The sequence below is a fragment of the Nicotiana tomentosiformis genome, chromosome 3 (genome assembly GCF_000390325.3).
Source record: "Nicotiana tomentosiformis chromosome 3, ASM39032v3, whole genome shotgun sequence".
NCBI lineage: Eukaryota > Viridiplantae > Streptophyta > Magnoliopsida > Solanales > Solanaceae > Nicotiana > Nicotiana tomentosiformis.
The window spans coordinates 19,917,229-19,989,317 of record NC_090814.1 but is presented as its reverse complement, the minus strand read 5'-3'; the positions used below and the strand labels follow the sequence as shown (position 1 = coordinate 19,989,317).

At 39.4% G+C, this 72,089-nt stretch overlaps 2 protein-coding genes and 1 long non-coding RNA gene across 4 annotated transcripts; 1 reads left to right on the top strand and 2 right to left on the bottom strand.

Moving 5' to 3' along the window:
- Window positions 1–37,248: 37,248 nt before the first annotated feature.
- LOC138907456 (uncharacterized) lies at window positions 37,249–37,626 on the bottom strand. The gene has a single exon (XM_070198054.1). The coding sequence runs from the start codon at window positions 37,624–37,626 to the stop codon at window positions 37,249–37,251; it is 378 nt and encodes a 125-aa protein (XP_070054155.1).
- A 9,344-nt stretch (window positions 37,627–46,970) lies between these two features.
- On the top strand, window positions 46,971–47,893 carry LOC104110910 (uncharacterized). Its single transcript, XR_689557.4, has 2 exons — window positions 46,971–47,206; window positions 47,530–47,893. It is a non-coding gene; the product is annotated as an uncharacterized lncRNA (long non-coding RNA).
- A 5,329-nt stretch (window positions 47,894–53,222) lies between these two features.
- On the bottom strand, window positions 53,223–63,775 carry LOC104110909 (metal tolerance protein C2). 2 transcript variants are annotated; one of them, XM_009620472.4, is made up of 10 exons: window positions 63,083–63,774; window positions 62,174–62,282; window positions 60,728–60,767; window positions 58,793–58,869; window positions 55,899–55,987; window positions 55,166–55,235; window positions 54,982–55,020; window positions 54,714–54,864; window positions 53,692–53,781; window positions 53,223–53,517 (listed from the first exon to the last, which is right to left on the bottom strand). In XM_009620472.4, the coding sequence occupies exons 1-10, from the start codon at window positions 63,507–63,509 to the stop codon at window positions 53,416–53,418; spliced, it is 1,194 nt and encodes a 397-aa protein (XP_009618767.1). In that variant the 5' UTR covers window positions 63,510–63,774; the 3' UTR covers window positions 53,223–53,415. The 2 variants fall into 2 exon arrangements, with proteins under 2 accessions (XP_009618767.1, XP_009618769.1); XM_009620474.4 differs by lacking the exon at window positions 60,728–60,767 and having other exon boundaries at window positions 58,793–58,873; window positions 63,083–63,775.
- Window positions 63,776–72,089: the final 8,314 nt, after the last annotated feature.

Sequence of the window (72,089 nt, the reverse complement as noted above, 5' to 3'; positions counted from 1 at the left end):
ATTTATAGTTGAATATACCGACCAAAGTAGATCGGTTATTATAGGAGAAGATTTTACCGACCTACTTTGGTCAGTAGATGTAATTTCTGGAATATAACCGACCAACTTCGGTCGGTTCATAAGTCAAAAATGGTCAAACTTTTGAATCACATTAAAATTTACTATCTAAATAATATAAATATAATCTATTAACACTTTATTTTGTAATACAAATAATGAATGCACTAACATATACTATAACAAGCTATATAGAATTAAAGTAGTACAACGAAGTGTGTGTCTATATATATATATATATATATATATATATATATATATATATATATATATATATATATATATAGTGAGAGAGAGAGAGAGAGGTATAGCCACATCTAAGAACACGTAGCGCGAGGGCCACATGGTCGGGTTCTTTTGGGGATAGACTTGTGAAGAAGCAATAATCTAATTAGCATTTATAATTGATCATCATCAAATATATCTATTTGTAAATTGATTCATCGACTTATAACTTACTTAGATGCATCAATGAATATTAAAAACAAAAATACTCGACCTATATCGATGAGTATTAAAAACAAAACATCTCGACCTATATCGATGAATCTATGTCATGCATTATTAGTGATGAATGAATAAAATATAGAAGAATACTAAACTTCTTTGACATGTATATATGTATCACAAATTAAATAAACGAAAGAAGCTTTTAGCATTAAGTAAACAAGTTAATATAACAATCAATTAAACATATTTAAAATAGAATAATATTGGTTTACCAATTCACCGATTGATCAAGTTTCCGTACATAGTAATGTATGTGATTGATCATCAATTAATGTATGTGTGTGTGAAATGACTTATATACTTAATTATAACTTAAAAAATTAACTTATATAGATGAATACAAAAGGTAAAACGTCTCAACCGATATTTATTAATCTATGTGATTTGTAATTAGTTATAAAACGAATGAATATATAAGACGAAATGTGGAATTTAAATAAAATAAATGTCTCATATATATACCTTTATTTTTTTTTATTATGAGTGACTAATTATATATATGTGTGAATAAAATATATGCTTATAATTTATTAAAAGTAATTAATTAATATAATAATTATTTATAAAGATTATGCATTTTTTTAAAGTTTATAATGTTTTAAGAAATAATAACACAAAATAATAATTTAGGTTCTTTTTTAAATTACCGACCGAAGTCGGTCGGTTAACTGTGGTCAAACACAGTCAACGATCACTTAAGTGTACCGACCGGCATTACCGACCGACGTCGATCTGTACCTTTAATTCAAGATCTGAAATACGTCCTTCCCCCCTCATTTCTCTTATTCTCTAATTCTCAAAATTTTCTAACTCCACTCTCTTCTCCCTCACACATACACAATACCCTTTCCCACTCCTTCTCTATTTCTCTCACATAAATCTCATTCCCCACCCCACGTCGCCACTGCCCCCGCGTCGCCGCTGCTACTGCTTCCACTGCCGCCCCTCCTCCTCCACCTCCTAAAACTTCTAGGTTTGAATTAGAACTTACATCTTTTTTGTATAAATTTAATGTTTTGTTAACTAGTTATGAATTAGTTAATTAGTGTATAAATTGATTGTTTAACTTTGCATTTTATTGAAATCTAGGGTTTAGGTCTTGTTTTAATTGAATTGAATTGATTACATATGGTGTAAATTGAATATTTAAGTTTGTATTGACTTGAATAGTTTAGTTAGGAATTGAATTTTTAACTTTGAATTGAATTGAGTTATTAGGATTTGTTCTTATGAATTAAACTTTTAGGGCATGAATTGAATTTTTAGGGGTAAGTGTTAGAACGTTTTGGATAGATCTTATATTTTGTGAGGTTAATTAAATTGTTTAGTGTATTGATTGAATTATTTAGGGTATGGGTTGAACTATTAGGATATGAATTGAACTTTTAGGGGTAACGGTTGAACTTTTAGGATATGAATTGAACTTTTAGGGATAAGTGTTGAACCTTTTGGGTATGAATTAAACTTATAGTTAATGTTTAAATTGAATGAATTATAATTAATTATATTTAATATAATTTAATTTTTGTGTAATTAGTAAAAATAAATTATCTTAATTAACTAAAAATGATTTAATTAATTTATAATTGTAGAATAAATTAAGTAGTTCTAATAGGTTTGGAAATATCTCAATTTATTTTTGTTTTATTTGTATAGATGGAACATCGTACTTGGATGTACAATAGGAATTATCCTAATCAAAGGGGATTGAGGGAGGATTTTGTAGAAGGGGTTGATGACTTTGTTAGACATGCAATGCCACTTTCATCATACCAAATTGAAGGAGTAATTAGGTGCCCTTGTGTCAAGTGCGATTGTGTAAAGTTTAAAAAATCGGAGGAAGTTAAGCTTCATCTATATATAGGAAGGGGTTTATAGAGAATTACTTTATGTGGACTAATCATGGAGAGATCGATGGTAGCCGTGAAATATTTCATAACATGGTTGTTGGTGAAAGTAGCACGTCGGTGGAGAATAGAAATCAAGATTCTAGAATTCATGATATGGTTGCGGATGCTTTTGGGATGCACTCCGGGGGTGAGTCCAATGAAAATGTTGAACAAACTCCTAACGATGATGCAAAACATTTTTATGAACAGTTAGATGAAGCTAATCGTCCACTACGTGAAGGAAGTCCGCACTCTGAGTTATCTGTTGCGGTTAGATTACTAAGTATCAAATCTGATTGGAATATTTCTCAAGCGGCCATGGACTCTTTCATTGGCTTTATGAGTGAACTAGTTGACCAAAATATCAACTTATCTGGTGATTTCTATAAGGCAAAGAGATTGGTTTCTAAGTTAGGACTTTCGTCGATGATAATTGATTGTTGTGAAGATGGTTGCATGTTATATTATAAAGATGATGCAAATTTAGAAAGTTATAAATTCTGTGAAAAGCCTCATTTCAAGAGGCTTTCCAACGGGAATATGGTTGTTGTGAAGGCGATGCATAATTTACCTCTTATACCTAGGTTAAAGAGGTTATATGGGTCGATGAGTTATGCTCCTCATATGAGATGACACTTTAAAAATAGAAGATCACCTGGTGTTATGTGTCATACTTCAGATGGAGAAGCTTGGAAGAACTTTGATAGGACATATCCAAAGTATGCTAGTGAACCAAGGAACATTCGGTTAGGTTTGTGTGTGGATGGCTTCGCGCCTTTTTCTATATCTGTGACACCATATTCATGTTGGTCTGTCTTTATTACACCTTATAATCTACCACCTGAGTTGTGTATGACTAGTCCATATATATTTTTAAATTATATTATCCCCGATCCACGTAACCCAAAAAGTTTGATTGATGTATATTTGTAACATTTGATTGATGAGCTATAACAGTTGTGGTATGATGGTGTTGAAACATATGACATATCAACCAAGCAGAATTTCAACTTGCGTGATAATTTAATGTGGACTATTAAAGATTTTACTATTGGGAAGCTAGCTTGTCCTTACTGCATGGAAAATGATAAAGCGTTCACTTTGAAACATGGCTGAAAGCAATCATGGTTTGATTGCCACCGTCAGTTTTTGCCTGATGATCATGAGTTTAGAAGGATAAAAAATGCATTCAAAAAGAATAAAGTGGAATATGATTCGCCACCTCCTATACTTTCAAGTGAAAAAATTTGAGAGAGGGTCCAGAACTTCAGTAAAGTTACTGAGGCTCCACCTTCTAGATTCCTCGAATATGGTGCTACTCATAATTATAATTTATCTATGAACCAAACAATGACAAATAATAATTTATTATGAAAATCATAGAGAAATTAGGTAGTTTAATATTTAATATGCTAAATGTCAAATAACAATTAAAACACATAATTCAACTAGCATGTAACAATTAATGCAGAAATTTAAGAATTAATATTTGACAAAGAATAGGAGAAAAATAATTATTATAATAATTAATTTATGATTTAAAATAATTTATGATTTTTCAAGTAATCAGGCAAACAATTAATTTGACGACGTATAGACACTCGTCACCTCGCCTATATGTCGTTCACATGCAATTCACATAACAAATAATTTAAGGGTTCTATTCCCTCAGGTCAAGGTTAACCACGACACTTACCTCGCTTTGAAAATTTCAATCAATTACTCAACAACAGCTTTTCCTTTTAAATTTGTATCTGAAATCTTCAAATCTATTCATAAACAATTCGATATATTCAATACTAATCATAGGAATTAATTCCATATGAATTTACAAATTTTCTGGATAAAAGTCCGAAATTTATTTAAATATTCGACAATGGGACCCACGTCTCAAATCCCGGAAAAACTCACGAAATCCGAACACCCGTTCCGATACGAGTTCAATCATACAAAAATTGTCCAATTCCGATATCAAATGGACCTTCAAATCTTAACTTTTCATTTTTGGAAGATTTTATAAAAATCTAATTTTTCTTCCATAAATTCACGGATTCATGATATAAATGAGTATAAAACCATGAAATATAATCAATATATGATAAGGAACACTTACCCCAATATTTTCCCATAAAAAATGCCCAAAAATCGCCTTACCCGAGCTCAGAAATGGAAAAGAGTTGAAAATGGGTCGAAACCCCATTTCCAGAACTTAAGTTCTGTCTTTGGAATTTTTACCCTTCGCGAACGTGGTCAGTGCTTCGCGTTCGCGAAGCACAAATTTTGATGTCCAATTTTACTCTTCGTGAACGCGAGGGCTACCTCGCGAATGCGATGCTTGCCTGGCTTGGCCTTCGCGAACGCGAAGGCCAATTTTCCTGGCCAACCTCTTTCCCTTCGCGAACGCGAGGCTTCGATCGCGAATGCGAAGCTTTGAACCTCAAGCCTTCGCGAACGCGGTCACTATGTCGCGAACGCGAAGCACAAAATGTGCCAGCCCCAATTTGCTCTTCGCGTTCGCGAGAGTAACTTCGCGAATGCGAAGAAGAACACACCAGAAGCCTGAAGTCTGAAGAAAACCAGATTTCCTATGTCCGAAATCATCCTGTAGCCCATCCGAAACTCACCAGAGCCCTCGGGGCTCCAAACCAAACTTGCACACAAGTCCTAAAATATCATACGAACTTGCTCGTATGATCAAATTGCCAAACTAACACCTAGAACTATGATTCGGACACCAAATCAAAGGAAATTTTCAAGAAAACTTTTAAACCCTTTATTTTTACAACCGGACGTCCGAATCACGTCAAATCAACTCCGATTCTCACCAAATTCGGCAAACAAGTCATAAATATTATAGTGGACCTACACCGGGCTCCAGAACTAAAATACGGACCCGAGGTCAATAAATCCAACATCAGTAATTTCTTAAAAATCATTAAGCTTTTTAATTTTTCATCAAAATTCCATATCTCGAGCTAGGGACCTCGGAATTCGATTCTGGGCATACGCCCAAGTCCCAAATCACGATACGGACCTACCGAAATTGTCAAAACACTAATCTGGGTCTGTTTGCTCAAAATTATGACTAAAGTCAACTAAGTTGAGTTTTTAAAGCTCTATTTTCATATTTTAATCCATTTTTACATAAAAACTTTTTGGAAAATTGTACGGACTGTACACGCAAGTCGAGAAATGATAAAATGGTGCTTTTCGAAGTCTTAGAACACAGAATTACTTATTAAATTTAAAGATGACATTTTGGGTCATCACATTCTCCACCTCTAAAACAAACGTTCGTCCTCGAACGGAGTTAGAAAAAGTACCTGAGCTGGTAAATTAGTGTGGATATTTAATCCGCGTGTCAGACTCGGACTCCAAGGTAGATGCCTCTACCGGCTGACCTCTCCATTGCACCAGAACTGAAGGATAACTCTTTGACCTCACCTGTCATACCTGTCGGGCTAGAATAGCCATCGGCTCCTCCTCGTAAGTCAAATCTTTGTCCATTTGGACTGAGCTGAAATTTAACACATGGGACAGATCACCATGATATTTTCGGAGCATAGACACATGGAACACCGGATGAACCGCTGATAAACTAGGTGGTAATGCAAGTATGTAGGCTACTTCATCCACCCTTTCAAGAATTTCAAAGGGTCCGATATACCTAGGGCTCAACTTGCCCTTCTTTACGAACCTCATTACACCTTTCATAGTTGATACCCGGAGCAATATTCTTTCTCCAACCATGAATGCAATATCACGAACTTTACGATCGGCATAACTCTTTTGCCTAGACTGAGCTGTGGGAAGTCGATCCTAAATAATCTTGACCTTATCCAAGGCATCCTGTACCAAATCGGTACCCAACAACCGAGCCTCTCCCGGTTCAAATCAAACAACTAGCGATCGACATCGCCTTCCGTATAATGCCTTATATGGAGCCATATGAATGCTCGACTGGTAGCTATTATTATAAGCAAACTCCGCAAGTGGCAAGAAATGATTCCAAGAACCTCTAAAGTCTATAACACAAGCGCGGAGCGTATCTTCCAATATCTGAATAGTGCGCTCTGACTGTCCGTCTATCTGTGGATGAAATGGTGTACTCAACTCCACTCGCGTGCCTAACTCACGCTGTACAGCCCTCCAGAAATGTGACGTAAACTGCATACCTCGATCTGAAATAATAGACACGGGCACACCGTAAAGGCGGACAATCTCACAAATGTAAATTTCAGCTAACCTCTCTGAAGAATAGGTAACTGCCACTGGAATGAAATGTGCTAATTGGTCAACCTGTTCACAATGACCCAAACTGCGTCAAATTTTCTCTGAGTCCGTGGGAGCCCAACAACAAAATCCAAAGTGATACGCTCCCACTTCCACTCAGGAATTTCTAACTTCTGAAGCAAACCACCAGGTCTCTGATGCTCGTACTTAACTTGCTGATAATTCAGACACCGAGCTACATGTGCAACTATATCCTTTTTCATTCTCCTCTACCAATAATGTTGCCGTAAATCTTGATACATTTTAGCGGCACCTAGATAAATAGAACACCTGGAACTGTGTGCCTCTTCAAGAATTAATTCACGAATCTCATCCACATTAGGCACACAAATACGACCCTGCATTCGCATAACTCCATCTTTCCCCACAGCAACCCATTTGGCATCACCGTGCCGCACATTGTCCTTAAGGACAAGTAAATGAGGATCATCATACTGCCTCTCTCTGATGCGCTCATATAAAGAAGACCGAGCGACTGTGCAAGCTAGAACCTGACTGGGTTCTGAAACATCTAACCTCGCGAACTGATTAGCCAAAGTTTGAACAACTGCAGCTAATGGCCTCTCACCAACCGAAATACACGCAAAACTACCCATACTCACAGCCTTTCTACTCAAAGCATCGGCCACCACATTGGTCTTTCCAGGGTGATACAAAATGGTTATATCATAGTCTTTCAACAACTCCAACCATCTTCTCTGCCTCAAATTAAGATCCTTTTGTTTGAACAGATACTGAAGGCTACGATGATTAGTAAATAACTCACACGAGACACCGTAGAGGTAATGCCTCCAAATCTTCAGCGCATGAACAATGGATGCCAATTCTAAGTCATGAACAGGATAATTCTTCTCGTGAACTTTCAACTGTCACGACGTATATGCAATTACCTTGCCATCTTGCATTAATACTGCACCAAGCCCAATGTGAGATGCGTCACAATATACCGTATATGATTCTGAACCTATGGGTAATACCAACACTAGCACCGTAGTCAAAGTGGTCTTGAGCTTCTGAAAGCTCAACTCACACTTGCCTGACCACCTTTCTGGGTCAATCTGATCAATGGGCTTGCTCTAGACGAAAACCCTTCCACGAACCGACGATAATAACCTGCTAAACCCAGGAAACTCCGGATCTCTGTAACTGAAGTAGGTCTAATCCAATTCTGAACAGCCTCTATCTTCTTAGGATCCACCTTTATGCCTTCTGCCGATACAACATACCCCAAAAAGGCAACTGAGTCTAACCAAAACTCATATTTTGAAAACTTGGCATATAACTGATTATTCTTCAAGGTGTGAAGCACACTTCGAAGATGCTGCTCATGTTTCCCTCGACTGCTGGAGTAAATCAAGATATCATCAATGAATACAACCACAAAAGAATCCAAATAAGGCTTGAACACCCGATTCATTAAATCCATAAATGTTGTTGGGGTATTTGTCAACCCAAATGACATCACTAGTAATTCGTAATGCCCATACCGAGTTCGAAAAGCTATTTTAGGGACATCAGATGCCCTAATCTTCAACTGATGGTAACCAGACCTCAAATCGATCTTCGAAAATACCTTGGTACCCTGAAGCTGATCGAATAAGTCATCATTTCTTGGCAACAGATATTTGTTTTTGATAGCGGCCTTGTTGAACTATCGATAATCTATACACATTCGCATAGACCCATCTTTCTTCTTTACAAATAATACAGGTGCACCCCAAGGCGAGACACTAGGTCTAATGAATCCCTGATCAAGCAAGTCTTGTAACTACTCTTTCAATTCTTTCAACTCCGGCGGGGCCATACGGTATGGTGGAATAGAAATGGGCTCAGTGCCCGGAGCCAAATCAATACAGAAGTCAATATCTCTGTCGGGTGGCATCCCCGACAAATTTGCAGGAAATACTTCTGCAAATTCACGGACAACTGGTACTGAGTCCATAGAAGGGACATTTGCACTGGGATCCCGAATATAAGCCAAATAGGCTAGACACCCTTTCACTACCATACGCCGAGCTTTCATATAAGAAATAACCCTACTGGCAGAATTACTAGGAGTTCCTTTCCACTCTAACCGAGGTAACCCCAGCATGGCTAGGGTCATTGTCTTGGCATGACAATCCAATATAGCATGATAAGGTGACAGCCAATCCATACCCAAGATGACATCAAAATCTACCATATCAAGAAGTAGAAGATCCACACTAGTCTCAAGATTACCAATAGTAACCACACACGAACGATAGACATGATCTACTACAACAGAGTCTCCCACTGGTGTAGATACACACACAGAAGCACTCAAAGAATCACAAGGCACAACCAAATATGAAGCAAAATAGGAGGACACATAGGAATAAGTAGATCCTAGATCAAATAGAACTGAAGTATCTCTAAGGCAAACTGGAATAATACCTGTGATCACAGCATCAGATGACTCGACCTCAGGCCTAGCTGGAAAAGCATAAAATTGGGGCTGGGCCCCACCACTCTGAACTGCCTCATTGGGACGGCCTCTAACTGGCTGGCCTCCACCTCTAACGGCCTGACCTCCACCTCTAATGGCCTGAACTCCACCTCTAGCTGCCTGACCCCTACTTCAAGCTGGCTAAGCAGGCGGTGAAGCAACCGGTGCCGGTATGATGGCACGAGAATCTTGCCGAGATCTGTTACTCGCCAATCTAGGGTAATACCTCCTGATGTGATCAATGTTCCCATACTCATAACACCCATCCCGATGCCATGGCTGCTGAAGCTGAAGCTGACCTAGATGGACCGGATAACCGTTGTAGTAACTCTGGAGTGGTGGTGCACTGATAGGAGCTGAATGTGCACTAAATGCTGGCTGTCCATAGTAAGGCATAATAGGACAGTGACTCCCTGAAGCACCGGGAGATACATGAAGTGCTGAATGAAATGGTCTGGGAGGATAACCCCTACCAAAATTACCTCTGCCTCCAGACGAGGCACCACTGAAACCACCGAACTGATGAGGCCTCTTATCGGACCTCTACCCTCTCTCTTGTGCAAGAACCATCTCGATCCTCCTTGTGACATTAACAACCGCCTAAAAAGAAATATCACTTCCGTAATAAACCTCCTCACTCTCTCTCTCTCTCTCCATAGGTAGTAAAAGGAGAGCATGACGGGCCAAATCCACAAAATGGGACTCATACTGAGTAATAGTCATACTGCCCTGCTGTAGACACTCAAATTGCTTGCGGAATTCCTCTCTCAGTGTGATAGGAAGGAACTTCTCCAGAAATAGCTGAGAGAACTGGTCCTAGGTAAGTGCAGGCGATCCGACTGGTCGGGTCAATGTATAATCTCTGCACCACCTCTTGGTGGAATCCGTCATCGGAAATACAGCAAAATCAACCCCATTGGTCTCAACTATACCCATGTTCCGTAACACCTCGTGGCAGCGTTCAAGATAATCATGTGGGTCCTCAGAAGATGTACCACTTAAGTGAACTGGAAAGAGCTTAGTGAACTTATCCAGTCTCAATAAGGCCTCAAAAGGCATGGCAGGCCTATCACCGGTATGTGCAGCAACAATTGACTAAACTACCCCAACTGGCAGGGCTGCTGGAGCCTGATTCTGGGGAGCCATCTGCTCCGAAGCAAGAGTAGTGGGAGTTTGTGCTCCTCTCCCAGCCTGTGACACGGCTGGTGCCACTGAAAATGTACCATTCTGGGCAACACCCTCCATAAGACTTACCAAACGGACTAGAGCGTCCTAAAGTACTGGAGTGGCTATGAATCCTTCCGGGACCTGAGTTGGTGTCACGGCCCAAACTAACCTCTGTCGTTATGGCGCCTATCGTGGAGCTAGGCAAGCCGACTCATTTCCAAAACAAACCGATATTTTCATTTCAAAGATAATTTCAAGGTTATTTAACATAAAACCTCCATTTAAAGAGTTCCAATTAAAGAAAAACAGAAGTGCGGAAAAGAAAAGCCCGACATCGGGGTGTCACTAGTCATGAGCATATACTACAATCTGTCTAACAATATCAAGGCTAACTCAGCCCGGAAAATAGCTAAATACAACTAGAGGAAGATAAGAGGGAGAAGAGCAGGGGCTGCGATCGCCAAACAGCTACCTTGCTATCTCCAAGAAAATCTGCAACCAGAACACTCAATAACCACTACCGTGTCCAGCTACACCTGAATCTGCACACAAGGTGCAGGGAGTAACATGAGTACGCCAACTCAGTAAGTAACAACAATAAATAAATACTGAGCAGTAGTGACGAGCAATAAAGCATATAACGTTCATATCAGGAAATCTCAGTAAAATACCACATGCTTTTAAAAATCAGGATTTGAATCAAATTATCTAGTTTAAACCCAGTTCCAGTAAAAAAATCATTTAAAGAAATTTTTCCAACAGTTTTTCAAACAAAGGCTCAATGCAAAGGTGAGCAAAAATGATGAAATTATAAACAGCCCCTCGGGTAAAACATCACTCATATACAGCCCCTCGGGCAAACCTCACAGTCACTCGTGCCATTCGGGCATACCTCACAATCACTCTTGCCACTCGGGCATACCTCACAATCGCTCATGCCTCCCAGTCACTCAGTACTCGGCTCGGCACTTGCACTCAGTAGGTACCTGCGCTCACTCGGGGTGTGTACAGACTCCGGAGGGGCTCCTTCAGCCCAAGCGCTATAATCTGCATTAACAACTCACGTGCCAAAATAATAAAGTATGTTGCAGGCGGGCATCCTCGATCCACACTCATCCTCACAAATCAGGCCCTCGGCCTCACTCAATCATAAATATGTTGCAGGCGGGCAGCCCCGATCCACACTCATCCTCACAAGCCAGTCCCTCGGCCTCACTTAGTCATAAACCTCTCAAGCTTCTCAGGCATTTTAATAAAACAGGGCATTCGGCCCAAAATATTTATATGCATCAAAATAGAGTCATAAAACTGAGTTAAGCGGTAAACAAGTATAAACATGACTGAGTATATATTTTCAATCGAAAACAATGAGAGGATGGTAAGAAACAGCCCCTAAGGGTCCAAACAGCTTTGGCGCAAGGCCCAAACATGGCATTCAGCCCAATTTACAGAAATGCTTTCTAAAACATATAAGTATCATATGGTTTCAACAAAGTATGCAACTTTACAGTTGCTACGGGATGGACCAAGTCACAAATCCCCAACAGTGCACGCCCACATGCCCGTCACCTAGCATGTGCGTCACTTCAAAATAGGAGAATGATACGAAATCCGGGGTTTCATATCGTCAGGACTAGATTTACAATCGTTACTTACCTCAAAACGTGAAACTTTTTACTCTTCTATGCCTTTTCCTCGCAAATCGGCCTCTGAATGCCTCGAATCTAGTCACAAATAATTCTTTTTAGTCAATAAAATTTATTGGAATTAGTTCCATAAGAAAATACTAATTTATCATAAAAATCCGATATTTAGCTCAAATATTGCATGTGGGGCCCACGTTTCGGAACCCGACAAAAGTTACAAAATCCGAAAGCCCATTCAACCACGAGTCTACTCATACCAATTTTACCAAAATCTGACCTCAACTCGACCCTCAAATCTATAAATTTTATTTCCAAATTTCTAAGTTCTAATCTCCGATTTACACCTCAAAATCATGTAATCTAGTCGGATTATTCGATGATAATTCAATATTATGGCAGTAGAAATGATCACAAGGAACTTACCTCAAGTTTTCCTTGAAAATATATCAAATATCGCCTCTCCTCAAGCTCCAATTTGTCAAAAATGGCAAATGGGACGAAGTCTCTATTTTTATAATTCTGCCCAGACAAATCCTCGGTTCAGCCTCAATCTAGGCCTTCGATCATGGCCTTCGATCGAGGTCCTCGATCCTGGCCCTCGATCCTGGTTCTCGATCCTAGGCCTTCGATCATGCTTTCGATCATGGCTTCGATCGTGACCCTCGACTCTAGGCTCGATCATGGCTTCGATCGTGGGCCTCGACTCTGGGCTCGATCATGACTTCGATCATGGCCCTCGACTATGGGCTCGATCATGACTTCGATCATGGCCCTCGACTATGGGCTCTATCATGGCTTCGATAGTGGCCCTCGACCCTGGGTTCGAATCTAGCAGAAGAAATTTCCAACAGAAGGAAATTGCAGTAGCTGTTGTAGTTCAATTTTTGATCCGTTAACCATCCGAAACTCACCCGAGGCCCTCGGGACCTCAACCAAATATACTAACAAGTCCTAAAACATCATACGAACTTAGTCGAATCCTCAAATCACCTCAAACAATGCTAAAACCGTGAATTACGCCCCAATTCAAGCCTAATGAACTTTGAAATTTCTAATTTCTACAAATAACTCTGGAACCTCTCAAATCACGTCCGATTGATCTCAAATTTTGCACACAAGTCCTAAATGACATAACAGAGGTATTCCAATTTTCGGAATCGGATTCTGACCCCGATATCAAAAAGTCAACCCCCCGATCAAACTTCTCAAAAATAAAACTTTTGGCATTTTAAGCCTAATTCCTCTACGGACTTCCATATAATATTCCGGACACGCTCCTAAGACCAAATCACCATACGGAGCTATTAGAATCATCAAAATTCAAATCCGAGGTCGTTTACACATAGGTCCATATCCGGTCCACTTTTCTAATTTAAAATTTTCAATTATGAGACTAAGTATCTCATTTCACTCCGAGTTCCTTCCGGACTCGAACCAACTAACCCGATATAACATAATATAGCTGAATAACACAAAAGTAAGTAGGAATGGGGAAAACAGGGTTATAACTCTCGAAACGACCGGCCGGGTCGTTACATCCTCCCCCTCTTAAACATCCGTTCGTCCTTGAACGGGTCTAGAAACATACCTGGAGTCTCGAATAGGCGTGGATATCTGCTCCACATCTCCCACTCAGTCTCCCAGGTGGCCTCCTCCACAGGCTGACCTCTCCATTGCACCTTCACTGACACTATATCCTTTGACCTCAACCTTCGAACCTGCTGATCTAAAATAGCCATTGGCTCCACATCATAAGTCATATCACCCTCCAACTGAACCGTGCTGAAATCCAAAACATGGGACGGATCTCCAATATACTTCCGGAGCATGGAAACATGAAACACTGGATGCACACTCGACAAGCTGGGTGGCAAGGCAAGCTTATAAGCCACCTCTCCTATCCTCTGAAGCACCTCAAAAGGCCCAATGAACCGAGGGCTCAACTTGCCCCTCTTCCCAAACCTCATAACACCTTCACGGGTGATACCTTCAGCAAAACCTTCTCCCCAACCATAAAAGACATATCACGGACCTTCCTATCCGCGTAGCTCTTCTGCCTGGACTGCGCCGTGCGAAGCTGCTCCTGAATCAATTTCACCTTATCTAATGCGTCATGGACCAAGTCTGTACCTAAGAGCCTAGCCTCACCCGGCTCAAACCATCCAACCGGAGATCTACACCTCCTCCCATACAAAGCCTCATATGGAGCCATCTGAATACTCGACTAATAACTGTTGTTATATGCAAACTCCGCGAGTGGTAGAAACTGGTCCCATGAACCCCAAAGTCAATGACACAAGCACGCAACATGTACTCCAATATCTGAATAGTGCGCTCGGACTGCCCGTCCGTCTGAGGGTGAAAAGTTATGCTCAACTCAACCTGAGTACCCAACTCTCACTGTACGGCCCTCCAAAACTGTGATGTGAACTGAGTACCCCTATCTGAAATGATGGAAACCGGGACACCATGCAGGCGAACGATCTCTCGGATGTACATTTCAGCCAACCGCTCTAAAGAGTAAGTAGTACCAACTGGAATGAAGTGCGCGGACTTAGTCAGCCGATCCACAATAACCCAAATAGCATCAAACTTCCTCGAAGTCCGTGGGAGCCCAACTACAAAGTCCATAGTGATCCGCTCCCACTTCCACTCTGGGATCTCTAATCTCTGAAGCAAGCCACTCGGTCTCTGATGCTCATACTTAACCTGCTGACAGTTTATAATCGAGCCACAAACCCAACTATATCCTTCTTTATTTGCCTCCACCAATAGTACTGCCTCAAATCTTGGTACATCTTTGCGGCATCCGGATGGATGGAATACCGCGAGCTGTGGGCCTTCTCAAGAATCAGCTCTCAAAGCCCATCTATATTAGGCATACATATCCGTCCCTACATTCTCAGCACCCCGTCATCACCAATAGTCACATCCTTAGCATCACCTCTCCGAACCCTATCCTGAAGAACGAGCAAGTGAGGGTCATCATACTGACACTCCCTGATACGGTCATAAAGAGAAGACCTGGAGACCACACAAGCCAATACCCGACTAGGCTCCAAAATATCCAATCTTACAAGTTGGCCTGCTAAGGTCAGAACATCTAATGCCAAAGGTCTCTCTGCTATTGGAAGATATACTAAACTCCCCAAACTCTCTGCCCGGCGACTCAAAGCATCGGCCACCACATTGGCCTTCCTCGGATGGTACAAATTAGTGATATCATAGTCCTTAAGAAGCTCCAACCATCTCCGCTGACACAAATTAAGATCCTTCTGCTGTAACAGATACTGTAGACTCCGGTGATCAGTATAGATCTCACAATGAACCCCATACAAATAATGTCGCCAAATCTTCAAGGCGTGAACAATGGCTGCTAACTCAAGATCATGGACAGGATAGTTCTTCTCATGGGTCTTCAACTAGCGCGAGGCATGGGCAATCACCCTACCCTCCTGCATCAAAACACAACCAATGCCTATTCTCGAGGCATCACAATACACGGTGTAAGAACCTAAAGCTGATGGCAGAACTAATACTGGAGTTGTGGTCAAAGCAGTCTTGAGCTTCTGAAAGCTCTCCTCACATTCATCCGACCACCTGAATGGAGCCCCCTTTTGGGTCAATTTGGTCAAGGGCGATGCAATAGATGAAAATCCCTCCACAAAGCGACAGTAGTAACCCGCCAAACCAAGAAAGCTCCTAATCTTCGTGGCTGAGGACGGTCTGGGCCAACTCTACACCACCTCTATCTTCTTCGGATCCACCTGAATACCCTCACTGGACACCACGTGCCCCAAGAATGCTACTAACTAAGCCAAAACTCACATTTGGAGAACTTTGCATAAAGCTTCTCCTCCCTCAATCTCTGTAATACAATCTTTAAATGCTGAGCGTGCTCCTCCTAGCTACGGGAGTACACCAGGATGTCATCAATAAATACAACAATGAATGAGTCCAAATAGGGCTGAAATACACTGTTCATCAAATGCATGAACGCTGCTGGGGCATTGGCCAGCCCAAAAGACATCACCAAGAACTCATAATGGCCATATCGGGTTCTGAAAGCTGTTTTAAGAATATCTTAATCCCGAATCTTTAGCTGGTGATAACCGGACCTCAAATCAATCTTGGAGAACACCCTTACTCCCTGAAGCTGGTCGAATAAATCATCAATGCGAGGCAAAGGATACTTATTCTTGACTGTGACCTTGTTCAACTGCCTGTAATCAATACACATTCTCATGGAACCATCCTTCTTCTTCACAAATAGAACCAGTGCACCCCAAGGTGACACACTAGGCCGAATAAACCCCTTATCAAGGAGTTCCTGAAGCTTTTCTTTCAATTCCCTCACAAAAGCCAAATAAGATAGGCAACCCTTCTCAACCATGCGCTGAGCCTTCAAATATGAAATCACCCTACTTGGTACATAATCTACATAACCGCTCCACTCAACCCTCAGAATTCCCAACATAGCCAACGTCACCGTCTTAGCATGACAATCTAGAACAGCATGACATGGAGATAACCAATCCATACCCAATATCACATCAAAGTCAATCATACTGAGCAACAATAGATCTACTTTGGTCTCCAGACCCCCAATAGTCACCACACATGACCGATATACGCGGTCCACAATAATAGTATCGCCCACAGGAGCAGATATATGTACAGATGAGAGTAAGGACTCACGGGGCATATCCAGAAAATGAGCAAAATACGAGAAAACATATGAATACGTGGAACCAGGGTCAAATAATACTGAGGCATCTCTGTGGCAAACTGAGACAATACTTGTAATCACAGTATCTGAAGCAATAACATCTGGTCTGGCAGGGAGAGCATAGAAACGGGCCTGACCACCCCCTGATCTGCCTCCCCCTCTAGGGCGACCCCTAGCTGACTGACCTCTACCTCGAGCTGAATGGGCGGGTGGTGAGGTAGCTAGTGCTGTAGTCGGAGGCTGAATCCTCTGCTGAGATAGACCTCCATGACGACAAGGACACTGCCTCCACATATGCCCAAGCTCCCCACACTGAAAATAACTTCCTGGTGTTGGCGGCGGTAACTGAAGGGAACCCCTAGCACCGGGAAGACTGGTAGAAGAACCTGGCATAGAAAAGCCCTGAACAGGTAGAGCACGGGACGAACTCTGAACTGGAAGGGCACTAAGTGATGAGTGACCCTGATGACAACTGTGAGAACCATGGCCAGATGATGCACCCCGATGAAATGGCCGAGTTGACTGAGCCTGTCTGAAATGACAACCTCTACTGTGCTGGAACTGACCCCCAAAAGGAGCATCACTGAATCCACCCTGACCACGAGGCCTCTTGGCCTCCCGCTCAACCCTCTCCTGACTGTGAACCATCTCAATCTGCCGAGCAATGTCGACAACATCATCAAAGATAGCACCCAAAACCCGCTCCCTGGTCAAGAGCAACTGTAGCTAATAAGTGAGGCCATCAATAAACCTCATGATCCTCTCTCTGTCCGTGGGAACCAACCAGATAGCATGACGGACCAATTCGGAGAATCGCATCTCATACTGCGCCACAGACATATCACCCTGGCGGAGCCGCTCAAACTGTCTACGCAGCTCCTCTCTGCGAGATCGAGGTACGAACTTGTCTAAAAAGACCACGGAGAACTGCTTCCAAGTAAGGGGTGCTGCGCCAATAGGACTACGCCTCTCGTAAGTCTCCCACCATCTGAGTGCAGCCCCAGAAAACTAAAAGATAGTGAATGAGACCCCACAAGTCTCCAAAATACCAGCAGTACAGAGTATCCTCTGACACCTGTCCAAAAAGTCCTGAGCATCCTCTCTCTCTGTACCATTGAAAGGTGGTGGCTGAAGTCTCCCAAACCTCTCCAACCTACACCGATCATCCTCAGGCATAGCAGGAACCACATAATCTTGAGCAACAGCAATCGGCTGGGCTAGTGTGCCTCCAGTGTCTGAAGTCCCTGAATAACCTGCTCGGGTGTGCGAGCGACGGGAGTCTGAGTGCCTCCCCTGGCCTGAGAAGTGGCTGCGGCTGTCGAAATAGAGACCGCCTGAGCAAGACCAGTACACGTTGTTAGAATCTGAGTTAGGGCCTCCTGAAGGCCTGGAATCACGATAGGCACAGGTGGTTCCTGAGCTGGTGCATCAACAACTGGAACTTGGTCCTGATCTGGGACAATCGGTGGATCTGTAGGTACTGCCCCAACTATTGTACGGGCTGCACCTCTGCCCCTACCACGGCCTCTTCCGTGGCCTCTACCTCTCGCGGTCCTGGCTGGTGGTACTAGTAGCTGGCCCTCCTGACCGGTAGCACGAGTCCTCACCATCTGTGAGAGAATGAAACAACATATGTTTAGTTACTAGAATCAACAGATTCGCACGACAAGAATTCAAGAATGTGGAGTTTCCTAAAGGTTCTGTAGCCTCCTGAAGATAAGTACAGACGTCTCCGTACCGATCCGCAAGACTCTACTAAACCCGCTCAGGACTCGTGAGACCTATGTAACCTAGGCTCTGATACCAATCTGTCACGACCCAAACTAACCTCTGTCATGATGGCGCCTATCATGGAGCTAGGCAAGCCGACTCATTTCCAAAACAAATCGATATTTTCATTTCAAAGATAATTTCAAGGTTATTTAACATAAAACCTCCATTTAAAGAGTTTCAATTAAAGAAAAACAGAAGTGCGGAAAAGAAAAGCCCGACATCGGGGTGTCACTAGTCATGAGCATATACTACAATCTGTCTAACAATATCAAGGCTAACTCAGCCCGGAAAATAGCTAAATACAACTAGAGGAAGATAAAGGGAGAAGAGCAGGGGCTGCAATCGCCAAACAGCTACCTTGCTATCTCCAAGAAAATCTGTAACCAGAACACTCAATAACAACTACCGTGTCCAGCTACACCTGAATCTGTACACAAGGTGCAGGGAGTAACGTGAGTACGCCAACTCAATAAGTAACAACAATAAATAAAGACTGAGCAGTAGTGACAAGCAATAAAGCATATAACGTTCATATCAGAAAATCTCAGTAAAATACCACATGCTTTTAAAAATCAAAATTTGAATCAAATTATCTAGTTTAAACCCAGTTCCAGTAAAAAAAATCATTTAAAGACATTTTTCCAATAGTTTTTCAAACAAAGGCTCAATGCAAAGGTGAGCAAAAATGATGAAATCATAAACAGCCCCTCAGGCAAAACATCACTCATATACAGCCTCTCGGGCAAACCTCACAGTCACTCGTGCCACTCGGGCATACCTCACAATCACTCTTGCCACTCGGGCATACCTCACAATCGCTCATGCCTCCCAGTCACTCAACACTCGGCACTCGCACTCAGTAGATAACTGCGCTCACTGGGGGTGTGTACAGACTCCGGAAGGGCTCCTTCATCCCAAGCGCTATAATCTGCACTGACAACTCACGTGCCAAAATAATAAAGTATGTTGCAGGCGGGCAGCCCTTATCCACACTCATCCTCACAAATCAGGCACTCGGCCTCACTCAATCAAAAATACGCTGCAGGCGGGCAGCCCCGATCCACACTCATCCTCACAAATCAAGCCCTCGGCCTCACTCAGTCATAAACCTCTCAAGCCTCTCGGGCATTTCAATAAAACAGGGCATTCGGCCCAAAACATTTATATGCATTAAAATAGAGTCATAAAACTGAGTTATGTGGTAAACAAGTATAAACATGACTGAGTATAGATTTTCAACCGAAAACAATGAGAGGATTGTAAGAAACAGCCCCTAAGGGTCCAAACAGCTTTGGCGCAAGGCCCAAACATGGCATTCAGCCCAATTTATAGAAATTCTTTCTAAAACATATAAGTATCATATGGTTTCAACAAAGTATGCAACTTTACAGTTTCTACGGGACAGACCAAGTCACAAATCTCCAACAGTGCACGCCCACACACCCATCACCTAGCATGTGCGTCAGTTCAAAATAGTAGAATGATACGAAATCCGGGGTTTCAACCCTCAGGACTAGATTTACAATCGTTACGTACCTCAAAATGTGAAACTTTTTACTCTTCTATGCCTTTGCCTCGCAAATCGGCCTCTGAATGCCTCGAATCTAGTCACAAATAATTTGTTTTAGTCAATAAAATTTATTGGAATCAATTCCATAAGAAAATACTAATTTTTCATAAAAATCAGATATTTAGCTCAAAATTTGCCTGTGGGGCCCATGTTTCGGAACCCGACAAAAGTTACAAAATTCGAAAGCCCATTCAACCACGAGTCTACCCATACCAATTTTACCAAAATCTGACCTCAACTCGACCCTCAAATCTATAAATTTTATTTCCAAATTTCTAAGTTCCAATCTTCGATTTACACCTCAAAATCATGTAATCTAGTCGGATTATTCGATGATAATTCAATATTATGGCAGTAGAAATGATCACAAGGGACTTACCTCAAGTTTTCCTTGAAAATATATTAAATATCGCCTCTCCTCAAGCTCCAATTTGTCAAAAATGGCAAATGGGACGAAGTCTCTATTTTTATAATTCTGCCCAGACAAATCCTCGGTTCTGCCTCGATCTAGGCCTTCGATCATGGCCTTCAATCGAGGTCCTCGATCCTGGCACTCGATCCTGGTTCTTGATCCTAGGCCTTCGATCATGCTTTCGATCATGGCTTCGATCGTGACCCTCGACTCTAGGCTCGATCATGGCTTCGATCGTGGCCCTCGACTCTGGGCTCGATCATGACTTCAATCGTGGCCCTCGACTCTAGGCTCGATCATGGCTTCGATCGTGTCCCTCGACCCTGGGCTCGATCTGGGCTCGAATCTGGCAGAAGAAATTTCCAACAGAAGGAAATTTGCAGCAGCTGTTGTAGTTTAATTTTTGATCGGTTAACCATCCGAAACTCACCCGAGGCCCTCAGGACCTCAACCAAATATTCCAACAAGTCCTAAAATATCATACGAACTTAGTCGAATCCTCAAATCACCTCAAACAACGCTAAAACCATGAATTACGCCCCAATTCATGCCTAATGAACTTTGAAATTTTTAATTTCTACAAACAACTCCGGAACCTATCAAATCACGTCCGATTGACCTCAAATTTTGCACACAAGTCCTAAATGACATAACAGAGGTATTCCAATTTTCGGAACCGGATTTTGACCCCGATATCAAAAAGTCAACACCCCGGTCAAACTTCCCAAAAATACAACTTTCGGCATTTCAAGCCTAATTCCTCTACGGACTTCCAAATGATATTCCGGACACGCTCCTAAGCTCAAAATCACCATACGGAGCTATTGGAATCATCAAAATTCAAATCCGAGGTTGTTTACACATAGGTCCATATCCGGTTCACTTTTCTAACTTAAAATTTTTAATTATGAGACTAAGTGTCTCATTTCACTCCGAGTTCCTTCCGGACTCGAACCAACTAACCAAATATAACATAATATAGCTGAATAACACAAAAAGAAGTAGGAATGGGGAAAACGAGGTTATAACTCTCGAAACGACCGACCGGATCGTTACAGCTGGTCCAATTGGTACATTCTGAACTGGAACCTCTTCCTAAAATCTACCTAAGGTTCTACAACAGGTGTGGCTGCTCGAGCTCTGGATTGAGCTCTACCTCTGCTTCTACCTCAGCCCTTGGTGCAACTTCGGCCTCGGCCCTTGCCTCTAGTCGTAGCTGTCACTGGGGGCTATGGCTCATGTCCGGTTGTAGACGCAATGCGTATTCTCGCCATTTGCGAGAGGACAAAAATAGAAGAGTTCAATCGTCAATGATAGAATAAAATCGCACGACAGAGTAGAATAGAAGTGAAATTGTTCCTAAACTCCATAGCCTATGAGAGATAAGCACAGACGTCTCCATACCGATCCTTCAGACTCTACTAAGCTTGCACATGACTCGTGAGACCTATGTAACCTAGTACTCTGATACCAACTGTCACGACCCAAAATTCCCACCTTCGTACCGTGATGGCGCCTAACATTTCACTTGCTAGGCAAGCCAACGTTAGAATAATATTATCCATTTTTAAAACTATTTTTAAATTTATTAATAACAGAGAACAATTGCGAAAGTAACGTTTGAAATATAGTGAATAATCCATAAAAATAACGATGTCTAAATACCATCCCAGAATTGGTATCACAAGTGCACGACCTTCTAGAATAAATATAAATAAAGGTCTGAATAAAATAAAGTTGTCTGGAAATAAACACACAGCTAAAGTAAAGTAGACGGGGACTTCAAAACTGCGAACGCCGTGCAGTTATACCTCAAGTCTCCTCTGAGTAGCTGAAATCCGAGCCAGTATATGGTACGCCGCTGGGACCAACTCCAAAATCTGCACAAGAAGTGCAGAGTGTAGTATCAGTACAACCGACCCCATGTACTGGTAAGTGCTGAGCCTAAGCTCGACAAAGTAGTGACGAGGCTAAGGCGGTTCACTTACATTAACCTGTACGCAATATTAATAACAACAACAAATAATAGAAATAAATCAGGTAACTCATTTATAATAATTGAAGCCAACTCAACAGTCATAATCCAATACTATTTCACCCAATTCTGTTGTAGCGTGCAACCCGCTCTCACAATATATTCACATTTAATTTTGTTGCAGCGTACAACCCGCTCTTCCAATATATTCCTTTTTAATCAAGTCTGTCATATATTTATTTCAATCAAGTATATTTGTAGACTTTTAAATAAGTCTGTTGCGGCGTGCAATCCGATCCCCCAATATTAACTTTTAAATAAGTCTATTGCGGCGTGCAATCCGATCCCCCAATATTGATATATTTACCTTCATTTTCGTTGTGTATATATATATATATACTTTCATTTCCGTTGCGGCGTGCAACCCGTTCCCACAATATAATTTTAAACAACTCATAAATGTAATAAAACTTACTCCAATACATACCACGTCCAATGAGAAATTATTAAGCATCAAGGCACACAATAATTATAATTTATTTATGAACTAAACAATGACAAATAACAATTTATTAGGAAAATCATAGAGAAATTAGGTAGTTTAATATTTAATATGCTAAATGTCAAATAACAATTAAAACACATAATTCAACTAGCATGTAACAATTAATGCAAAAATTCAAGAATTAATATTTGAGAAAGAATAGGAGAGAAATAATTATTATAATAATTAATTTATGATTTAAAATAATTTATGATTTTTCAAGTAAGCAGGCAAACAATTAATTTGACGACGTATAGACACTCGTCACCTCGGCTATACGTCGTTCATATGCAATTCACATAACAAATAATTTGAGGGTTCTATTCCCTCAAGTCAAGGTTAACCACGACACTTACCTCGCTTTGCAAATTTCAATCAATTACTCAACAACAGCTTTTCCTTTTAAATTTGTCTCTGAAATCTTCAAATCTATTCAGAAACAATTCGATATATTCAACACTAATCATAGGAATTAATTCCATATGAATTTACAAATTTTTCGGATAAAAATCCAAAATTCATTTAAATATTCGACAATGGGACCCACGTCTCAAATCCCGAAAAAACTTATAAAATCCGAACACCCGTTCCGATACGAGTTCAACCATACAAAAATTGTCCAATTCCGATATCAAATGGATCTTCAAATCTTAACTTTTCGTTTTTGGAAGATTTTATAAAAATCTGATTTTTCTTCCATAAATTCACGGATTCATGATATAAATGAGTATGAAATCATGAAATATAATTAATATATGATAAGGAACACTTACCCCAATGTTTTCCCGTAAAGATCGCCCAAAAATCGCCTTACTCGAGCTCAAAAATGGAAAAGAGTTGAAAACGAGTCGAAACCCCATTTCCAGAACTTAAGTTCTGTTTCTAGGATTCTTACCCTTCGCGAACACGGTCAGTGCCTCGCGTTTGCGAAGCACAAATTTGTGCTGTCCAATTTTCCTCTTCGCGAACGCGAGGGCTACCTCGCGAACGCGATGCTTGCCTGGCTTGGCCTTCGCGAACGCGAAGGCTAATTTTCTTGGCCAGCCTCCTTCCCTTCACGAACGCGAGGCTTCGATCGCGAATGCGAAGCTTTGAACCTCAAGCCTTCGCGAACGCGGTCACTATGTCGTGAACGCGAAGCACAAAATATGCCAGCCCCAATTTGCTCTTCGCATTCGCGAGAGTACCTTCGCGAACGCGAAGAAGAACACACCATAAGCCTAAAGTTTGCAGAAAACCAGATTTCCTAAGTCCGAAATCATCCCGTAGCCCATCTGAAACTCACCAGAGCCCTCGGGGCACCAAACCAAACTTGCACACAAGTCCTAAAATATCATACAAACTTGCTCACGTGATCAAATCGCCAAACTAACACCTAGAACTACGATTCGGACAACAAATCAAAGGAAATTTTCAAGAAAACTTTTAAACCCTTTATTTTTACAACCGGACGTCCGAATCACGTCAAATCAACTCCAATTCTCACCAAATTCGGCAGACAGGTCATAAATATTATAGTGGACCTACATCGGGCTCCGGAATGAAAATAAGGACCCGAGGTCAATAAATCCAGCATCAGTAATTTCTTAAAAATCATTAAGCTTTCAAGATTTTAATTTTTATCAAAATTCCATATCTCGAGCTAGGGACCTCGGAATTCGATTCCGGGCATACGTCCAAGTCCCAAATCACGATACGGACCTATCAGAATTTTCAAAATACTGATCCGGGTCTGTTTGCTCAAAATGTTGACTAAAGTCAACTTAGTTGAGTTTTTAAAGCTCTATTTCAAATTTTAATCTATTTTTCACATAAAAACTTTTCGGAAAATTGTACGAACTATGCACGCAAGTCGAGGAATGATAAATGGTACTTTTTGAGGTCTTAGAATACATAATTACTTATTAAATTTAAAGATGATATTTTGGGTCATCACAGAAACAGAGTATATTTTGGGAGTAGCCTGATTGGAAGGATAATCTTCTCCGACACAGCCTTGATGTCATGTATATTGAGAAGAATTATTTTGATATTTTGTTCAACACAGTGATGGATGTTAAAGGTAAGACAAAAGATAACCCAAAGGCTATAATGGACTTACAAGAATATTGCAGGCCAACTGAATTATACTTGCATACAGTGAACAATGGTAAGGTGTTCAAGCCCAAATCAAGTTACACATTCACTTTGGAAGATTGTGATTAGGTCAATTTGGCCATGATGTTGTATATACGAGTTTTGATATGTGGTTCAAACAGTTTGTAAGTTTATTTTGATAATGTTCTGATATATATATATATATATATATATATATATATATATTCGATTATGCAAACTTATGAGGTTTTTTTAACACTATGTAGGTAAATAATCCAAATAATGATGTAAATCAATTTTTGAGAGATATATCTTGGGGACCTGGGCTTCATGTCACAACAATCTCTAAGTACGTAGTGAATGGTTATAAGTTTCATACAGAGGATTGTTCAAAGAATAAAAATAGCAACAACAGCGGGGTGTGGGTTCAAGGTGGTGATGGAAACCAAGTTGGAGATATTGATTATTATGGTGTGGTCAAAAAAATATTATAACTAGAATATATAGGTTGGCCATATAAAAAATTGATACTCTTTAGATGCAAGTAGTTTGACCCAAATCCAACAAGAGGTACAAGAGTACACCACCAATACAACATAATTGAGGTTAATCATACGAGGGAGTATGATCGCCATGATTCTTTCATAATTGCACATAACATTAGAAAAGTGTATTATGCTCCTTATCTATTGCGACAGAATAAGTCTGATTGGTGGGTGGTAATCAAAACTAAGCATGTAGGTAGGGTGGAAGTCGATAATGTGTTAGATGTTGCATATCAAAACGATATCTCCAGTGTTCACCAAATAGTGGACGATCAGTTAGAAAATGATTTGGAACATCCTGAATGCATATTGAAAGAAGTTGATATAAATAATGGTATAAATCAATTTTTGAAAAATATATCTTGGGGACCTGGATTTCAGGTCACAACAATGTCTAAGTACGTAGTGAATAGTTATAAGTTTCATAGAAAGGATTGCTCTAAGAATAAAAATAGCAACAACAGCGGGGTGTGGGTTCAAGGTGATGATGGCAACTAAGCAGGTGCGAGCCACGAGCCACAGAAGCAGACTAGCAAAGGGAGTCCAGTGACCGCAGAAGCGGGCCCGAGACCGCACATGCGAAGGCGCAGGTGCGAAGGTAGCCATCGCAAGAGCGGACAGCTTCGGAGGTGCGCACCTGTTGCCGCTGGTGCGGGTCCGCAGGCGCGATCGCCTGAGCGCAGAAGTGAGAGAAGGCAGCCTGGCCTTGATCCGCACCTGCGATGGCTGCCTTCGCACCAGCGCCTTCGCAGGTGCGTTCTCTGGCCCGCTTATGCGGTCACTGGCCTCCTTTTGCTGGTCCGCTTCTCTTGCTTGTGGCTCGCACCTACGGCTGGCCAAGCCCAGGTGCGTTTACACCAGAAGCTAAAACTTCAGCATTTTCCTAAAGCCACAACTTGATCCGAGCCTCATCTATTTAACACCCCCCTCCCCGGGACCCCGTCCGAACGTACCAACAAGTCTGGAATCATAAAACAGATTCGCTCGAACTCTCGAAACGCGCAAAATAACATCAAAACTAAGAATCACACCCCAAACTAATTGAATCAAAAACATGAACTTCAAGTTATTCAGTTTACTCCTAACGCGCCGAAATGTACTTAAACTACTCGGAATGACACCGAATTTTGCGTGCAAGTCTTAAATGACATTACGGAATTGTTCCAGGTCTCGAAATCTCATTTGGAACTCGATATCACCAAAACCTACTCCAAACCAAATTTAAAGAACTTCAAAAACTTTCAAAAAGCCAACTTTTACTATTAGGCGCCGAAACGCCCCCGGGTCATCCAAAACCCGATCTGAACATATGCCAAAGTCCGAAATTATCATACAAACCTATTGGAACCGTCAAATCTCGATTCTGAGTACCGACCAGATTTATGGCTTCCATGTCCAGATTACCGACCAACGTCAGTCGGTATTATTAAATTTTAATTATTTATGAAAAATATAAATTTTCTAATACTGAGTACCAACAAACGTTGGTCGATATATAAAATATTATAGTTTAATTTATTTTTCATTACCGACTAATGTTGGTCGCTAAAATTAAATTATTAAAATAATATTCTGATCATTATTGGTCGGTAATTCAATTAAATTGTCAAATGGAAGAGCATACCGACCGAGGTTGGTCAGTAATTTTCGATCGACTTTGGTCGGTATGCTCTTCCGACCTTCAAAATACCGACCACACTTAAATGGTCGCATTTTGGACTGTTATTGATCATTACCGACCGATTTTGATCGATATTTTTGGACGATCGGCTTTCTAGTAGTGAAATTAGTACACCTCGTTCACTACTATTCTTATACACCTTACCGAATAACCCCAAACACTTCTACGTAAAATCGGATTTTCATCTTTCCTTTTTCACCCCCTCCTTTCCCCCAAAGTGACCAATATCTCTAACCCCAAAAAATCAAAGGCTGGTCGCTTTGTCTCCTTGACTTTCTCATTTCATACAAATACACCTCCTTAGCTTGCTGCAGCTGAAAAGCTTTAATCTTTTTTGAACAATAAAGCTCCTTTCCATCTGTCATAAGTCATAACATTAATTTTTTGTTCAAAGTTCAAACCATAGGGTCCACATAGTCACGTGAAGGAAGAAGAAGCAAATATTACTCATGTTTGGCATGCAGAATTACATCATTGAGAAGAGGAGTCCGGAACCAAAATAATGAGTTTTTGGACTCAAGACACAAAATAGGTGGAAAAGAAATTTAGTGACCAAAATACATATAGCGCTCTTTAAAAGGGTGTTATACGTGAATATAAAAAGACGGGTACATATAGCGCCGTTTATTAAGACGCTATACATATTTTGTGGGGCCACCAATAATTTTTCTGCGCTTAACTGACATAACAATAATTCAAATGGATATAGCGCCCTTATTTAAGGCGCTATACCTCAAAAAAATTCGATTCCTCGGATTAGGCATTGCCTTATTTAAATACGTTAAGGATTTTGTAAAAATCCATTCAGAAAAATTCTCAAGTCTTGTTAAATGTTTCTTCGTTAAGTTGTTTTGCATTTTGTCATAATGTCTGAAGAACGAAAAATTAGGGTTTCATTATATTTGGGGGGTGAGGTTGTGGTGGTGAATAACTCAGTAAGCTATAATTTATCTCCATAGTGTTATGTTAAGTTGCCACTTACAATGGAGTATGATAGATTGGTATCGTTGTTATGTAAAAAAATTGAGTGTGAGCAAACGTTCGGTGAACCTTACAGTAACGGGAAGATATTCGTATTCTGTCACTACGCAAGGGGTTGCTTGTTAAGCTAAGTTTAACATCGAGGATGATGAAACTCTGAGTGATTTTTTGAGGACTCCGAATGAATACCAGATTTTTCTTTTGATAAAAATGTTGGAAATTTACGTCAAGGCTGAAGACGTTCGCAATAATGAGGTTGCGCAAAGCAGGGATATCCCTCAGTCATCGGGTGATTATTTTGTAGCAGTTTTAGCCTAACAGGTTCCGGCTGAAAGAGCTTGGCCTGATCTAAACTTATCTCTACGGGCGAATGAGGAGCGAGAAAATAATTTCTCTCCTACTTTACATGATCCACAAGACGAGTGGTAAACTTTAATTTTTCTTTTTGTTACGATATTTATTTTTGCTGTATTGAATTTGTATTAACACTCATATATTCCTCAGTGGGTACCGGCCAGATATGAATTTTACAAGTTATGAACCAACACCCAATTGGAAAATGCGTAGTTCTGGTGTGTTGGATCATTGTGGTCCATCCGGGAGTCATCACCAACAGGATGATGTCCATCATGGGATGTCAACACATTACGATTTGCAAGTGAAGTGATATAGCTATATGTAAAGTATTTATCAATTTGAGTAACTCATTATTTTGTTGGTTGTGCAGTGAAAACGAGCAACTTGAACGTCCTGTCCTGACTCAATTGCCCGAAGACAACATATTTAATCGGGATCTGACAGATACACAGAGTCAGGAAGAGAACAATGATTATGACAACAATGCCGATAAGTCCAGAGATGACACACCCTTCCCTGATAAGGGTGATGATGAGGAGGAAGAGAATGTTGGACCTGATTTGACGAGGGAGCATGCTCTACCCCCCGTTAGACCAAGAGTGTACGAGTCCCACATGTCGTTTTATTCAAGGGAGATTCCCTACCTTGATCATTTGCCAAGTATGTCGGATGTAGATGCCCTCACAAGGGATACTGACTAAATTAGGACAGCAATGTGGGATGAGTCTAGACCAACGATGCTATCAAATGGCATGCTTTTTCCTGATAAAGCGCGCCTAAGCAGGGCGGTGAAAATGTACAGCGTAAAAGAGTGTCGTGAGATGATGGTATGGTAGTCAACTCCGGATGTATACAAGGTTGTTTACCGTAGATGGTTTACGGGTTGTAATTGGATGCTGCGTGCGAAGAAGAAGAAAACAAATATGTGGGTTGTGGGTAAATACATTGGCACCCACAATTGTGAAATGGACACATTCAGTGGGAATCACTTCAACTTGGATGTTGACTTGATTTATCTTGTCTTGATTCCACACATTGAAGTGTCCATAAGGTACAAGATCAAAGAGTGTATTACATCCGTCCACCAGGAATATGGGTGCACCATTACCAAAAGAAAGGCATTTCTCGGGAGCAAACGTGTGTTTGAAATTGTTTATGGTAACTGGGATAAGTCATTTGCATATCTACCCAGGTACATGGTCGCATTGCAACACTTTAACCCCGGGACTATTGTTGAATGGAAGCTTGAGCAGAGTCCGGGAATATCAGAATATATATTCAGATACGTGTCTTGGCCATTTAAACCAGCAATTGATGGTTTTATGCATTGTCGGTCGGTAATATCCATAGACGGCACTCATGTCTATGGAAACTATGATATCAAGTTGTTGATCGTCGTTACAGTAGATGCTAATGGAAGTATATTTCCCTTAGCTTTTGCTATTTGTGCCAATGAAAGCCAAGAGACGTGGACACTATTTTTGAACCACTTGAAAGAGCACGTTATCAAACAGCGTTCAGGTATTTGTCTAATATCTAATCGGCATAGTAGTATTTTAAGTTCTGTACAGAATTTGCATGCATGGCAGGAACCATATGCCTACCACCGTTACTGTGTAAGGCACCTGAAGGCCAATTTCCAGAAGGCATATCCCAAAAAAGATTTGCATGATTTAATGTGGATGGCTGCAACAGATCACCAAGAGTGTAAATTCAGGAGGCGCATGGAATCTATCAGGCGGGAAGACGAGGGAGCCCATCGTTGATTGATGCGACATGAGTTTGACAAGTGGACTTTGCATGCGGATGGTGGCAGAAGATGGGGAATTCTGACTACTGTCACGACCCAAATTAACCCTCCGTAAGGTGTCGTGATGGCACCTAGTCTTTACGACTAGGTAAGCCTAATATTACGAAAAATATAAAGAAAACATAATATTTTAAAGATAAACAGCAGATTGTGAATAGCCAAGAGTAGTACCACTCGGCATATACAAAAAAAATTTCCAAGACCCGAAAAATCACTAAGTCACAAGCTGCTATAATTTATGTAGCTCTATACAAAAGTCTGAAGATAATAAAGAAAGTCTCTAGGTGAGGGAGTAGAAGGGGACTCCGAAGATCTATGGACGCAAGTAGTAGTACCTTAAAATCTCCTAGAATCAGCAGCACGCACTAACCCCGAGGCTGATAGTTCGCACCTGGATCTGCACACGAAAACATGTGCAGGGAAGGGCATGAGTACACCACAATGGTACCCAGTAAGTGTCAAGCCTAACCTCGGTCGAGTAGTGACAAGGTTAGGTCAAGACCCTACCGGAGTAAATATAATAAATTAAACAGCAAAAGATATAAGTAAAATTTACGGTAACACAGTTAAAGAAATTCTCGAAAATTTAACAGTTAAGAGAGCCCTCAGCTCAGAACAAGGTAAACACAGTGGGGAATCTCCCAGGATACCGTCCCGTAGTTCAAAATGAATATACAGTACAGGGGGATCTCTCGGAATACGTCCGTAGTCCCAAAGTAAATATGCAGCGCTGGGTGATCTCCCGGAATACGTCTGTAGTCCCAAAGTAAATATGCAGTACTGGGGGATCTCCCGGAATACGTCCATAGTCCCAAAATAAATATGCAAGACAGGAGGATCTCCCGGAATACGTCCGTAGTCCCAATTTAAATATACAATGCAAGATGAAATGGCAGGTATGGCATCGAGTTATACAATTTATACTGAACACAGATAAGGAAAGTAGGGACTTAACTAAGCACGGCGCGCAGAATGTCAAATAGGCAGTTAAAACACGTAAGCATGCTTCTCTAGTCTAAGTTTAACAATTAAACGTATTAGTGCAATTTAATAAGGAAAAACAGTTTATGATTTAGAAAGTAAAAACGGGATTTTTTGCAATAATAGCCTGTGTACATACTCATCACCTCACGTACACAGCTCCCACACATCAATTAATATCAAACAACCTAAAGGGAAATCCACAACACAAGATTAGGCAAGCCACTTAGCTCAAACCGCTCAAATCAACTCGATATCACGTTCTTTGCATGAGTATCCGACTCCAAATAGCCCGAATCTATTCAAATTAATTTCATAAAATAAATATAACTACAAGTAACTAATTTAACTAATTAATTCGAAGCTAAAGCGTGAAATTAGGAAAACGCCCAAAAGGTCACCCCGGGCCCACATCTCGGAATCAGGTAAAACTTACAAATTTTGAACACCCATTCACTCGCGAGTTCACTCGAACAAAAATCATCTTAATTCGACATCAAATTCCCATTAAAATCTCAGATTTTCAATTGGGGAACCTTTTCCCCCATTTCCAAACTTCTACCCTCAAATTCCTTAATTAGACGAGGAAAACAATAATAGATTAATGTATTATGATCAAAATAGAGTTAGAATTAGTTACCCAATAGTTCTCCTTCAAAATCCCTCGAGAAATCGTCTCCCACCGAGCTCTAAATCGAATTGGTGAAAAATGAGGAATGAACCCTCGAAGCTGACTCTTCAACACAACGATTTCCGCACCTGCGCTCATGGGGCCGCATCTGCGGTCATGCACCTGCGAAAAACATCATCGCAGGTGCGAAGGTCACTTATACGGGCTGGGGCCGCATCTGCAGGCAATTCCTTGCACATGCGGTCCAAATCGGCGCATCTGCGCAGTTCACTAAGGCAGCCAGGCTCCGCACCTGCGCCCACGCTTTACACCTGCGGGCTCGCAGGTGCGGTCAAACTTGCGCACTTGCGCTTTATCACCAGCCCCACCAGTTCCGCATCTGCGCAAGCCTCCTGCACCTGTGGCTCTCGCACCTGTGGCCTCCCTTCCGCAGGTGCGAAACACCAGAACCAGCAAAGGCACCAAATTTTTCATAAGTCCAAATTCATTCCGTTAAGCATCCGAAACACACCCGAGGCCCCCGGGATCTCAACCAAACATACCAACCAATCCTAAACACCATACAAACTTAGTTGAGCCTTCAAACCACATCGAACAACACCAAAATCATGAATTAAGCACGGATTCAAGCCTAAGAATTTAAAATTTTCCAAATTCTATAAATGATGCCGAACCACATCAAATCTATTCTGAATGACCTCAAATTTTACACACAGGTCACAAATGATACTACGAATGTATAGCCACTCTCGGAATGCCATTCCGAGCTCAATATCAAAATTTTCACTATCGGCCGAAATCGCCGAAAAACTAACTTTCGTCAATTCAAGCCTAAATCTACTACAGACCTCCAAAACACATTCTGAATGCGCTCCTAACACCAAAATCACTCAACGGAGCTCACGGAGTCAACGGAATTCCATTCTGGATACGTCTTTATGCAGTTCCGACTACGGTCCAAACTCTAAAGTTTAAACTCATAACTAGGGACTAAGTGTCCCAAAACTCTTTGAATTCCATAACCAATCACTCCGGCAAGTCTCAATAGCGGAAACAAACGTGGGGAAAACAGTTATTAGGGGATCGAGGCTCAAATTCTCAAAATGACCGGTCGGGTCGTTACATCCTCCCCCTCTTAAAACAATCATTCGTCCTCGAACAGGTATAAAGACATACCTGAAACTGTGAAAAGATAAGGGTACTGGCTGCGCATATTCTGCTCGGTCTCCCAAGTCGCCTCCTCGACCGGCTGACCTCTCCACTGGACCTTTACTGAAGCAATATTCTTTGACCTGAGCTTTCTAACCTGCCTGTCCAAAATATCTACTGGCTCCTCAACATAAGATAGATCCTTGTCCAACTGGACTGAGCTGAAATCTAATACATGAGTCGGATCACCGTGATACTTCCGGAGTATAGACACATGGAATACCGGGTGAACTCCTGCTAGGCTGGGAGGCAAGGAAAGCTCATAAGCAACCTCCCCAACTCTCCGCAATATCTCAAAAGGACCAATGAACCTCGGGCTCAGCTTGCCCTTCTTCCCGAACCTCATGACGCCCTTCATAGGCGATACCCGAAGCAAGACCCACTCACCAACCATAAATGCCAAATCACGAACCTTACGATCCACACAACTATTCTGCCTGGACTGGGCTGTGCGAAGTCTTTCCTGAATCACCTTCACCTTATCCAGGGCATCCTGGACCAAATCTGTACCCAACAATCGGGCCTCGCCGGCTCAAACCATCCCACTTGGGACCGGCACCGCTTACCATACAAAGCCTCATACGATGCCATCTGAATGCTGGACTGGTAACTGTTGTTGTAAGCGAACTCTGCAAGTGGCAAGTATTGGTCCCATGACCCTCTGAACTCCATCACACAGGCACGGAAGATATCCTCAAGAATCTGAATCGTGCGCTCAGACTGCCCGTCCATCTGAGGGTGAAAGGTTGTGCTCAGCTCCACCCTAGTACCCAACTCCTGCTGTACGGATCTCCAAAACCGTGATGTGAACTGTGTACCTCTTTCTCAAATGATGGATACTGGAATACCATGAAGGCGTACAATCTCTCTGATATAAATCTCAGCCAACCTCTCAGAAGAATAAGTGGTCAACACTTGAATAAAATGAGCTGACTTGGTCAGCCGATCCACGATCACCCAAATAGCATCGAACCTTCTCAAAATCCGTGGAAGTCCAACTACAAAGTCCATGGTGATCCGATCCCACTTCCACTCTGGGATCTCTAACTTCTGAAGTAATCCACCCGGCCTCTTGTGCTCATATTTGACCTGGTGACAGTTGAGACACTTGGCCATAAACCCAACTATATCTTTCTTCATCCTCCTCCACCAGTAGTGCTGTCTCAAATCCTGGTACATCTTCGCGGCACCGGGATGAATGGAGTACCATGAGCAGTGGGCCTCCTCAAAAATAAACTCCTGAAGCCCATCTACATTGGGCACATAGATCCGACCCTGCATCCTCATCACACCGTCATCACCAATAGTCAGATCTCTGGCATCACCTCGTCGAACCCTATCCTGAAAAACTAGAAGATGAGGATCATCATACTGGCGCTCCTTGATACGGTCATAAAGAGAAGACCAAGCAACCACATAAGGTAATACCCGCCTAGGCTCTGAAATATCCAATCTCACGAATTGGCTGGCTAAGGCCTGAATATCCAAGGCTAAGGGCCTCTCAGCTGCCGGAAGATATGCCAAACTCCCCAAACTCTCTGTCCGGCGACTCAAGGTATCGGCCACTACATTGGCCTTCCCCGGGTGGTACAATATAGTGATATCATAGTCTTTAAGTAGCTCCAACCACCTCCGCTGACGCAAATTAAGGTCCTTCTGCTTGAACAAGTGCTGCAAACTCCGGTGATCAATGTAAATCTCACAGGGAACACCGTACAAATAATGACGCCAGATCTTCAGGGCGTGAACAATAGTTGCTAACTCGAGATCATAAACCGGATAATTCTTCTCATGCACCTTCAACTGTCTAGATGCGTAGGCAATCACCCTACCGTCCTGCATCAATACCGCTCCAAGGCCAATCCTCGAGGCATCACAATAGACAGTGTAGGACCCTGAACCTGTAGGCAATACTAATACTGGGGTTGTAGTCAAAGCTGTCTTGAGCTTCTGAAATCTCTCCTCACACTCTTCGGTCCACCTGAACGGAGCACCCTTCTGAGTCAGCCTGGTCATAGGTACTGCAATAGATGAAAATCCCCCCCACAAAGCGACGGTAATACCCCGCCAAACCAAGAAAACTGCAGATCTTCGTAGCTGATGACGGTCTAGGCCAACTCTGCACTGCCTCCACCTTCTTCAGATCTACCTTGATCCCATCACAAGACACTATGTGACCCAAGAATACCACTGAATCAAGCCAAAATTTAAACTTAGAAAATTTTGCATACAAGTTCTTCTCCCACAAAGTTTGAAGCACGGTCCTCAAGTGATGCTCATGATCTTTTTGAGACCGGAAATATACCAGGATGTCGTCAATAAACACAATGACGAAGGAATCAAGATAAGGCCGGAACACACTGTGTATCAAATGCATAAAGGCTACTGGGGCGTTGGTCAGCCCAAATGACATGACAAGAAACTCATAGTGACCATATCTGGTCCTAAAAGCAGTCTTCAGGATATTTGACTCCCGAATCTTCAACTGATGATAACCTGAACGTAAGTCAATCTTGGAAAACACTCTGGCACCCTGTAACTGATCAAATAAGTCATCAATATGAGGTAATGGATACCTGTTCTTCACTGTGATTTTGTTCAGCTGGAGATAATCAATACGCATCCGCATAGAACCATCCTTCTTTTTCACAAATAAGACAGGAGCACCCCAAGGTGATACACTGGGCCGAATGAAGCCCTTATCAAGCAACTCCTGTAACTGCTCCTTCAACTCCTTTTATTCAGGAGGAGCCATACGATATGGAGGAATAGAGATGGGCTGAGTGCCCGGCAACAAATCAATGCCAAAATCAATATATCTGTTGGGCGGCATGCCCGGAAGATTAGCTGGAAACACATCTGGAAAGTCTATCACTATTGGAACTGACTCAACTGTAGGGATATCAATACTGGCATTTCTCACATATGCCAAATACGCATCACACCCATTCTCAACCATTCGCTGAGCCTTAATGCGGGAAGTATACTCTAAGGTACCGCTCCACTCTAATCTCGGCACGCCTGGCATAGCCAGCGTCACGGTCTTAGCGTGACAATCAAGAATAGCATAATGGGGCGACAACCAGTCCATGCCCAAGATAACATCAAAATCTACCATACTGAGTAATAACAAATCGGCTTTGGTCTCAAAACCACTAAGAGTAATCAAACACGACCGATATATGCGATCCACAACGAGAGAATCTCCCACGGGAGTAGATACATAAACAGGAGAACTCAAAGAATCCCGAGATATCCCCAAATATGGAGCAAAATAAGAAGACACATATGAATATGTAGAGCCTAGGTCAAATAATATTGTTGCATCCCTATGACAGACAGGGACGATACCTATGATGACTGAATCTAAAGCAACGGCCTCTGAACGGGATGGAAGGGCATAGTACCTGGACTGGCCTCCCCCTCTAGGGTGACCTCGACCTCCCCGACCTCCACCTCGAGCTGGCTGAGGAGGTAGGGTGGTAGCTGGTGCTGGAAGAATGGCCGGAGGACCCGGTGGAGCACGTGGAGGCTGATAAGTCTGTGAAGGTGCACCCCTCCTAGCTCTGGGGCGATCTTTAACCATGTGACGAGTGTCACCACACTCAAAACAACCTCTCGGAGGACGCGACGGCTGAGACTGACTCGGATCTCGCCTGCTGGACTGCCGGTAATAGCACCTCGAGTAGGAGGCATACTGGATACTGGCGGTGCATAATAGGGCTCCTGAGGTCTAGGAGAAGCTGGAACACCGCTGGCTGCTGGAAGAGCTGAATGAACAGGGCGACTTACAAAACCCCTACCATAGCGTGTTGCTGGTGCACGAGCTCCTGAATAATGACCAGTCTCTCGAGACCTCTTGGCCTCTCTCTCCTCTCTGTCCCGGGCAAACATGCCCTCCACTCTCCTGGCAATGCTCACTGCCTACTGATAAGTGCTGTCCATCTCCAAATCCCTGGCCATACTGGTCTGAATACTGGGGTGGAGTCCCTCAATGAAGCAATGAACCCTCTCTCTGACTGTAGCAACCAGATCTGGTGCATGGCGAGCTAACTCACTGAAACGGACTACATACTCCGATACAATCATAGCACCCTGACGCAACTGCTCAAACTCTGCGCGCCAAGCATCCCTGAGGCTCTGAGGAACATACTCACGCAAGAACATCTCTGAAAACTGAGTCCAAGTGAGTGAGGCTGCCTCGTCTAGACTACTTAGCTCGTAGGCACGCCACCACTGATATGATGCTCCCCTCAGCTGGAAAGAGGTGAAAAAAACCCCACTCGTCTCCACAATTCCCATAGTGCGGAGAATACGATGACACTCCTCAAGAAAACCCAGAGCATCATTTGAAGCTAGTCCGCTGAAAGTAGGTGGGTGGTACTTCTTGTACCTCTCAAGTCTGAGTTGCTCTGCCTCAGAAGCAGCTACCCTGATCTCATGCTGAACCGGAGCCACTAGGGGGCATAGAAATATACTCTGAGGCCTGATCAACCTGGACTCTCTGCTCAGGAGTGCGGGATGCGGGAGTCTGTGCCCCTCCCCCGGCCTGAAATGTAGCGGGAGCTATCGGAAATAGTCCAGCCTGAGCCAGAGTGCTGAACATGCTCATGAATTGAGCTAAAGTCTCCTGGAGGGCTGGAGTACCAATAGGGATCTCTGGTGCTGGCCCTCCAGCTGGAGCTGCTGGGGGCTCCTCTGACGCAGCTCTCGCAGGTGCTCGGGATGCAACGCGTGGTCGTCCTCTACCCCGACCCCGGCCTCTGGCGGCTCTGATAGGGGGCTCGGGTGCCTGATCGTCGGTCCTCCCGGTATGGATCCTCACCATCTGTTAGAAAGAATAGAATAGAGTTTTAGAATTTTGATGTCAATAACTCGCACGACAAGGAAACCAAAGGAATATGATTGTTCTTAACAGCAACATAACCTCACGAAGATAATTACGGATGTCTCTGCACCGATCCGCGAGACTCTAATAAATCGGCTTGTGACTCGCGACTCTTTTGAACCTAGTGCTCTGATACCAACTTGTCACGACCCAAATTAACCCTCCGTAAGGTATCGTGATGGCACCTAGTCTTTACGACTAGGTAAGCCTAATATTACGAAATATATAAAGAAAATACAATATTTTAAAGATAAACAGCAGATTGTGAATAGCCAAGAATAGTACCACTCGGTATATACAAAATAATTTTCCAAGACCCGGAATATCACTAAGTCACAAGTTGCTATAATTTATATAGCTCTATACAAAAGTCTAAAGATAATAAAGAAAGTCTCTAGGTGAGGGAGTAGAAGGGGACTCCGAAGATCTGTGGACGCAAGTAGTAGTACCTTAAAATCCCCTAGAATCAGCACGCACTAACCCCGAGGCTGATAGCTCACACCTGGATCTGCACACGAAAACATGTGCAGGGAAGGGCATGAGTACACCACAATGGTACCTAGTAAGTGCCAAGCCTAACCTCGGTCGAATAGTGACGAGGTTAGGTCAAGACCCTACCGGAGTAAATATAATAAATTAAACAGCAAAAGATATAAGTAAAATTTACGGTAACACAGTTAAAGAAATTCTCAAAATTTTAACAGTTAAGAGAGCCCTCGGCTCAGAATAAGGTAAACACAGTGGGGAATCTCCCGGGATACCGTCCCGTAGTTCCAAATGAATATGCAGTACAGGGGGATCTCTCGGAATACGTCCGTAGTCCCAAAGTAAATATGCAGTGCTGGGGGATCTTCTGGAATACGTCCGTAGTCCCAATTTAAATATGCAATGCAAGATGAAATAGCAGGTATGGCATCGAGTTATACAGTTTATACTGAACACAGATAAGGAAAGTAGGGACTTAACTAAGCATGGCGCACAGAATGTCAAATAGGCAGTTAAAATACGTAAACATGCTTCTCTAGTCTAAGTTTAACAATTAAACGTATTAGTGCAATTTAATAAGGAAAAACAATTTATGATTTAGAAAGGAAAAATGGGATTTTTGCAATAATAGCTTGTGTACGTACTCATCACCTCACGTACACGGCGCTCACACATCAATTAATATCAAACATCCTAAAGGGAAATCCCCAACACAAGATTAGGCAAGCCACTTACCTCGAACCGCTCAAATCAACTCGATATCATGTTCTTGCCACGAGTATCCGACTCCAAATGGCCCGAATCTATTCAAATTAATTGCATAATGTAAATATAATTACAAGAAACTAATTTAGCTAATTAATTTAAAGCTAAAGCGTTAAATTAGAAAAAATACCCAAAACGTCACCCCGGAACTATGTCTCGGAATCGGGTAAAAATTATAAATTTTGAACACCCATTCACTCACGAGTTCACTCGAACAAAAATTATCTAAATCCGACGTCAAATTCCCATTAAAATCTCAGATTTTCAATTGGGGAACCTTTTCCCCCATTTCCAAACTTCTACCCTCAAATTCCTTAATTAGACGAGAAAAACAATAATAGATTAATGTATTATGATCAAAATAGAGTTAGAATTAGTTACCCAATAGTTCTTCTTCAAAATCCCTCGAGAAATCGTCTCCCACCGAGCTCTAAATCGAATTGGTGAAAAATGAGGAATGAACCCTCGAAGTTGCCTCTTCAACCCAGCGATTTCCGCACCTGCACTCATGGGGCCGCATCTGCGGTCACGCACCTGCGGAAAACATCATTGCAGGTGCGAAGGTCACTTATCCGGGATGGGGCTGCATCTGCGGGCAATTTCTCGCGCCTGCAGATACCGCACTTGCGGTCCAAATCGGCGCATCTGCGCATTTCACTAAGGCAGCCAGGCTCCGCACCTGTGCCCACACTTTGCACCTGCGGGCTCGCAGGTGCGGTCAAACTTGTGCACTTGCGCTCCATCACTAGCCCCACCAGTTCTGCATCTGCGCACTCCCTCCGCACCTGCGGCCTCCCTTCCGCAGATGCGAAACACCAGAACCAGCAAAGGCACCAGATTATTTCTAAGTCCAAATTCATTCCGTTAAGCATCCGAAACACACCCGAGGCCCCCGGGACCTCAACCAAACATACCTATCAATCCTAAAACACCATACGAACATAGTCGAGCCTTCAAATCACATCGAACAACACCAAAATCATGAATTAAGCACGGATTCATGCCTAAAATTTAAAATTTTCCAAATTCTACAAACGACGCCAAACCACATCAAATCTAGTCCGAATGACCTTAAATTTTACGCACATGTCACAAATGACACTACGAACCTACAGCCACTCTCAAAATTCCATTTCGAGCTCGATATCAAAATTTTCACTATCGGCTGAAATCGCCGAAAAACTAACTTTCGCCAATTCAAGCCTAAATCTACTACAGACCTCCAAAAAACATTCCGGACGCGCTCCTAACCCCAAAATTACTCAATGGAGCTAACGGAATTGACGGAATTCCATTCCAGATCCGTCTTCATACAGTTCCAACTACGGTCCAAACTCTAAGGCTTAAACTTACAACAAGGGACTAAGTGTCCCAAAACTCTCTAAATTCCATAACCAATGTAACAACCCAACCGGTCGTTTTAACTTTTAGAATCCCGTTACCCTAAATAAAACTTCTTGTATGTGCTTTAAATAATTTATAACTTGTGGGGATGATTGATTCGGGATTTAGAAGTGTTTGGGTTGAAATCGGAACACTTGATTCCTTAAGTTGGCTTTAAAAGGCCTTATGAGCAAACAAACTTGGATCAGTATTTTGACAGTTTTGGTAGGTCCGTATCATGATTTGGGACTTGGAAGTATGCCCGGAATCAAATTCCGAGGTCCCTAACCCGAGATATGGAATTTTGATGAAAAAATTAAAATGTTTAAGTTCAAATAGTGACCGGAAGTCTAATTATGTGAAAACGACCCCGGAATAGAATTTTGATGATTCCAACAGCTCCGTATGGTGATTTTGGATTTAGGAGCGTATTCGAAATTTTATTTGAAAGTCCATAGTTAAATTAGGCTTGAAATGGCTAAAAACAATAATTTATGTTTGGAAGTTTGACCAAGGAGTTGACTTTTTGATACCAGAGTCATAATCCAGTTCCGAAAATTTTTATAGCTCCGTTATGTCATTTATGACTTGTGTGTAAAATTTGAGGTCAATCGAAGTTGATTTGATAGGTTTCGACATCGAATGTAGAAATTGGAAATTTTAAGTTTCATTAAGCTTGAATGGGAGCATAATTCGTGGTTTTAGCGTCGTTTTATGTGATTTGAGGTTTCAAATAAGTTCGTATGATGTTTTAGGACTTGTTGGTATATTTGGTTGAGGTCCCGAGGGTCTCGGGTGAGCTTCGAATGGTTAACGGATCAAAAGTTGGACTTAAAATAGCTGCTGCAATTTTTCCTTTCTGCTGGAAATTCTGGCCCAAAATCGAGCTCACAAGATCGAGGCTGAGGATCGAGGCCGAGGATCGAGGCTGAGTCGAGGCTGTGGATCGAGGTTGTGAATCGAGGTTGTAGATCGAGGCCGAGGATCGAGGCTGTGAATCGAGGTTGTGGATCGAGGTTGTGGATTGAGGTTGTGAATCGAGGCTGTGGATCGAGGCCGAGGATCGAGGTCGAGGATCGAGGTCGAGGATCGAGGCCGAGGATCGAGACTGTGGATGAGGATCGAGGCTGAAGATCGAGGCTGTGGATCGAGGCTATGGATCGAGGCTATGGATCGAGGCTACCTGGGCAGAATTATAAAAGAGGGCATTCATCCCATTTGCCATTTTTAACAAATTGGAGCTTGAGTAGAGGCGATTTTTGATAGATTTTCAAGAAAAAGACATTGAGGTAAGTGATTCTAACTTGGATTTGGTCTATAAACATAAATATATCATTGTTTTCACCATTTAATTAGTGTTTTGAGATTGAGATTTGGAAAAAATTTAGAAATCTAAAAGAAACGAATTTTTGAGATTTCGGTATTGATTCGGAGTCGGATTTGAGTGAAACTGGTATGGTTGGACTCGTAATTGAATGGGTTATCGGATTTCATAACTTTTGCCAGATTCCGAGATGTGAGCCCCACAGACGAATTTTTAATTAATTTCAGGATTTTTATTAAAAATCTAGTATTTTCTTATAGAATTGATTCCTATAATTTTAGTGATTGTATCGAATTATTTTGGCTAAATTCGAGCCAAACAGAGTTGGATAATCGTGGAAAAGGCCTTATAGTGGATTAAATTGGAGCAAGACGAGGTAAGTCTCTTGTCTAATCTTGTGAGGGGGAAATTACTCTATAGGGATTAAATTGAATAATTATTTCTAATTGCGGGGGCTATGTACGCACGAGGTGACGAGAGTTCGTGCGTAGCTACTATTAATGCTAAAGTCCGGGTAGTTTAGGACTCAAAGCATGAATTACTTGTGTAAATTATATTCTTTATTAATTAAAATATTTGATGTATATATTGTGAATTGTTATGAAAGGTAGAAAAATATGAAATTTTCATATGTTTAATTTTTTTTTTTGTTTAGATTAATTAATTGTTGAAATAAATTGTTATCCTCTCGAATAAATTTTACAATAAATACTCTTATTCCGGAGGTACATAAGAAAATGTCCTCCTTTCTTGTGGATCGGGCCAAACGCCTCGGCATGATAGATGCATCTATGGATCGTGCCGCACGTCCCTCGGCAGTGTACACGAAACTCTGGATCGGGCCGTACGACTTCGACAGAAATCGTGCTTAATAATAATAATAATTACACGATACTTGGACAGTTTATTACAGCTTGTAAAGCTATTTGATAAATTGGAAATTTATTGAAATTGAATTGCAGCTTGTAAAGCTATTTGATAAATTGGATTTTTTATTGAAATTGAAGGATTTAATTAATAGATTAGAAATTATTTGAATTGAAGGAATTTAATTAATATATTGAGAATTATTGGGATTGAAGGAATTTAATTACTTCTGCTGGTTCAATAAAATTATTGTTAACTCTGTGAATCACGTTGATATAAATATTTCTATTTTCATGATTATTTAATATTATTGACCCATAGTGAGTGTCATAGTCGGTCATCTCGTCTATACCTCTTCGAGATTAGACTTGATACTTACTGGGTACACGTTATTTTCGTACTCATACTGCATTTGCTGCATATTTTATTGTGCAGGTACATATATGTATAGCGGCCTTGTGGGCGCAGAGGTGTGGTTAATAATTGTGGGGACATAGGCGAGCTGCATTCTATATTACGATCCGCAGCTAACAGAGTCTCTTTCAGAGTTATTATATTTTCCTGTCTAATTTGTATTCTAGACAGATGTTGTATTTTATTTTAATTCCCTAATAAATGCTCATGCACTTGTGACACCGGGTTTTGGGATGATTATGGGTTGCACTGTATTGGGAATTTTTAAAGATATTAGTACGTATTTGGTAAATGTCATCTTCTGTTATTTGATTGAGGGGAACAACTATGACTTCAAAAATATTAAAATGAGAATTTATTTAGTATTTATTGTTTGCTTGTCTGACAGCGGTGTCCGGCGTCATCACGACCTATAGGTGAAATTGGGTCGTGACAACCAATTACTCCGGCAAGTCTCAATAGCGGAAACAAACGTGGGGAAATTAGTTATTAGGGGATCGGGGCTCAAATTCTCAAAACGACCGTCGGGTCGTTACAACTACAAATGTGTCAGTCTTTCAACGGGCAAATGGAATGTGTGCGTCTTCGGTCGCCACCGCTCTATCAGGGTCGTGATCAACGACCAATCGAGCTACAGCCGGCCGATCTCCACAATCTTATAAAAGCCCGTATCCTAGAGGCGTCTGACTATACGGGGATGGAGAGCGCGGTACCTGAGAAAGCCCCACATATTGTCTACTCTCCTGGTGCGGAATGTCTGGGCCGGTAATTGTCCATCCCATATGTAGGACGACCTATGACCCCCCTGTAACAACAATAAATCCAGGCTGGCAGGTCCAGGATACAAAGGCGGAACCTCCATGTCGTCTACTGTAAATTAAACAAGATTAATTACATTATTTTACTTTAATATATTAGTTTTATTATTTTACATGTTAGTTTTATTATTTTATATGTTTTTTTATAAATTAAATAATTAATTTTCATAATTATACAAGATTTAATTATTAAATATTTACATATGGGTTTCGGCCTCGATATTTGAGGCCCAGTAGCACCAAGATATCCTGAATTTCTGTTGTTTTCTCATGTTATTTTCTTATGATCGTTGATTAGAATTGCACAGAGTTTGTGTTTGAACTATCAGCTATTTTGACGTATTTTTGGGTATAATAGATAATATGTTAGTTTTATTATTTTACATGTTAGTTTTATTATTTTATATGTTTGTTTGTAAATTAAATAATTAATTTTTATAATTATACAAGATTTAATTATTAAATATTTACATGTGGGTTCCGGGCTCGATATTTGAGGCCCAGTAGCACCAAGATATCTTGAATTCTTGTGTTAAGGATGAGAAAATTTTCTCGATTTATCACTCAACATGTCTGTTATTTTAAATGTTAGTTTATTATTTATATGTTAGTAGTTTTATTATTTTATATGTTAGTAGTTTTATTATTTTATATGTTAGTTTTATTATAATATATTTTTATTTATGACTCACTTATTTTTTACTATAATAAAATTAAATAATTCATTTTCATAATTATACAAGATTTAATTATTAAATATTCACATATGGGTTCCGGAATCGATATTTGAGGCCCAGTAACACTAAGATATCTTGAATTTTTGTTATTTTCTCGTGTTATTTTCTTACGATCGTTGACTAGAATTGGACAGAGTTTGTGTTTGAACTATCAGCTATTTTGACGTATTTTTGGGTATAATAGATACTTAAATGATTAATTTCAATAACTACAAAGATACTACGCTAAAGGGCACTATATTTTACTACGCTAAAAGGGCACTACATTACAAATATAAGCACTACATTAGGCCACAAGATACCACTAGAGGAACTAAAGTAATAATTTATCTATTTTACTAATCTTTAAGAAAATAAATAATCTAAACCAGATAAAAATAACAAATAAATTTAATCACAAAATATTCACGAAAATATATATACCACAGTAAAAAGTAACTTATTAATATTTTTTTAACAACTAATAATAATTTCTCTATTTTTACTAATTTTTTTAGCACACTAATATCATAGTCCGGATAAAAATAACAAAATAGTTAAATTGCAAAACAATCACGAAACAACATAGAACACATTAAAAATAACTAATATGTATTTTTTATACGAGTTTCAACAAAAACTTAAGTTGGAATATCTCGATTTAAGGTTTTAGGAAAGTTGAAGATTTGGCGATTTAGAGCTGAAACGAGCAACCCACAACGAGAGAACGCCTTAGCTAGGATGTGGGACCGAGGATCTTTACTTTTTGTGGGACGGGTGGGGTCTACTCGAGATTTTTTGGTCGTTAATGGGGGGGACTGGTTTTTTAAGTTTTGGTTTTAATAGGGGGAGTTCTGGTTTGGTGGGGAAGGGAAGGGGACGATTTATTATGTAGGTATTGCACCGTTTATTAAGGCGCTATACTATAGCGCCTTAATAAACGGCGCTATACTTACCCGTCTTTTCTTATTCACATATAACGTCCATTTAAAAGGCGTTATATGTATTTTGATCACTAAATTATTTTTCCACCTATTTTTTTGTCTTGAGTCCAAAAACTCATTATTTTGGTTCTGGATGATTGAGAAGAGGATCAAAGCTGAAAGAGGAAAGGCAGTGATTCAATTTTAGTGATAATTAATGGTGATGTTTCACTAGAAAGGAAATGGAGAGGACAAATTGCTAGTCTGTAACCTACCAAATATATTAAACTCAATTACCACGTTTTTATTTTGTAGCTAGTGTGATATTGAAATCTACCCCATAATTATCGAATATTTACAGCTGTAAAGCCAAAAGAGCATAAGCCAATTTCGTTCCTTCAAAAACCACCAACCATTCACTCACACGTAAAAGAAACTTATTCCCAACTTGATGTTTGTACCACCGATGAATTATAGGTGTTTGTAGATACATTTTTTTTTTTTTTACTTAATAATGGTTAATTTATTCGTAACTGTTTTATTTTTATCATTTCTTGTACCGAAAGTCTATTAGAAATAACTTTTCTATACTCATGGTAAAAATAAAGTCTGTATACACAACACCCTCCTCATATCATACCTGTGGAATTATTGTTGTTATTGTAGTACTTAATAATGGTTAATTTGTTTTTGTTAACTCCATATATAATATATACTTGATGATTAACAAAATTACAAATCAGTAGAACCCTGGTGCTCTCGGATAGTGCAGTAGCTACGCCTAAATTACTATTACAGACATTTGTTTGTCTTTCAAACGTAGTTTTAGAATGTTTGCCCAAACTGTGGATTCAAACATTAGAGGAGCTATCAAAGTAATGATTAATTACTACTCCATATGTTTCACATTATGTGATACAATTACTATTTAAGATGTTAAAAGATTTTCTTTGACAATATTTTTTTCAAATACTTTTTAGCCATAATAAATTATTAACTACTTTGATTTATAATACTTTTTATTTAATTTTTTAAATATATAAATTTTATTCCAAAAAGTTTGAACATTTTGAGTCCGCATTCACATTGAAGGTTAGTTACTTTGATCCTCATATTTCGAACTTTGTCCACATAAAGTGGAAAGGGGGAAGTATATATTATCGCTTAATTAAATAACTTAATTATGGTAAGCTGATAGTAAACACCAAATATATTTTTACCTTACCCAACCCCCCTCGCTCTCTCCGCCTGTCTCGCACACAAGGGAAGGGGAAATAAGGAAAGGGATTACAAGATAGGTAACTTTTTTCTCTTCCTTAATTAAAATCATCTTTTAATTATTTCTTTCTATAGTAGTGTATATGCATTCAAAAGTAGTTTCAAGTCTATTTATTACTCCTTAGTCCGCTAAACTTTCTCCCCTGTTTTTATAAATCTCTTGATTTTCCGGTTGACCGAGTCTCTTGCGGAAGAGTTTTCGTTGGTTTTCTCTTTTATCCAGTCGGTAATTTTCATAAACGTATATGCATGATGTGACTATTCAATTAGTTGGGTTTAGTTTGTGGCTTTCTTCTATTTTTTTTAATCAAGAAAATTGTGGTTTAATGTTTGATTGATGCAGGTGCATATTTTGGAAGATGGATTCGGGCGAGGCCTTTGTTCCGAGGAGGCGGACCAGACAACAATGGGATAAATACTTTCTTGAGTTGTTTGAGAAAAAGAAGGGGTTGAGTCAAAGTGGTAATCCTTCCGAGACTTGTTGGATGAAAACAGAAGATGAAAAAAAGGACAAAGGAAAAAACAGTGTGAACGATAGGAAGAAGGTGAAAATGTTTGATGATAAGGAAGGTAGTGAAAGAGACATCATTATCATTAAGTAGACTGAGAAGGGCTTAAGTATTTTCTTTTAGTAGTACTTGTAATGGTGATAAGTTTTAACAGGAACAATGAAATCTATTATAGTTAAGGCTACTTCCTCCGGTCCATTTAATTGTCATGTTTCTTTTTCAACTGTTCCTTAAAAATGTATTACTATATCCTTATTTACTCATCACATTAGGGCTAAATGAGAAAGAAAAAAAATATACCTAGATTTTCTGAAATTACAAGTATTTTTTACCAGTTACTTTTAATAACCACGAACACTAAATGAACCGAAGGAAGTATTTATTACTGTTTTTTCCAAGATGATTGTTACAACAACAACAACAATCCAGTATAATCTCACTAGTGGAGTATGGGGAGGGTAGTGTGTACGCAGACCTTACCTCTACCCTGAGGTAGAGAGGCTGTTTCCGATAGACCCTCGGCTTCCTCCCTCCAATAACTCTCACCTTGCTTCTAGGGTGACTCAAACTCACAACATGTTGCTCATCAAATCAAAAGCTTCTGAATCCTGTTATTGTATAACATGTTCTTCAAGCTATATACTTCTCCGTTCACTTTTACTTGACACGTTTTGATTTTTTTACGCCCCCTTGAGAAATAATAAATGAAGTGCATAACTTATCATAATACTCATATTAATTGATGCATATTTTATTGGATTTGAGAAAATGATTTGAAATGAGTAATAAATATTGTGGGTATAACAAGAAAAAAAAATTGTCATTCTCTTGATATGCGTAAAGTGACAAGTAAAAATAAAAATCTATTTTTAGTATACATGTCAAGTAAAAGTGAACGGACGGAGTATCTTATACTAGCACTTATTTTTTGTTTCTCTGTCCACTAAATTTTATACATATGAAAAAACACCTAGGTTTTTTCGTCTCTTATAAATAACTAGTATTAGCACCCGCGCGGATGCGCGGACACTAATCATGTCAAATATTTAAGTTATTTGGATTATATGTAAATAATCTTAAAATTTAAACTTTCTCAGTAAATATAGATAATCATTGAATATTAATAATAAACACTACATGAAAAAAATTAACCATTTCTTCTATTTTTCTTTTTTGATACCATTCTCGCCGGTGTCATTGGATCCTAAGTAGTCGGGAAGCAAAATAATAACTCGTATTTATGGCAAAACAATCAAATATTGAGACTATGAATGACTCTTTGGATACGACTTGACTCTTTTACTACTACTTGAACTCTTATTTTGTGTGTTGATATCTCTTAAAAAATATTTCTTTTTTAAAATTTCAGTTTCCAAAACTTAATTTTTCAATAATAATTATTTTTATAATAATATAAGTGAAAATATTATCCTTAATGCAAAATTCATTTTAGTTGACTATCTAAAAATTTTAAAAATTCTTTAGCCAGTGAATTATTTTTTCCAGTATGACTCCATTTTGATATTTGACATTAACCATGTTAAATATCTGAGTTATTTGAATTATATGTAAATAACCTTAAAATTTAAGCCTTCTAAATAATTATAGATAATCACTAGATATTAATTAAGAAACACTACATGAAAAAAGACTAACATTTTATCAAATCTGGTAGTGATAATTTTATTTTTGCACTATTCTCATTTGTGTCATTGGAATCTAAAAATAGCCATAAAGCGAAATAATAACTCATATTTATGGCAAAGCACAAAGGTTGACACAATATAAACTATTCTTTGGTTACGACATGACTCTTTTACTACGACTTGAACTTTTATTTGGTATGATATTATCTTTCAAAAAATATTTTTATTTTGAAATTTTAATTTCTAAAACTTTATATATATTTCAATAATGATTCTCTTTATAATGATGCAAGTGAAAATATTTTCCTTAATTTAAAATTCACTTTAATCGGCTATCTAAAAATTTAAATGATTCTTTAGCCGGAAAAACTTTATTTCAGTATGACTCCATTTTAAGTTTATCGATATCTCTAGCCACAGATTTTGAATTTTTAATACCCTATATATACAAAAAATTTGTTCTTTGAATCACTAAATGTTAAATTAGTTGATTGTTATTATATAACATTGCATATATTGTCTTAAAATTGTCAAGTAGTTTATTTTTCGATACCATACTTGGCTTAACCTCAATACAAACTACTCAAATTGCATTTAAATTAAAATTTGAATATCATATCAGTTTGTTAGTAATAGTGATTTTTTAAAAACGACACACAATGTAAATAAAAAAAATATTCTAACATATCCTTATCTTATAATCTATGTATTTGAGTTGAAAAAAATATTTGAAATCGATGAGATTAGCTTCCAAATTTTTTATATTCAACAAAGAAGAAGCATAAGAAGAAATTCGTTGTCATCTCTTATTTCTGTTTTTAAGATCTTTCATACATTTTTTTTCAATATTTATTTTCTTTTATCTTACTTTTTATGTCATTCTTTTGTAACAAAAAAATAATTTATTTCACTATAAAAGGATAAGTTTTAATAGAAATTGTCTACATAAGAACTTTTTTATATTTTTAGTCTTTAGTTGAAATTCTTTCATATTTTTCTTTTGGCTTTATCTAATCCGCCTAAATAGGTGCACTCGACTACTTAGATTAAAAAATTGAAGGATGTGTAATTTATATATAATATGTGTATAATCGTGTATTGTTGGTATATCATCTATTTATATTAGTTATAAAAAGTAAACAATAAATCTGGCCGGATATTTATGTAAATATTCCATAAGATTTCGGTTTTTTAAGTTTATCCATGATATGACTTCTATTATAATAATTTTAAAAACTCTCTACTAATATTCAAAAATATCTTATCTTTTTATTATCTTTGAAGTAGAAAAAATTAAAGAGTTTTTTCTACTTCATTTGTTTACATTTAAAAAAAATCTCAGTCATACCAATTTTTTTTAAAAAAATATACTCTTTGTTACACTTAAAAATCGCTATAGAAACTATCAATTAGAAATCAATATCTCTCTTGTTGAGTTCGAAAAAAAAAACTCACATAATCTAATGATTCAAAACTAATATTCTTTAACGAAAAAAATATTATACCCTTGCAATATTGGCTTGACTGCCGCTAAATGAAGGGGTTTCAGCTTATACCCTTCAATTCCTAGAATGTGCTAAATTGAAATTAATGATAGCAATTGTATAGCCAAAGTTTTGTTATTTGTTTGATGTCCATTTAGACAAATTGACTCTTCAAACAAATATTCTTCAAAAAGAAAAGTAAAAAACAACTTTTTTTTAATATTGACTGATTTTTGTGATGTTTCTTTCTCCAGCATGTATGTTTACTTCATTATATATGTAAGTAAACTTTTATTCGACTTTTAAACTCTTTTTTGTTATTTGGATAAACATAGACGTGTACCCTATATATTACATTTATTTTAAAATAAATTCACTTTATCCAAATCTAGCTACAGTGATTTAAAGAGCTATAATTATATGATTTTAAATGTGAAAGAGTTTTATAGTTATATGGAGTAATTTTTTATTTATTTGCTAGAGACGAAGTAGTATTTAAATAATTAGAAAAGATAACAAAAGTTGCATATGATTATTAACCGAATTAAGTATGATAACATGATATTAAAAAAAAAAGATAAATTTTTATTTTTAATTTAAATTCGAATTTTAAAACTTTATCTATAAATTCAATATTATCTTTTAATTCAAATTCAGTATATATATATATATATATATATATATATATATATATATATATCTGACTAACATAGTCAAATATAGAATAAAGTTATCATATACTATTGACATTTATTAGCTTGCCACTTGGCTTAACCATAATGTTAATTATATATGATAACTTTATTCCTTTAATATATATATATAGATTAAACTCCAATTTCCCATGGTTCATTCCAACTCTATTAATCACTAGCTAAATACCCTTGGGTGCAAGCTATCTTAGACTCATGTCAACTTTGAAGGATTAATACACATAAAGTCACTCTATTTGTAATATAATTGCAGAAAAATCATCGTTTATTTTTTTTCAACTATAAAATCACTCAACTTTCACTTAATTTTCTAAAATATCATTCTTGCCAAAATCCAGTGAAGTTGACTGAAAATACACTATTTTAGAAGAAAAAAATATATCACTTTAAACCTAAAAAGCTCCATGACCTAAATAAATCACTCAGACCAGAAAAGCTACCCGTGAGATTAGAGAACTCATATCCTAACATGTGAGATTAAAAAGAACATATTTTGACCTATCATCCTTTCTATGGGTACTTTATTTATTTACTATCAATACACAGAGACCAATAGGACGTTCCTTTAACTTGTGGAAGTTAACTTATAGCAACAAGAAGCCCAATGAAACACACAAGTGGAGTCTGAGGAGGGTAACGCATACATTGAGAAGGTAGAGAGGTAGTTTCCGGTAGACCCTCGGATCAAGGAAAGATGAAAAAGTTAAAACTTATTAGCAAATTCTTACATTATTGAAAAGGAGGAGTCGAGCTAATTTTTGAAGATATGTTGAATTTGTGGAAGGAGGAACTTAATTTCTGAAAGAAAAAGCACGCATTCGTTGTCTATGCTTTCATCCAAAATGAGAGCTTAGACACTGACATTTATGAAAAAGATGGAGGAATAAGAGAATGGCTGAGACAGTTCACATGGACATCATCTGTATGTTGGTGTGAGAATAGAGCACTTCACATGGACATCATAGCCCGTAACATAATGCTCATACTTAAACATTTAGTGCTCAGTTCGGAGGTATTGAATTAGCCAACACAGTTTAGAGCGGAAAGACTCACCACTCAACTAAAGAGATTGCTGGAACTCCAGGTTGCACGGCTCCTGATAACTTTTTGCATAGGCCGATCAACATTGAGACTTGAGATGCATATGCGTGCTTATGTTTTAAGCTCCCTGAAAGTGAAACCTGGAAACCAATATGAGGAGAGTAATTATAGTCGAACTAGACGTGTATACGATTGGAAGGATCATCAAGCTCGTGGATATTCTATTACATAGACAATTTCGGGAGTAAGTTGAAGGTGTTTTCATGTAAGGCTTGGACTACTGCCGTCTCAACCATCACAAAGGCCCAATATGAGATAGGGGATGCAATTCCACCACTAATATCACCAATAACCTTCGTTTGTAAGTAGCTAGAGGAAACTATAAGTAATTCTGCTCGGCTTCCCCAACTTATGCTAGTTGTGGCCCAAGCCAGAGTCTAACAATCATATGCTTTCTCTGCAGACTCTGAGGAACCTCCACAAAGTTCCTGAATGTTAGACCTATTGGAATTGAAATAACAGAACACCATCGGGTTGAAGGCGTATTTATTTTAGTTACTTCAAAGAGGGGAAGTCTTCGGAGAGTGAGGAGGGATGTCACACCTTGAAAGATTGTTGCCTTGATTGATAAAAGGCGAGCACCTGACTGAAGATGTATTTTTCACATTCTACTGTAAATTGAAGTACATTAGCACAAGGCCTTCATTTTACTACAGTTGCAGCTTAGAGGTGAAAGTTCTCTCACGCTGACAATGAATGGACCAATTACTTGACCAAAAAGATACCATCAGTAAATTGCATCTTTCCAAGTACTTTTTAAGAAAACAAGATGATGATCATGTATAATCAATTTGTACGGTCAAGTCCTGTATCCCTAATTCATGGTATAAGTCATGCACATATTGCAAAATAGGCCGATCGTCAACTCCCTCCTTTACCTGTTCAACAATTAACCATAAAAGAGTGAGTTTTGGGAAGCCATCAAGTAGAGCAGCACTGTGTATCATAGAAATGACTTTATCAGCATAAAGCAGACAAGTCATGTGTATCTTATAAATGACATTATAGAAGCACAGGTATTACTGTTGCACACCATAAAGTCGGGTAATCACCTGCAATAAAATTGATCCAATAACATGACCAGGCACCAGTTCCCAAAAACGAGCTTGAGAAACTTCTGAAACATCTTCACGAGATGAAACCTAAGCACATTTGAAACAAAATATTAAAGATGTGCAGTTTGGAAATGATGCAGTATGCATAAGAGAATGGAACATTCTATACTCATAAACCAGGACCCCAAAGGTATTACACCATTGTTAAAACCAACAATCCTGCTACTCTACCCCCACACAGGGAACAATTTTTTCTTTTTTCCCAAGAGAGCTAGCACATCCAATAAAATTCATGAGAGCTAGTACATCCAATAAAATTCATCTGCGGGACAATATTGCCCCACAATGTAAATTTTCCGATTATATTTGAAACGTTTGCTTTCATTTCAAAGCATAACAGCCGCTGCCACCATACGCTTATAAACAACACTCTATCTCCACCCCTAGTTAGCTAATATCACCAAGTAACATATGTCAGTGGGAAAAAAAACATGATATCCATCTTTACTAGTGTTGTCAAGGGCTCTCACTTGAAGCACACTTAACCCATGAAGTAGGTACAGAACAGGTATGCCTTCACTTCGCTTGGACTATGGTGCGTCATCACCCATGAACTCTATCTTGAAAAGAGTGGTACTAAACAACAACACTTTACCTAAATGCAAATTTTTTCAGTTCTTTTGTAATTTGTCTATATAATCGTAGTTTGGGTTTATAGTTATTCTTTTTGAAGTACATACTCCTTTTGTCCTTTTTCTCATTTGCGCCTTTCTTCATTAAAGCATGCACTTTATTTATGGTTAAAGCCCTAGTAGACTTCAGCGTTTATTCGGTTTTCGCCTTCAATAATACTAATCTTTACCACCATCACTATAACCAGTCACCTCAGACATCACATCATTTCAACCTGGCCTAGTTTTACACTCCTAATGACCCCCATCATTACTATTGAATATGGTGAGCTCATAGGATTTGGCACAACTTTTATATTGAATTGAAATGGTTTGTGATAATTTTACCTGTCTCAAGCATTTGCTCAAGGCTGAAGACGGGATCCTTGGGGGTGCCATTTGGAGCAAGATGCCACCAGTAGCTCTGAAGAGTGGCATGACGAGGAAAAACACTGTAGCAGAAACTAGTCCCAAACATAAGACTTCAGCATTCTTCACTCTGAAGAAAGAAAAAACAAGAGGTAAGCCAGCAAACAACTTTGCTTCTTTATCAGGGCCATCTATGGCCATGAATATCAAGAAAAACAACTATTGTCGTGAAGCAAAGAAAATTTACCCAAGTGTCAACAGCCAGGAAGCCAGGATCAGACCTGCACTGATAAATAAAAGGGTATAGAAAAGCTTAAGATTTACGAACCCAGGACAGAGAATAAGATATTTGAGATATTGAGTAATTGATAAGATAGCATCTGAACCATGGATCCAGTTCATGTAATGAGCTATACAGGGTAATCGCTTACCTGCGAATTGAATCAGCCAGTACATGCAAGCAAACAGAGTGATAATTCATATCTTCAGCTTTTCTATAGACTGCAGGCAAAATAGCACATCAGGAATCTTCAACAAACCCAATGAAAAGAAAGTTTAAGTAGCTCAACTGGAAAAGGCTTCTTAAAATATTGAAACCCATATTGTATTTAGACACTCTAGATTCTGCTCAACCATAGGACAATTGAAACAAATGAATCTTAAAATTTCTCCCCAATAGGCTTGCTTATAACTGATATCACATTATTGTGAAACATAGACTGCTATTATCATTTTTGGAAAATTATAATTAAGATATTTCGGTAAATAGTGCACAAGTATTCTGGTGAATCTCTGCTTAGACTATTTTTTTCTTTATTTTGGAATGTACAAAAAATATTAAGACTCCTGTAGACTTTCTTTCTGCTGATGTAGACATCTTTAGTCAAAGAGGATTTGAAGCTTTACTCTTAAGCTAGCATTGTCTTTCGTCAAGGACTAACATCATTAAAAAGTTATCCCTGGGTTTTTATGTTAATCATAGATTGGTTAAATACTTCAAAGAGAGAACTTAGCTCTTAACTTATCCACTCCTCACAATGAGCATCGACCATGCTTAATTTCCAAAAGGAAAGGATAATCTATGATACATAAGAATATCTCTCTCTCTCTCTCTCTCACTCACTCACACACACTGGAGGAGGTGATCGCAAGCAGGAGGCTTACCAAGATTAATACGTGCATAGTTCCTGAAGAACCAAACACCAATGAGATTCACCAGCAAGTTTGTGACAGCAGAGACAATCAAGTAATGCCTGCATGCAGACGTCAATCAGGCACAGTATAACAATATTCACAACAACAATTTAAACAAAACCTTCAGAAAACAGCCAAAAGTCTGCCAAAACTCTACTTCTTCTATCCCCTTAACAAACCTTATGAGATCCCTAAAGCTTTTGCTAAGGAACTCCGTATGTACCAATCTACAGATTCTTTCTAAACTCTCTGATCTACAGCGTCGGATCCTAGAAATTAAAAATAAATGTATCCTACACTTCAACTGTGCTTTGCGCTTAAAGCCCCAATAGACCTAGAGCGCTTTTTAGAGCTTTTCGTCTTTGACAACACTATTGCCTAACATAACAGGATCACAAAATAATTTCTTCATCCAGAAACTTAATTACACCAATAGATTGAAGAAAAAAACATCACCAGCAAAGCATTACCATAGAACAACAAAAACTTCAGTTTTTTCACCAAAGCAACATAGATTGAAGGAAAAAATATAGCATTTTTTTCACAAAGCATCACAGAAACATATTATTACAAAGGCGTTGCTTGAAGATAAAAATCTCTCCATTTTGTGATAAAGCAGTTGGGCAAGTGGTCCTCTTGTGGCTATACTTTTGCAGCTTGACCATTATTTCTCTTCTTTCTAGATACATATGTTTCCCCGAAATCTTTAGACTGGCTACGACCCTTTTTGCGTGGTTGAGGATTTTTTTTCACGGAAGCTTAGCCTCGATGCATTTACTAATGCCTTATTAGTGAAAGTTTGCCACGAAAAAACCTGATTCGCCAAGATGACTGGCTGGGATGTTGCAGCACACTGCGTATGACCAAAATTGCTGAAAACAACAGGCTACTCAAGGTCTCATCATCACTTTCCTGACAATCACTATTCACACGAGATTCTCCAAAATCATCTCTGTGAGTATATCCTTCGTCGAATGGTCGCTGTGGTGGTGGTAGAGGTGGCATTGCATTAGTGGTGGTGGTGGTGGTAGTGATGTTGCTACAGCATTTGAAGCTCTGTTAGAACCCTCAACCACAGTTATCTTTAGAAGGGATCTAGAACCATCCCTAACAACATCAAGAAGATATAAATGGACATGATTATCTGTCTTTATGAATTGAGGAGCTACTTTCCCCTTATAGGCGCAGAACAAATCGTATAACTAATTGACACGTCGCTCGGCGAGCATTTCAAATGGCAACTTTCAATGACTCTTTCAACCAACCCTTTATAGGTAGCTTGCCTACTCAGTGCAATCGGTACTATCACCTTTGAACACCTAATCCAGTAATTTGGAGTCTCCATCCATTCACCCAAATAATCTCCACCCACTACTACAAAGTCTTCCATACCATCTAGAGTAAAGCTAATACAACAATAAATTATCTGTAATAAACTAAGAATGACTTCAACCTGATTAACCAACTGGATTGAGGCTAATCAAATAAGAAGACTAGGGCTAATAAAAGAATGGTTTGTAATAAACAAAGGGTCGATTACTTGGTACAATAAATCTGAAGAACCGGAAAATCAGATCCTCACAATTGCAAAGCAACAAGAGATTTTACAACTTACTAGATGAAAAAATCAAGGAATATATCTATTATAATTAATGACCAAGCAATTGCACTCAGAAAAATACTCTCCAATATCGGAAATTTGAGTAAAGCTTTCTGGAATAAAAACAGATATATCCGAGCAGGATGAAGGGGACGAATAGGAGCTATAGAGGCTTTTGGACAAGGAAGAAATGCAAATAGAACCACTGAATTTGAGCAATTTTACGACCCAAAACGAGCTGTGAGAGGAAAGAAATACAGCAATGGTGGAAGAAGGAAGTAGCAGTGAGGAGGAAGAAGCGACGGAGAAGCAAGGGACTTTTTTTCCATTTTTGGCAAATTATCAATAATTATATTTGGACCACCTTGTATTTTTTAGAACTTTGAGACTGCCTTTAACTTGTCCGTTTCATTACTTAATGTGATCAAACTAATTATCACTAATCCTAAAAGGGGTCTATATATTGTAGGCTTAAAACTAAGGGTCTAACTCCTCAATTGAATTTTGGTCAAAGGCCTTTTAATTAGAGGACTCAACTTATAAAACTAAAGGTTAATATTGCAATTATGTCCCTCGCTCATATTCTCTAAGAAGAAAGCATCTTGAGTTTAAGATTGAATATTAAATAACTACTTCAACCGTAAATCTTCTCTTTCTTCTTTTTTTTGATAACCGTGGTGTCCGGGTCAGCTTGCGCGCACCTCGACTAATTCCACTGGGTACCTGCCACCTCCCACCAGCAACAGGTACCAGGTAACTCTATCCACCGAGGCTTGGATAGATGGGAAGAAAACACCTAGTATTTGCCTCCGCTGGGATTTGAACCTGAGACCTCATGGTTCTCACCCACTTCATTGACCACTAGGCCACACCCTTGGGTGCACCAAATATCTTTTTTTATAAGGTCTATTCTAAAAAATATCATAGTAGGGAAAAATAAGCTAATGTCTGAAAAAGGCGAGTATCTCAGGATAGCTCATTCTACTTAATGAAAGATTCAGATAACCGCAAGCTTGATGAATCAAGTACAAAGCCTATCACTTATTGTCTAACAGATCAGTATCAAAGTTAACTACCATCCTCAATCAAACAACAATAGAACCTAATTGTCTGACAATTTTAGTGATTTTTGCATCAAAGGAGAACTCCAACTTATTTTCATTAATGAAGATAAAAGTTTAGTAATAAAAGAACATAAAATCAATCACATTTGTGAACTGACAAGAAACAAGAAACTTTTTACCAACACTTTTGGCGTACTTACTTGTGCTCAGATTCATCTTGTATAAATGCATGAAGGGCTTCCACAGCCAAGGAGAATGACAAGAACAATAGGAACAGCTGCCTACATAAGCAATACATGAGGAATATGCCATGTTAGCCCATATAAATGCAATCACACAGACGGCATCTAAAGACACAATCTAAAGAAGAAGCAAAATACACTTTTCTTGAGAATAAAGAAGAAGCAAGATACATTTGGAGATGGCAAACAAAATTTGCGTGCATTTCTTTCTCCCTATGGGTTGGGTGGGTGTGACAATACGACAAGTAACATGAACGGTATATTGCTCATGTGAGGTTTTACAAGTAGACAAATAGATTAACCTATTGGGATAGAATCCTATACAAAATATATATATAGATGTATACACACATGCTGACACACACACCACCTTTCATATGACAAATTTGATTTTAGTTAGAATTCAAAAAGTTAACAGTACTTTTACAATGATCATAGGGAAATACATTACAGTAGTCGCTGAAGAGTTAATTTTCTACGAAAACATAACAATTAAATTCTTAATATTTTTGAAATTCTACCCAATAAAATTGGGACAAGGGGAACAGTTAAAGCAATAAAGACACCTGCAAAACAAATATTTTTAGTGTGTCGATGCACATGGGGACAGCATGAACATGAGAAGGGTGGAGGCCTTCAAGTTAGGACGTGAATGCAGGGTGGTGACATTCTAGACGGAGGTTCTCAAATATATCTCTAGATCATAGGTTGATATAATACAGATAGGAAAAATAGGGAAAGATCTCCCTGCAATTGAATGAAGAAAACCAGGAAGAAATGAGTAGGATGGAAGAAAAGTGTATATGTTCATTTTCGTTTGTAAATATATGTTCATTTTTAAAAGCATACATCCTTAGGTTCATGTCTTTACACTATTTTCTTCTTGCAGGTCCTCTGCCCTACCCCTTTCTGTAACAAATTCTTTTCAAATAGTACTGTTACTTTTCCTTGTTCTCTAACCTCATACATTTAAAAAGTAAAATGTAAAAACATAAAGTTCTCCTTTACAAAGAAGTTGCATGATATTACCTAAAAACTACTTTTTTTTTCAAAGTGTACAATCAATACATTTTCAGAACAGGTACATGAAAAAAGTATGTGTTCAATTTCTTTAATAAGCATATGTTCATTAAATCATTTTTAGTATAGACATCCTTATTTCCAGTGGCGTAGCCACATTGAGTGAACACCCTTCATTGGAATATTATACTAAGTATATAAAAAAGTATACTATGTATATAGGTTAAGAATTACTGTTTATAAATATATATTAAACCTTTAACGCCCTTTGTACAATTTCTGACTTCGCCACTGCTTATTTCATGTCTTACACTATTTCTCCAAGCAGCTCCTCTTTCCCACCCCAAATTGCACTTAACGACTTTTGTATTTTTTGCTAATCTCTAACCTTTTTTATTTGCAAAACAAAAGTAAAGATAAACGCCTCTCATAAAAAGAGTTGCTTGATATTACCTGACAACTACTCCTGGGATCACTAATATGCTGACAACCCTTAAACTTCCAGAACAGGTTCATGTAGCAAACTGACACCAAGTTTACCAAAAAAACAATCCTCTATGCTTCTCCTGATTGAAAGATAGATCTCTTAATTGAGGACTCAATGGTGTAACTCTTTATATTTTTGATTGTTGAATGGTGTAACTCTTTATTTACAAGTAATATCCAAGTGATTTGCATGATTTTATTTAATAAAGAGTCTTTAACAGACATAGCTTCTTTGATATCCTACCCATGTAAATAGCAAAGCAATACAAGAATTGCAAAAATTATGCAATCCTGAGATAACTGGGTGTGAAAAGACTAAGACACTTTTAATGGAAGAAGTGGAAGTTAAATGCGTAAGAAATAATTATGATTGTGTCATGTACTTACAGCATTAGTGAAAGCAGACAAGACCTCGAGCCTTCTGTACCTGATGACAACAACAACAGAAAGGAACATTGAACTAGTTGGTCATAATTGTTCAAATGAAGGTGTTAATTGTTAAGAAGAGATGGATCTTGTGCCTAACTCAACCCCAAAAGTTAGCTTGAGAAGCGGGGATTGCCCAAGACCATATAGGCAGACAACAACCCATTTCTTCCAGAAATATGGGACATTTAACACTCGCCCGCGTGCACAGAACTGGACATCTGAAGCGTGGACAACATAATATGGGGGTTCAACATTAGGTAAATAAAGAATATTAGTGGGTCTGGCACTAAGACCATGTTAAGAAATGCACCTTTAGATTTAACTCAATCCCAAAATCTTTTTTTTTTTTTTTGATTTGCAACTCAATCCCAAAATCTAGCTCAAGATTAAAGATTGACCAAGACCTAAGTTGCTCGGACTTGGGTGCGGGTGTCCGATACGGGTGCGAATCTAGAGGTCAAATCCTTCATGATCTAAATTTAAAGATTCGGGGGTACGGATCCAGGTACGGGTGCGGGTATTCGGTTAAAAATAATTCAATTATTTAAAAATAGAATTATAAAAATATGTCTAAATTATGAGACATTATGTGGAAAACTTACAAGGTATTCCGAGAAGGAGAAAATATTGAACAAGAGTAGAATTTTAGGAGATAAAAGAAAAAGGACTGACATAGAAATTTATATATACAAGGTATTCCATTTTCTTCCATATCACCCTATCTTTTGATTTATTTTCAAAAATCATTGTATCTGTCCCAAATTTCTCCGTTGATTTTGGTGAAAGTACCCGAAATCGGTTGACCAGATCCGACACGGATCCCACACCCATACTTACCCACACCCACGTCGTGTCGACACGGGTGCGGCACTGAAAGTAAAGAGTCCGAGCAACTTAACCCAAGACCATATAAGGAGACAACAACTCGTTTCCTCCACCAATGTGGGACATATAACAGAATGGACTTATTATGAGTTGGAGTGCCAGATAAACTGTTAGCAATTTTCTTAATTGCAAATGTTAGACAAGCTGCAGAGATATTCTTAACTGGCTTTCTAAGAATTCTAATTGCCTTTCTAAGTTTGTCAAAAGCTATTGAAGTCAAGACCTGATAAAAACAGAGGTCTCCTTTTGCCTTTTCTATTTTAGTTTTCCTTTGTCTAATACTTCAATGACCATCCTAAGTTGCTTTTCCTTTGATAACCACCAAAACTCCTTTAACATATTTACCCGCTAAATATTTCCCATCATGTAAGAAATGTTTGTATCTACTCATTTAACCAACTGCACTGACAAGTCACCAAACTTCAATAACGAGCACGTGAAAAGGATTAACACACAGCTGGGGAAAAATAAGGCTTAACAAACAAAGAATTTCATATGATGATAAAGTTTAACTCTCACCCATAAGTGTAAACACGGTCGGGCTTTTCTCTAGAAACGGCCATTGCAAACAATGAAAATGTCAAAAGGCCACAACCAAAGGTCAAATGAAATGCATCTGACACCAACCCTGAAATTACACCAAAATCAAACAAAATTCTACAAAAGATACTAAGCAAGAAATGACTAAGTGGGAAACCAAAGATTCATAGACTGATAAAAATAGGATACTAGATATCATTAGCTATTATTTTCCTTTTTGTTTTATCTTTTTCTTTGATTGTGGTTGGGTGCAATAGGGGAAAGTGGAAGGGAGGTCTACAGTGGGCTCCCCAGTCAATCCATGTTATAACTTCTTGTTGCTTCATTATAGTCACCAACTTCTTCTTTTTCTTTTTTTTTCTGGCGGATGGGAGGGATAGATTTGAGATTGCTCATAAGCAATTTCAGATTGCTTTTAAAGACTTAATAACTGTTGAGGACAGGGGCGGAGCTAAAGGGTAGCAAGGGGTTCAAAATTGAACTGCATGAATGGGGCAAAAAATGAATTTTATTGGTTATATATAAAACTGTTGAACCCCCTTGATATAAGTAAGATTTTAGTATAGTGACAAAGGGGATTTAAAAATTGTTTTAGATCACATGTTCAGATTGTAGGTATGATACTATTACTTTTTAAAATCCCCTTGTATGAATTCCTGGCTGCACTACTGATTGAGGAGGGACACCAAGAAAGGAGCAATCTCTAAGCTCAACCACAAGATGAATTTGAACAACATTGTGAAAATGATAACCTTTTTTATTGTCTTAAAGTTTTTGATTCTGCAAATGAATTGTTTTTAAGACACACACACACGAAGTTCAGATTTCAACACATTCAGTAGATTATCTAAACATCTACAAGTGACAAAAAGACTAAAACTTGCATACCTACTTGGCCAGAGAGAAGGCCAATACACAACTCCGCAGTAGAATAAGCTACATTTAGCGAAATCAACATAAATAACCTCCTCATCTGCTTATTCCCAGACATCACGCCTCGCAAAACCGATGATGCAGATGTAGAAACCCTAAATTTCACATCCGAATCCTGCAACTTGCCAAATGCATCTTGTGGATAGATATTCGGCGGTATATCAATGCTTGAAACAGTCCGAGTGAGCAAAGGCTTTGCGGAATCGTTCGTTAATATGGAAACCGGCGTGTGAGGCTCAGCCGATTGCTGAAACGAACTCTGCCGTGAAAATGCGAATCTCCGATCGCTGCCGTCGAAATCAAAATCGCCGCTCCACGGTTGTCTAGGAGAGTCGGATTCTAATTTCCGGTAATGAAACGACGGCGTATGACTCTGATTCATGTTTGAATCCTTTGGAATGGAACTCTACTATTGCAAATGGAAAATACTAGAACTCCGAGCTGTATCCATATTCATAGAAAATTTGATGAATTATTCTGCAAAGCTCTAATTCTTCAAAGAGATACAAACTGTGATGAAGATCTGTGATCTAGTAGAGTGAGTACTGGGGAGGAAGGAGAATAGTAGGGTTTATGATTAAGGAAATGATGGGGGGAAGGAAGAAGATGGTCAAATGACATGATATAGGCAAAGTAAACGTCGATGCCGGAGGAAACTGTGAATAATCTTTCCAAAAAATACTTTTTAGGTTTAATTAGAAAAAAAGACAATATCAACTTTCAATTTACAATTTAAAAGAGAATTGAATTTGAATATATATTATAAAATGATTTAATAAAATTACTATTTTTATATAAATAAAATAGGAAATAGTAAAAATATATATTAAATATTTTAACCAATATAAAATATAATTATATCAAAGTAATAATATTACAAATGTTTGCGAGATGACAAGCATTATTGGTTAATTATATCAAAATAATAATATTAAATATCTATAATTACTTCTTATTTATATGATTAAATATATCAAAATTCATCATTCCATATAAATTACTAGATATCAACAAAAAGAAGTGAACAGGAATATGAGAACCAGAATATAAGTACATTAAAAAAATAAAATAAAAAACAGAGATGGTAGAAATTTAAAAAAATGAAAAAAGTTAAATTAATGAAAGATAATTTAGGAAATATAAATTTGGGGGAGGATAGTCCAGAAAAATTTATTTTCAGCGGTTGCTTTTGCTTCTTAGAAGAATTTGTAATATTTACTCAAGTCTGCTCAAAAGTATAATTCAAAAAAGTATATATAAGAGGCTAAACAAATTTGTTTTGGTCTCTAGGAAGGGATTTACCAAGCTACAGTAGAGATACGGCTGCAGCAATTGAAGCCTTAAAATCCTCACATAATTGGCTTGTTTCCAAATTCAATGAAAACAACTACCTCCATTCTTACGAGTTGCGACATACGTAAATGAGGGTGGTGGGGTAGATGGTGCTCCAACTGCTCCTTTCTCTTTTTCATTTGTTAGTCATATTATTATTTTTATTTTATCTTTCTTTTCTTTTTGGTTGAAGTCTTTTTCATTTTAGTCATATTCTTTGGATTTATCCATTGGTTGGAGTAATAAATGACATTAATATTGGTATAATTAAGGGTAGTTAGATCACATTTTGGGTACAGGTTATATTGGAACTTTATGTCATGGCCCGCCATATCATCATGCTACGTAGGTGTCACTTGGCATATATTTTTTATACATAAGTTAGAGACTGGCTCATTGTGGAATATTCTAAAACTATGGATAATTTACTTGGGAAAACTCTAGATATTTATGGACTTGGTAGGAAGATTCTTTTGGAAAGCCTTGGAATGTTCTAGTCATGTAGAAAATTTTAGAGGGTGTACTTATGTGTAAATACGGAAGGACTTGTGGAACAATTATTATTTACACACTAGCCCCTAGGCGATTAGTATAAATAGGGGGCATTCATTTGTAACTCAACAAGCAAACAATTCAAGTTCTCTCTAATACAAAGTTTCCTTTAACAATTCTATTGTGTTCTTTCTACCATTCTCTTAGCAATATTAAGTGTAGTAAGGCTGACTTGGCATAGCAAGAACGTGAGCAAGTTGTGCAAGATCGTGAGCGAGTTGTCAAGTGTCGCACATGTACTTAGTTAACGACTAAGGACGTGACAACGTGGTATCAGAACAAAGGTTGCAACTAAGGGAATGGCGAACGACGGAGAAATTAACGTTGCCAACACCCAAGCCAACGTCATCCAAGATGTTGCTGGAAAGAGTGGCCGTAACAAAAAGAGGAATGCCACCAACAAGAGCCAGGAGGTGCCATCCGAGGTTGTGTCAAACGAAGGGCTTACATCCCAAAAACCATCTGCCACTGAGGCGAGCGAGGATGAACTGGAGGTCCTGCACGAGGACGCCTCGCTCGGTAAAGAGTGGGTGATGAAGATGAACGCGATGATGGACGCCGTGGAGATCTTTGGCGAACGCTTAGGGAAGGTGGAAGGCACCCTTAGCGTTCTTGAGGGGAACACTCTTGAAGAGATTGAGAGTATCCGAAATGACTTGGAGGGACGTACACAGACCAAGATGGAACTAGGCAAACTATCACTGCCTTAGAGTGCAGACTCATGGAGGCTTTGAGTACTATTGATGATATGAAGGCAAAGATAGAGTCACTCGAGGAGCGTGTCGATGTTGCCGTGACCGAGGCAGACAATAATGTTGTTGTGACGAGGGAGGCCAAGATCGTGGCTCCCAACCCGCTGGTGTTCAAAGGTGTTCATGATGCACAAGAAGTGGAGAACTTCCTTTGGCACTTGGAGAACTACTTCAAGCACGGTAGAGTGAGGGACGATGAGGCTAAGATCAACACTGATGTACTGTACCTCATAAAGATTGTTGCGTTATAGTGGCGTCGAAAGTGTGCTGACATAGAGAAGGGCTATGCAAGATTGAGACATGGGAGCAGTTCAGGAAGGAGTTAAACAAGCAATGCTACCCAGTTAATGTGGTGTATGAAGCTAGGCAAAAGCTAAGGGAGCTCCGACAGATGGCCACAATTCGGGAGTATGTGCGCGAGTTCACTACCTTAATGCTGCAAATCTCGTCATTGTCTGGGGAATATTCCCTCTTCTACTTCATGGATGGGTTGCAAAATTAGGCAAAGCAGGAGTTAAGAAGACATCAAGTAGCCAACGTGGACGAGGCCATAGCGGTAGGCGAGTCGCTTGTTGACTTCAAGACGGAGCCTGCCAAGTCCAAAGAAGGCAACGCCAAGAAGGGTGAGGGAGATCATGGCGAGGACAATGGGAAAGGCATAGCCAAGGTATACAAGGGTAACGGCAAGGGCCATCCCATAACAGACAGGGGTCCAAGAGAAACGGCAAGGGGCCGGAAAATGATAGCGAGTACGTGTCTAAAGGAGTCTGATACTTCTGTAAAGGATCACATCGGGCAAGTGAATTCTAGATTTGGGGAGGCTTACAGCAATGATCGGAAACTTTGCTCAGGAACATAAGGGTGACACAGGAGGGACCGCCTGCATTGGGGGGATGCGCGTGGAATCTAAGCCGAAAGTAGAGGATTCCAAAGCCTATCTTGGCGCCATGCAAATGGAGCGTCGTGGTAGCAAGAAAAGTTGGACGGACATAGTTGAAGAGCATGGCAGGTTACAAAGTGATGGCATGTTATCGGACCTAAACGATGCACCAAGAAGAGGGGAAAAGTTTGCTAGCAAGGTTCGGATCACGGAGGGCAGCCAAATAGGGAGTGAAAGCATGAACCCGATGCTTGAGAAGCTGATATACTTGGTTGAGTCATGGGGAGATTCAGGCCAAAAACAAGGAGAGGCATCTGATGGTCAGAGGATCGAGGCCATCATTGCTAGCTGTCCAAAGTACAAACGGGACAAGAAGAAACGGGGCATCATGGCTAATAGGCAAAGATCTCCAGTGATGCCAAGGTGAGGTGCGCGCGTACGTGTCGATGCTTTGTGCCGAGGGTGGTACAAATTGGGTGGGGGGAGAGTGTCATGGCCCGCCATATCATCATGCCACATAGGTTCCACTTGGCACATATTTTTTGCCATATGGAAGGGTTACATAAGTTAAGGACTAGCTCATAGTGAAATATTCTAGAACTATGAAGAATTTCCTTGGGAAAGCACTAGATATTTATGGACTTGGTAGGATAACGACTAAGGACTTGTCAGTGATAGAGACTTTGTTATTTACTCGATATAGCTGGAGACTTACCATATGAGGTATTTTTATAGTGCAGTTTGGTTGGCAATTTGAGTGTTTACCAGAAAAATGATGCAACTGAATTTGTTACGTGGTTTATAGACAAATGAAATGATTTGATCCAAAAAAGATAAATAAAAAAGATTAAAAATAAGACTTAGCAGTTAAAATCGAAGAAAATGACAAGCTTGGCTCCGAGAGCAATGTCTCTGAGGACATAAATAAGAGCAATGTAAAAGAGCAAATAAAGTTCTTTGATTAAGCTTGAGAATGAAATATAGCATAAGTTCTTCCAAGAATTTTGTGTCCTTACAATGGTTGTTGAGCCTACTATTTATAGTTATACTTAGGAAAACAAGATCATAGGATCAAGCCCATCTTAAATGGCAATAAAGGGGCCATTGATGAATATGTAACGACAGGTCATGAATACAAATATTCTCTGCAACGACTACCCATTTAATGTTAAGGAATATTCTTCATTGAATGTTGTCCGATGACAAACATTCGAACTGCTCCCGTTGACCATGCTCCCTTCGGGATTTATCCGATACTAACTGCAACTTGTTATTTCTAGTACTCGTAGTTACATGACTTCGCCTTCTACCCCTCTTTGGTTTCACGTGGCACGCTATCATTCGACCATTTATTATGATCCAATTTTACCCTATACATATAGCCCTCTAATTTTCGGTGGCATATATTTTTGTCCTCGGGAAGTTGGTGAAGATCCCTTTCTTGGTGGGTTAGCCCTCTACTTTTCGGTGGCATATCTTTTTGTCCTCGGGAAGTTGGTGAAGATCCATTTCTTGGAGGGAAACCTTCTGAACAGTCTCTAATGCTTGAAAGGGTACACGTCTTCTCGCATTTAATACCCCGAACACATGTTGCCCCGCGATTCAATAATATTTTTGCTGGTTCTCGAGGTAATCATGGCCACGATTTTTGTCGTCTATATCTTTACTTAAACACATCATGTTACCTCTTTCACTTCCAAAACATTCGTAAGTTTACTATCTTCTTCTGCATTCAAGCTCCTCCTGCTTAGAAAAGCTTTCAACTTCTCTAACTTTCTCTAAGATCTTACTGCCCTTCCATTGCCATAGTATTTTCTACGGAATCTTCTAGAAGCTCTGGTATTATCTTCTGTAGAGGCCTGGAGAGAAACAAACACAAAGAAGTTGACGTTGATGTTGATCCTCCCACGGTGATCACCATTATACCCAAACGCCTGAGTATCGTCAATGAATTCCAAGTGAAGTTCCCCTCTGCATCTTCATGGACTTGGGTCGTTAGCAGGTACCCTTCCTCTATTCGCCCTTCTAGCATTCCTGTTATGAAGGATGACTGCAACTGCCCAAACCTTAACATCATTGCTCCTGACACGATAGAGCGAGTTACCTTTACCAAGGAAGGTTTTACGTATGTCTATATGTATCCCTTCATCTTGGGTCCATTTTCTTTGAGCGAAGGGCTCGATCTCGTGATCTTGGAGTTCTGCCACTGATACCAGGTCTGTTTGGCACAAGTAGGCCCATCTATATGGCGAACAGTGGCTTGTTTATGCCAATTGCGGAGATTGGGAAAACCCTAACCCTAGCACACATGATGAATCTTTACTCCCCCAAAGTCTTCCATGGGGGATAATAAATTTCAGGAAATATGGCCACCATGCCCTTCTCACCAGCTTGACGATGACAGTGACTGTAGATGGATGGAGCGGTTTGTCATCATTGCTACCATGGATATCATCCCGGCCACAACTCTATATTTTCCTAAATCATAAGATCGTTCACGTAAGTTTGTAATTTATTCATCTTTTTCCTTCGTAAAAAGACCATTTCCCGTCATTGTTGACCTCTTTGTTTCTGTTGTTTCAGCTACTCGGTGGACACCGCCATGGGTTCAAGTCCTAGACCAACAGGTTCATAAGGTTCTGGATATCACAACGCCAGAAATCTGTCGGTGGAAGGAGATGGCCCCCAAATATAGGTGGAAGGCCAAGAACTATGGTAAATTGAGTCCTTCTCCCTTTTGCCTTTGTATAAACATAAGTAAATTATATTTTTTGCTTGATTCAGGACTTTCGCATAGCTCTGTCACGTGCCCCAAGGTTGATGCTTTGGCTGACCTCGCGAAGGCCGCGAGATTGCTACAAAGTGCTCTCGCTCGAAGCGGTGCCCTCAGATCTGCTTTCAATGGGGGTGCTTTCTCTCGGAGTCCCCATCCAGAGAACAAGCAACCACAAAGGCATCATTCTTCCTCGGCTAGGGATAAGAAAAAGAAAACAAAGAAGGCCACGATCGAGCTGACCACGATCATTATGGTAATTAAAGACGAAGGAGAAACTAGTGGTGAAGAGGCTTCCCTTCAAAGGAACAAATGATCTTCATCAGCTCAATCAGATGCTCGGCTGGGAGAGCTTCAAAACCCGACCATAGACGAGGTTCAAGCGCTTTAGGGCGAGATGGATCACGTAGATGATGCCAATTCTCGTTGTCCTGTCCCCGTTGTTATTTTTGGTCTAAGGAGCTCGGATCCCGGGCCTCTTCTGCCTTTGGACACTGAGCAACCAATAATCAATGTTGTTCCTATTGCAGCTACTTCTGAACCTACAATGCCAACAACTTCACGCCCCTCTACACCAGATGTACCTTCACCACCAACATCCGCTGCATCTTATCCACCAGCAACAGACGCTCGAGAGGATGGTGCTTCTCTTTCCCAGTCTCCTGACCACAAAATTTAGGGCACAATTATTCACCCGTTCTCCAGATCCCCGAGGGAGGAGGAGTGCCACTCTTTTGGTTTTGAAGGGGTTCCATATGATGTCCAGGCCGGTGAAGCTCGCCAACTACCTGAAGCCAGTAAGGATCATAAGAAAATACATTCTCTTTCAGGGGAGTGTATATTGAATAATGCAATGCATAATACGGCAACGTTATCGTACTTGCGCTCTTATTGCTTGTTTTCCACTTATCTATTGTAACGGGGTTTCTAACCTCGATATACTTTTTACAGGCCAACTTCCTTGATTTCGAGGGCCTTTAGAGATTGATTCTTGATAAAGAAGGACTTGTCTCCGAACGAGATCAACTTTTGGTTGAAAGGAATTAACTTGTTGCACGCCTCCCGGTGCTGTAGATAAAAGGTGTTGAAGCGGGCGAGCTTGAGGCTCGGTTGCAGCAAAGTGAGCAAAAAGTTGTAAGGCCCCGTAAAAAATTTTCTAAAAACCTAGATTCCGTGATGCCAAAGTAGGCGTAGAGATTAATAATAGTAGAAATTCTTCGTGACGAGCTTGCGAGTTGCGGTTCGGACTTTTTGGATTGAACAGTGCGCTAGGGAGTTGAAGGGAAAATGTTGGGCAAAAGTAGGCATTTCTACGCAGACTGGGCAGAGTGGGACAGTTTTCTGGGGCATTTATGTTGTCAATTTCGCGGACATTATGCGACCGCATAACCGTTTCGTGGGCCGCACTCTTGTCACATATCCTGCCTTGGGATTTTTCGGAGGGAGGTTCTGCGGTGCACTATGCGACTACAGAACCATTCTTCGATGCATTATGCGCCCGCAGAACAGGTCTGCAGGGCACATAGTGACCGTAGACCCGATCAATTTTTTTTCCCAGTTTTGGCACCCTAATTTCATGGTCATTTCGCGGACCACATAACCATACAGAACATGTTCCAGAGCTTCATTTTTTAGGTTTTTAAACCCGACCCTATTCCGTTAAAACACCTACCTTGGACCATTTTGATCATATTTTCTGATATTTTTAGAGTAAAAGAGAGGGTCCTAAAGGGAGGAAATGATCTTCATCAAATTGCTCTTCAATTCTCACTTAAAATCTTGAAGATTATCAAGAGAGGCACTTAGGTCTTCTTCCTAAGAGGTAAGATTCTATCACCCAAACTCTTAATTTCAAAATGTAACTAGAATTGGCCATTAGTAAGGTAATTCATGGGGATAAGAATGCTTACCTTGCATGCATGTAATCCTTGTAGTATGTGGGAAGATTGTGAGCTAAAAATGATAGATAATGGGTTGGGGGATGATGGAATCTTCCACAAAAAATGGCCTTAAAACATTGATGCACATCTAGTGTTTGATAATATACTCAAATGAGCTAAAACCATGTCCATCTTCCTAATTTTGGTCCAACTTGTTATATTTCTAAAATAGATTGAAGTTGCAAAGAATTCCGGGTCATTTTAGAGTTTGAGAAGCTCAATTGAGGTATGTTAGCTAAACCCCCTTCTTCTTAGAATCGAATCCCATGGTGTTCATGTAATTGGAGTAAGTCCTTGATCATTATTGAATTGGCTATTCCTAATGTGGTTGTGTTGAAGGATGTTGGTTCAATGTTTATTCTAAATGCTTCATCATGTCATCTTGCCATTTGAGAATATGTTCAAAATGTGGAATATGTGTTAGGAATGTTAAGACTTCATGTCAAAAACGAAATAAATGTTGTTATGCCAAATTGTATGAAAAGCCTTTATGTGCCTAAGATTCCCAAATTGCTCATATGTGAATCTAATGTCTTGAATGGGAAGCCTTATTATTGTGGATAATGATAATGATGCTTAAATATGGATAAAAAGGGGATTGGAACTACTAAATACGGCCAAGTGCCGAGAATGACTTTGTAATCGTAATCACTAGTGCCAATGAATTTGAAGTATATGAAAGAAGTACGATGTGAGATGATTGACTGAAAATGGTAATGTCTTAAATGAGATG

Excerpts from the sequence above, each read along its gene's own strand:
- LOC138907456 (XM_070198054.1), bottom strand. The coding sequence starts at position 37,626 with ATGGGAATTGTGGAGACGAGTGGGGTTTTTTTCACCTCTTTCCAGCTG.
- LOC104110909 (XM_009620472.4), bottom strand. The coding sequence starts at position 63,509 with ATGAATCAGAGTCATACGCCGTCGTTTCATTACCGGAAATTAGAATCC. Across the intron at positions 54,865-54,981 it reads TCCTGGCTGTTGACACTTGG|AGTGAAGAATGCTGAAGTCT; the intron begins GTAAATTTTCTT and ends TTCTTTCTTCAG. Across the intron at positions 53,782-54,713 it reads TGAGCAAATGCTTGAGACAG|GTTTCATCTCGTGAAGATGT; the intron begins GTAAAATTATCA and ends AAATGTGCTTAG.